At 36.9% G+C, this 60,860-nt stretch overlaps 1 protein-coding gene across 3 annotated transcripts; it reads right to left on the bottom strand.

The window, feature by feature from the left end:
* Positions 1-2,432: 2,432 nt before the first annotated feature.
* On the bottom strand, positions 2,433-58,037 carry Topbp1 (DNA topoisomerase II binding protein 1). 3 transcript variants are annotated; one of them, XM_015487045.2, is made up of 29 exons: positions 57,843-58,037; positions 57,150-57,240; positions 55,154-55,288; positions 54,512-54,670; positions 53,408-53,551; positions 52,416-52,597; positions 50,667-50,863; positions 48,497-48,676; positions 47,589-47,758; positions 45,180-45,343; positions 44,635-44,885; positions 36,412-36,770; positions 35,673-35,845; positions 31,148-31,359; positions 30,132-30,418; positions 22,891-23,064; positions 22,691-22,800; positions 18,993-19,116; positions 17,071-17,217; positions 16,855-16,957; positions 14,613-14,805; positions 12,455-12,675; positions 11,372-11,538; positions 11,037-11,145; positions 9,570-9,733; positions 7,978-8,115; positions 6,946-7,035; positions 6,610-6,771; positions 2,433-3,272 (listed from the first exon to the last, which is right to left on the bottom strand). In XM_015487045.2, the coding sequence occupies exons 4-29, from the start codon at positions 54,536-54,538 to the stop codon at positions 3,129-3,131; spliced, it is 4,392 nt and encodes a 1,463-aa protein (XP_015342531.1). In that variant the 5' UTR covers positions 54,539-54,670; positions 55,154-55,288; positions 57,150-57,240; positions 57,843-58,037; the 3' UTR covers positions 2,433-3,128. The 3 variants fall into 3 exon arrangements, with proteins under 3 accessions (XP_015342531.1, XP_048650274.1, XP_015342530.1); XM_048794317.1 differs by having other exon boundaries at positions 54,512-54,590; XM_015487044.2 differs by lacking the exon at positions 54,512-54,670.
* Between the last annotated feature and the right edge of the window lie 2,823 nt (positions 58,038-60,860).

Genomic DNA, 60,860 nt, shown 5'->3' with positions numbered 1-60,860 from the left:
GCCCTAAAAAAAAAAAAAAAAAAAAAAGCCGTGGTTCAGTATCTCTGGGTTCAATTCCTGGTATAAAAAACAAAAACACTGTGTGCCTTGCTTGTTGACCCATCTAAATTTAAGAACATTCTTAGGGAGAAAGAAAAGGTTGACTAAATGTGGCCCAATGCCTATTTTTGCAAAGCCTCAAGCTAAGAATGGCTTTTACATGTTTAAAAATCTTTTTTAATTGTAGATGGACACAATACCTTTATTTACCTAATGTGGTGCTGAGGATTGAATCCAGTGCCTTATGCATGCTAGACAAGCACTCCACCATTGATCCACAACCCCAGCCGGGTTTTTACATTTTTGAAAGATTTGGGGATAAATGATACAAAGACCCAGTCCACAAAACAAGATATTTGCTCTCTCTGTAACATCAGCAAACTGTGTATTTAAAAACCTCCAGGCAAGAGGCCTGTGAAATAATAGGCATGGATTTGTGGCATATTGGGGTGGGGAGTCACATGTCTAGAATCTAGCTTTATGACAGCTCTAAGCTCAAAAGGAACATACAAACCTGTGCCTGCATCCACCCCAGGATGTCATGCGCTATAATGTAGTTTGCTGGGCCTGCCATAATGCAAGTCCACGGGGTAGTTGGCTTAAAAAGCAATTTACTTTCTCAGTTCTGAAAATTAGAAACCTGAAATCAAGGAGCTGACAAGGCTGGTATCTGGGCAGGCCTTTTTTCTAACATATGGATGTCTGCCTGTCCCTGTCCTCAGTTTCCTGTGTACATGCAGGTGGGAGTTGGGGTGATGGTGGCAGGAGAGTTCTAAACTCTCATGCCCTTAGTATCAGGGCACTTTACCACCAAGCTATATTCCCAGCCCTTTAAAATTTTAACACAGGGTCTAGCTAAATTGCTCAAGGTGGCCTTGATATTATGATCCTCTTGCGTCAGCCTCCTGAGTAGCTGGGATTATGGGCATGTGCCACCATGTCCCCCTCTCTTCTTATGAGGACACTAATCCTGCTGGACTAGGGTCCCACCCTCTGACCTCATTTAACTTTAATTATTTCCTTCAAGGCTTTAGCTATACACAAGGTTGGGCTGACTTCAACCTATTAACATTGGAGGGACACAATTCAGTCCATTACTATAAATGCTGAATTTGGACATAATTAAGTAGGGTCTGCATTCAGGGTTCCCACCTCTAAGTGCTGAGAGCATGTTTCTAGGTGGTTTACTCCTGAATCCCAGGCTCTACCTTGTGGGCTAATGAGTCCTAGTTATTGAATTAATGAATGCTGAGGAGATCAGACTAATGCATGAAAAAATTCAGAGGACTCTAAGGTGCTAATTTAAACATCACATTAAAATTCTGTAGCAATTCTGAAGGTAAATTAAGAATAAACATTTTTTATTTTAAAAACAGACAACGACCTATGCTTGGTACTCCTTGCACGTGAGAGGATATTTTTGGTGGCATTAGGACATTTACAGATAAAGAACCACAGCCAGAGCTGAAGTGGTTCATGAGGGAGGATATGGGCAGATGCTAGGGAGGAGACACCACGTCTGGAGCCTCAGCTGTGTCAGATGTAAACAAGAGAACAGTACACTGTTTTTGCAGAAAGAGTAGATTAGGTAATTTTATCTGGAATGGAAAGAAACATTGTGATCATCAAGAAGTTCAGGTTTGGGATGTAGCTTAGTGTGGTAGAGCATGTGAGTACCACAACCAAGATGGCAGCAGCAGGGGCGGGGGTGGGAGGGAGGCTCAACTGCCCCCTCAAGAAGTAATATCGATTCCAAAACTTAGTACAGGGGTTGGGGCTGTAGCTCAGTGGTAGAGTGCTTGCCTAGTGCGTGAGGCACTGGGTTCGATCCTCAGCACCACATAAAAATAAATAAATAAAGGTATTGTGTCCAACTACAACTAAAACCAAACCAAAACAAAAACACACACACACAAAAAAAAACCCCTACAATCTACAAAGTGATTTAGCTAACTTAAAAATGGTTTTGATAAAACTAGGCCCATGTGGTTTTGGAGCAAGGCAGGAGTATAGTTTACATTAAGATGCTACCTCCTTGTGTAGGATTTACATTGTCAACTGTGATGAAACTCAAAACTTAAGGGGCAGGGACACAACTCCTTCCTCTTCTGATAAACACAAAAGGGGTTCATGTCCAAGTTGAGACTCTTCCCCTTTGCTGTTTCAAAGACTCATTAGGAAACAAATAGTTAACATCAAAATTACAGTCCTAACTTTCTCATTTGTTCTATGACAAGATGAGGTGTTTTTATAGTTAGAAGGTGGTGCTAATGCATATAATATGTGGTGTTCGGGTCTAGCATCATAACAGCTAATGCAGTTTAACAGTTTCAGCAGAAGGTTTTTTTTTTTTTTCAATCTAATGGAACAAAATTCTGCATAAATAACAAATATCAGAAATGTAATTAGCAATTTAATTTTTAAGCTAAGTTTTACAACTCTTTTAGTGCCTTAACAGAGCTAACTGAACACATCTTAATACTAATTTGAGTCACTATTTTTATTCTTTATTGTCACATTTTCCAAGTTTTGGTGCCCAAACTTGGCAAACATCATGGAGATCTGTACACACATACATATACATATATATATATATATATATATATACATACACACACAGAGAAGTTTAAAGCCCCAGTTTCCTCGTTAAACCTTGTGCTCAGGCTCCTGTTAAAAAGAGGTAAAATGATAAGATAAAAATCAGGGAAAACATGAAAAGGCCCAATTGATAACTCTTTTTACAAATCAAGGGAGACATTCTGAAGCAAAATCCATCACCTTACTAAAATTCCCACCGAGCTACAGCCTCATATATTTACAAGAAAGATAAACAAAAGCCTTTTGCACACATCCAGGAGGTTTGACAAGCCGGCTGAGGAGTTGTATTTTCTTGCTGTTATTTCAGGAACTTTTCATTAAAAAACAATGTTTCAGTGATTAAAATTTCAGGTGTTAAAAATTTCAGGCGGGATCATCTTTACATTCCAAAGCAAAATTCTTCAGGTAGGCACATGTCTTCAAATTGCTACACAATCACAACAACATTCAGGCTTTACATTTTCTGTTTGGTAACTAAGGGGCAGACTCGACTAGTGTATTCGAGGTCGTTTGACCTTGCTCTTCTCCACAGCAGCTCTCCTCTTCTGTGGTGACAGTGGTGCAGGCTCCTTATTATTCTGAAGAAATGCAACAGCTCCTGGTAGACAGTAATTCTCCACAGGAGGAAGAGATTCCTATAAGAGCAAAGGAAATGTTTTTCTTTTTTTCTCCCCAAGATTTCAAACTTTTAGGCAATCAAGTCATAGACTCCTTCACTCTGCCTTTTGAGGAGAAAAGCTTAAAAAGGAAAATGCATATTCTTTCCTAGGTTCTTGCAAAAACCTGTCTCTCATGGTATGCTGGATCAGCATACACCTTTTATCAGAAAAATGAGAGTACAGCTCAGGTAGAGGAAGAATCCCTGTTCAGATCTTCATGGGGATTACATGCTCAATAGCTATCATAACACAAGTTGCTAAGCTTAGCATAACATCCTCTCTATATTCCCATTTTACAAACCAATTTAAAATAAGACAACCTATGTTACTTAACAAGCAAGTGGCAAAGCTACAGAGTTCCTTCCCTTCTCAAACCCACACATTCTTCTCCTTCACAGCCATTTTACAATACTGAAGAAAAGATTTCTTCCTTTATTCTAAGTGTAATAACATCAATTTTTTTCTGGCAAATATGGTAGACTGGGTAACCTGAAAAAAAAGCTCCATAAAATTGGTGGTCGTTCCATGTATAACAACTGTAAATTCTGACTAAAATATATTAAAGGCAACTACCAGAAAACTGGAGAATAAACAAATCAAGAAGAGCTGACATTTAGAAGAATAAATAGTATAGAGCATTTTTCTCTTTTTTTATGACTTTGAGGAGAGGGCCCCAGACTGTTGTGCAGCCTGGCTAAAATTAAAAAAAAAAAAAAAAAAAAAGGCTTGAAGAAAGACACATGAGAACCACACCCCCTGGAAAGTAAGGTGGGGAAATCCCAGAAAAAAACAGCAAGCGGGGGACCCAGTTCAGGGAGGAACCCTGCCCAAATCTTCACTTGACCTCTAAATCATGTCATGTGTGTGCTAAGACCAAAGACACTGAACTAAGATTTAAGCTGCGGCTGCTTTATGTCAGTCTAGTAAACTGCCTGCTAAATAAAAACAGTAGTTTTCAGAGGGCTACAGCAGAATGCAGAGTTTCTAAACTTATTCATAATGTGCAGGATAGATTCAGAATTATTCTACATATGTAGAAGCAGAACATAATTCATTCTCAAGGAAAAAAAACATAACAAAAATGAAATATTTAAATATAAACTTAACAAAATGTTCATGAAAAATCAAGGAACTAAATTAATAGACAGGCCATGTTCACGGATGGAAGACTCAAAACACACTTAAAGAGATCAATACTAAATGCAATTCCCATCAAAATTAAGATTTTTTTATGAGTATAAACAAGCTTATTTAAAAAATTTATGGAAAAAAGATACAACTGAAGAAAGAAAAATGGAAAGGCACCTAAAGTAGCTAAAACAATCTTTAAAAAGAGGAGTAAGTAGAAGCTATCACTGGCTGATATCAGGGCTAACAAAATAAGAGTTGTAGGATCACAGCAGCAGACCACCACAGAGGGGAAGACACAGATCAGTGAAACCAGAAACAGACATACACAAGTATGACCAACAGACTATGACAAAGGTACAAAAGGAACTCAACAGAGGAGAGAAGGTTCTTTGAACAAGTGACAAATGGAGCCACTGCACAGTCTCAGAAGAAAGAAATCCCAGAACAAACTTTGACCTAAACTTCACATCTTATGTAGCAATTAGCTTAAAATGGATCATAGACAACGAAACTTTAAAGACTTTTAGGAAGAAACAAAACAATCTTTTAAGACCTAAAGCTAGGTAAAGGCTTGATATGAAAATCACAATCCATAAAATATTGACAAATCAGACCTCATCAAAATATAAACTCTTTGGCAGAGGAGGGAGCTCAGTGGCCAATAAATTTACTTCACATGCGTGAGGCCCTGGGATCCATTCCATACCACAAAGCCAAAGAAAAACTCTGTCTCTGCAAAAGTCTCTTCTAAGAAGATAAATAAGCTGGGAGAAAATATTCACAAACCACACATGCAATTAAAGACTATCATCTAAAACAAGAAACCCTCAGGGCTCAACAATAAAAACAATTCAATTAGAAAATGGGCAAAGGAGGGCTGGGGATGTAACAGCTTAGTGGTAGAGTGTTTGCCCAGTGTGCACAAGGCCCTGGGTTCAGTCCCCAATACTAGAAACAAAACGAAAAACAGAAAATGGGCAAAAGATATGAACAGATATTTTAATGAAGACTATGTAAACATGCAAATAAGTATGCCAAAAGATGTTGGACTTCATTAGCCACGTGAGATACACAAATTAAAACCACAGTAAGATACTTACTGAAATGGCTAAGAGAAAAAAATAGAGACAACACTAAATCTTGAAGACAGAAACCGAATCACTTACATTGCTGATGAGAATGTAAAATAATATGGATATTCTGGGAACATCTTGGGCATGTGTCACAGTCAAATGAAAACATATTCACATAAAAACAGCAGCTCTATTCATGGTAGTCCAAAACAAAACAACTCAGATGTCCTTCTCCAGGTTAATAACTCATAAATAAGACCCTAGCTTCAGCTCTCTATATCTTCCTAACCCCTGTCATTTTCCCTCATTATATAAATTTTTATAACCTCACATGTCTCAGTAAATTGACCTTTTCTTTTTAAAATACAGCATCTCACATTGCCCAGGATGGTCTCAAACTCTGGGGCTTGTTACACTAAGCATCTTTAAAAGTCTCTTTACAAGTTGCTCCAGGAGTGTTATTAATGGTTACTAATTCCTAATCAGTATACCCACTTTATAACAAAGGCTTCAAGCATTCCTGCTGTTAAACCCTGAGCAACCCCCATACCCAAGCAGCAAGATCACGAAGCAGGCTGTTTTGGTTCCCCTTATTTCTATGCCAATCTATTCTAAAGACTTTGTAATAAAGACATTTAGGATTTTATCCATCCTTGTTGACGGCTTACAGGCACTCTACTGTCAGGAAGATTTTTCTTTGCCCATTTAAATCTTACACAGTATAAGCTGATTCTGAACACAAAATCTGCCCTCCAGATAGCAAATGCCTAATTATTACCATATCTAACATAGGTATTTACTGAAAATCAACACAAAGGTCAAGAAAACTAAGAAGGACCTTGGATAAACGATTTTCCTTGGATTCCTAAATCAATTTCTACTTTCTTTATATCCCAGTATTTGAAAGCACGCTAGATTTGTATGACCTTGTCATATTTAACTCTCATGCTAAATGTTTATGTGTCATTATAAAAAACAGAACAAAACTGGAGGAGGCTAAATCAAGAAGAGCAGAAGATTGATCTTCCATTAATAACAAGCCAAAGGTTCTGAGGTACAGATAAGCATATCTTTGTTAACGAGAAAATCAAGGACACAATGTCACCAACCTGCATAAGATAATCAGCAATGTATTCTGTTCTTAAGCAGTACACATTCTGGGCAGCAGCTTCTGCTATATTAATTACTGAGTCATCCGGTTTCTGTTTATTTAAGTCAGAAAAGAGATGTGTGGCCTCTTTAAATAAAGGAACAGAATGACCAGGTAGCACCTAATGAAAAAAACAAAAAGAAACAATCTACCAGTGTTCCCAAGCACTTCAAATAGATAATATATAATTAAGCATTACCAATCTGAAAAGTAGAGGAAATGAAGAATTGATCACAGCAAGCATGGATGGATAATAATTCATGTAAGACACATAGTAAATTGATGTGAAACAAACCTTTGCTCCTCCAGACTGAAGAAGACGCTTGAATCCTGCTTCTCGGGATTGGTCAACATGTAAGATAACCTTCCAACCACTGAATGCTCCCTGTAAACAAAAACTATTCATCAGTGTTGAAATGATTTAGAAAATAACAAAATAATACTGATAATGTATGATTTTAACTGTAGACTGTTTTAAGTCAGCAAATAAAATTTGGGGGGGGGGGGCGCCTTAGGGATTAGACCATGGGCACTTTACCACTGAGCCACATCCTCAGTCCTTTTTATTTTGAAACAGGGTCTCACTAAGTTGATTAGGGCCTTGCTAATTTGCTAGTTGGCCTTGAACTTGTGGATCCTGTCTCAGCCTGTGAAGTCACTGGGATTATAGGCATATGCCACTGAGCCCAGCTAGTAAGTAATTTCATGACCTTTACTTTTGCCACAACGTGATAATCTCTGGCACATTCCTCAGTAGACATTTGAGCTGAGCCCAGGTCTTTGTGCATGCTAAGCACGTGCTCAATCACTGATTTTATCTCCAGTCCTTTCTAAATTTTATTTTCATTCTGGGTCTTTCTATGCTGCCCAGGCTGGCCTCCAACTTGGGATCCTCCCTCCTAAGCTTCCTGGGCATCTGGGATTACAGGTAGATGCCACCATGCCCAGTATAAATATCTTTTAAAAGAGCTTTCAAGATATGTATCTTACTGTCAAACATAATTGGAAACACTAGAAATATACATTAAGTGCAATTTAGAATGTCCAAACCAAACAAACATATCAAAGGATAAAAGAAGTAGAATTATTATTTAGTTAAGCATATACCCTTAAAAAAAGAAGCCACATGACTGAATGCCCTTTACATTACCTATATAATTATATACACACATGGGATTGAACCCAGCGGTGCTCTACCACTGAACCACAATCCAAGTCCTTTTTTCACTTTTTGAGACAGGATCTCACTAAATTGCTAAGGCTGGCCAAGACCTTGTCATCCCTCTGCCTCAGCCTCCCAAGCCACTGGTATCATATATGCTAATACCTCCACGATGCCCGATTCTTGTCTTTGCTGGATTTTTTTCCTCCATCTCATTGCTGCGAGTGCTAGTCTCCGTTGCTGTACACTGATGCCAGTCAAAACATCGAGTATGGAACTACTTCCCCATTCATAGTCTTCTTCCTAGAGAATGAATCCAATATACTTTTGAGCTCCTAAGCCCAGGGAGTCTGTGCTGCAGACAGGACATGTGTTTCTGACCCCAAGAAGCCTTCAATCAGCGAAGATTAAAGCTAAACACTGAACTGTTATAATCTGTTTTTTTTTTTTTTTCCCTCCTCCTTCTTTTGGTGGTACTAGGGATTGAACCCAGGATCCTCCACATGCTAAGAAAGTGTCCTACCACTGAGTTACATTCCCAGCCCATCTGAATTGTTATAAATACAGAGTGCAGTTGAGGAAATATTTTGTGAGCAGGGGGTAGGTAAATACTCTAGAGTCAAATGTATCCTAGCTTTTAATAAAATCAGAAAAGATATTGCACTCATTTCTAAGAAACATAACTACACCTGGCAATTGGCAATATTTAGGTTATTGGGCTTCACCTGATGTAAGAGTTACTTTGTACAAGGATAGTCTCAGAGGAGCATGTAATGAGAACTTGATTATCTGTCTGTAGAAAAGATCCCTAAGAGGGTCTTATTGAAAACTTCAAAAACTACATAGTAGATGCTATGATGATGGCCAGTTTTCAATAATTAGTTTAATGGGCAAGTAATGAAGATAAAAGCTTACAATGAGATAATCTTGAAACTTTCTCATTTTATTTCAAAAGAAAAAAAAAATGACATTCAAATTAAATAATTCAAAAAGTGAATAAAGCTAGATGTGGTGGTGCATGCTTGTAATTCTAGCAACTCAGAAGACTAAGGCAGGAAGATCATGAGTTCAAAGGTAGCCTCAGCAACTTAGCAAAGCCATGTCTCAAAAAAATAAATAGGGCTGGGAACGTGGCTCAGTGGTACAGTGCCCCTGGGTTCAATCCCCAGTATCAAACAAACAAAATAAACTGAATATGGCTGTATAGTACCTTTTTTCTTTTTTTGCTTTGTTACCAAGAACCTCATACAGCTGATACAATCTAACTGGCCATGCGTGGTGTTCTTTCTCTCTTCTGGTACTGGGGACTGAACCAAGAGGCACTCTAACTCTGAGCTACATCACTAGGCCTTTTTATTTTTTGATAAGGTCTTGCTGAGTTGCTTAAACTGGCCTTGAACTTGTGGTCATCCTACCTCAGTTTCCCAAATTGCTGAGATTACAGGTATGTGCCAGCACGCCTGGCTCACATGTGGTTATTTCAATTACGTGTATGGTTGATATATATACTGGGATCTCTACCCCTGACCCTGGCCTGAGGACTGAACCCAGGGCTGCTCTACCACTAAGCCACATCCTCAGCTCTTTTTATTTTTAAAAAGGGTATTGCTAAATTGCTGAGGCTGGCCTCTAATTTGAGACCCTCCTGCCTCAAAAGTCACTGGAATTACGGGCACATATCATAGCACCCAACTGAAACCTTAAGATATTCACTTTTCAAGAAAAACAAATCTTCACATGAATGTGAATACACACACCTGCACGAAGTGTCCTGCAGTCCTGCATGCTTCCAGGTAGGAGCGATGAAGCACCCACTTCCCAGCTGCCACGGAGGCCAAATACTTCTCATTTCGAAGTGGCTGCCCCACAACAATGTGTGTACAGCTGGGATCAAAGCACTGCTTCTCTATCACCAGCCCACCTTTGTGAAGAGAAATTGTTTGCATTTTTATTCTTAACTTCTTTCTAGGAAAAAATGTAATCTCAACTATACATAAAAATTGTTTATAAATAAAATGCACTGAACTATTTAAATCACACAACTCTGACATTAATATATATATTGAAATTCATTATAAAAATTTGAATGCAAAAGCAGTTAAAATAGTAAAATTAATACACACACATTAGCCACCTAGGTTCTACAATTATCAAAACCTCACCATCCTTACTTCAATCTTCTTTCTGCAGTGCTGGGGAATCTAGCTGGACATGTGCTCTACCACACTGAACTATTTTCCTATCCCCAGTATTTCTTTCTTTATTTATTTTTTTTAACTCTGTGAGTTGGCAGAGTTTTACTATGATGCCATGTGAGTTGGCAGAGTTTCAGAAGGTGAAGGCACAGATAAGAGTATTTCTCTCTCTCTCTCTCTCTCTCTCTCTCTCTCTCTCTCTCTCTTTTAAAGAGAGAGAGAGAGAGAGAGAATTTTCTTTTAATATTATTTTTTTTAGTTTTGGGTGGACACAACATCTTTATTTTATTTTTATGTGGTGCTGAGGATCGAACCCAGCACCGCACGCATGCCAGGCGAGCGTGCTACCAACTGAGCCACATCACACTTAATGTTCTCTTTCCATGTCAAGCTGTCAGACTAAGTTCTCTTATTAAAATGTAAAATGTACATCAAAGCTTTAATATAAAAAATGTAAAACATTTCATTACATGCTAAATGACACTATTTCACATATACTAGTGCAAATAAAATTACATTTAATCTCTCCTGTTTCATTTTATTTTTTAAGTGTGGCTACTAGAAAATATAAAATGACATGTGGGGTTCATGCTATATTCCCAGTGTGCTGCTACAGCACACCAGGTTCCTCTCCTGGACTGCTTCCAGATGTCAGACGGGGAGCCCAACGACCAGGGGGGAAACTCAGGGCAAGAAATCTTCACTGGATGTTACACTTTCAACTTCACCTCAGTGTGGTTTTATTTATACTGTAGGTCTGTAATTTAATTGATTTTGTCCAAGTTTTCGTCCACAAATGCTCTAGTGCAGATTCTTAAGTGTTGGTTTCAATTTAAACCTTTAGGCCCATGATCTAGTGACTTTAGATTCAGGTCAGTTAATAAAATCAAAGCTCTAATGCTCACCTATAGCCTCCGACAGACTACCCATACTTTTTCTCAACTTCTACACCATGATATCAATATTGACAACATCTGACTTCCAACTAAGGTAATTATAATGGGACAGTTTTAATTTAAATATTGGTACCTAGTTTTTCAATCAGATGACAATAATCAATACGTTCCTGAGGATTCAGAGACGACAGCTGAAATATGTATTTTTTTAATTCTTCACGACTCTCCTCTGTCGTTACAATCTGGAATATAAGAACTTTATTTTAGAAAAAATTAACAAAAATTATCAGATACAGTTATTCTTACATTGACATTGTTCTTAGTCTTCCAAGTTATCAAATACAAAAACAATGCAATAAAATGCAGTTTTCACCATTTGATGAACCTTTGATATTGATATCAATAAATTTCTACTATAACACAACAGCAAAATCCAAAAGCCATGTCACTACAATAGGATCAACCCACCTTTTCTCCAGGGTGTGGGGCCACAGGTGGATTGGCTAGAGGGAAGGCGATGCTTGGGGCTTGAGGAGTAGGGATCAGGTGACTGTCTTTTGTTGGAGTTTCCAGTTCTTCAGAGTTGGGGTGTTTGGGGGCTTCAGTCCCACATCCATTTCCAGGATCACTGACAGCTGAGGGCAATAAAATGCTGTAATGTGATACTGCCCAACACACTTTTCCTCTGCCTTGGCTGAAATCAGATTAAACACAAACTCTGCAATGTAAAAAGTACATGCAAAAGAAAATATCCTATTTCTAGATCTTATAAATAAATACAATTAATGCTTTAAAGGGCGTATGTATTATCTGGGTTTCTCCAACCCTTTCTTTAAATACTAAACTTACATCAGTAAAATGTAACCCAAATTCATAAAATGAAAGCAATTTTACATTTGGAGAAAATCACAGGCAGAGACAAATCTACATGTTTAGTTTAGGGACATGGTCATAGTGTGTGAAAAAAGGGAAAGATGATAGGAAGCATTTCATTTTCAAGGTAAAGCTCAAAGAAGAAAAAAATAGGATATGTTGGAAAGGAACTCATATAATCCAAAGAACAAATACAGATATATGCTGGGTATGATTTAGATTAATTAAATAAAAATGAGACAATATGGACCAAAGAACAATGATAAGCCTGGTGTGGTGGCGTACACCTGTAATCTCAGCGGCTTGGGAGGCTGAGGAAGGAGGATCATCAAAGCCAGCCTCAGCAAAAGTGAGACTAAGTAACTCAGTGACACCCCATTTCTAAATAAAATACAAAATAGGGCTAGGAATATGGCTCAGTGGTCGAGAACCCCCAAACCAAAAAAAAAAAAAACCCAAAAAACAACCCTCCCCCGCAAAAAAAAAACCAAACAAAAAAGCCCCTGAAAGCCATGCCTGGAAAAAGGTGCCTACTCCCACATTTCCAAATTTAAAGAAAATATATTTTCAACTTATTGGACAACAGTACCTCAATTAAAAATTCCTTCTGACTCAAGTTTAGGCCCAAGTTCAACATGCACCTAATACAAACAAGTAAACAGATTATTTTCTCATTACCCTGTTCAGCAATTTCTGAACCACGTAAAGGCTCTTGAAAAGAAGAATCCTCCAAATTTTTAATGTCAACCTGAAGCTCAGAGTACTGTGTGGGACAACTAGGCCATTGCAAATTGCTGGCAAGCCTTGCTCTCTCCTCTCTTGCCGTAGGGTCATCCCAAATGATCTGTTCATTTTGGGAGGGCTCTGTATTGACATCAGGTACTATCTGTCGAGACTGCCTACAAAATAAAAGTGACAATTTTAAATAATGAATAGTCAAAACAAAATCCAAAACACAAACTCCCTGAGATTATAACACTGTGGTTCACATTATGTGACCACCCTCAAGCATCAGACAGGCACTTGATAATAGTTATTGAAAAAATGAGCCTAGGGAAATTCTTTTTTCTTTTTAAATGTTTCCGCCAGAAATTTAAACACATATTTTGACCAAATACCTACAAATATAAAATGTCAAAGGCAAATTTCAATAGTAAGATTTTTTTTTAATTCAAAAATAATTACTATATTTGAACATGGGATTTCTCTTAATTATATAGGTTAAGGAAACATGGTCATGTATAGAAAACTGGTTACTCTGCTTAACAGTTTTACAGTGCAGGAAACCAAACCCCAGGCCTCATGCGTGCCAGGCAAGCACTCTATCTCTAAGCTATACCCTCAGTCTAACAGTTGTATTGTTAAAAATTGAAATTATAGGAACTATAATTAAATGGGAAGCTTACTGTAAAGGTTGCCGCCTAAGAAGGTATTTTGATCAAACTTCCCAGAGTAGAAGGCAGACCAACCATTTACTAAATTATAAAGCACATTTTATGGTAAAATCATAATCATTCCATCTGAGAGTAAACAGAATCCTAGCTACATTTTTCATACATATGCATTCTCAGTAAAAACAGTTTATCCAAACATAGTATCCCCAAAGTCCCTTTGCCTCAAAAACAAAGAAGAGAGCTTTTTATTCTGAGTACATTTATTTACTGACTTGGCATAGGATTTGGGTTCGCTGTAATGACAAAACATGATCTGCAGTATATTAAAAAGCCATTTATTCATTATTTAAAGACTTCGCCTCATGAAATAAATAGTATAGGATAAACGAATAGTTCCATTAATCAATTAGATAATATAATCCCATAACATTCATCCTACAGTTACAGATTTTTCTTCTATCTGGAAAAGATTAGCTATGCTACTGTACTTAAATCGAATTGCCCTAAGAACTACAATCACCTTTCTAGAAAACAAATTCATAAGGAATAGAAATTGCAAGCAAAGCTCCGATAAAGAGCTGGGCATGGTGGCTCACACCTGTAAGCCCAGCAGCTCAAGAGGCTAAGGCAGGAGGATTGCAAGTTCAAAGCCAGCCTCAGCAAATTAGCAAAGACTAAGTAACTTCGGAAGACCCTAAATAAAAAATCCAAAAAAAATTTTTAAAAGGGGGCAGGGATGTGGCTTAGTGGTTAAGTATCCCTGGGTTCAATGCACTGGTACCCACTCCCCACGGCACACACAAAGCTCTAATAAGAAATAACTATTTAGGGCTAGAGGTGTAGCTCAATGGTAGAATGATTGTGTGACATAAATGATGCAGCCCTGGGTTTGATCCCAGGACTACCACCAAAAAGCAAAACGAAACAAAAACCCCAAACCAAAACCAACAAACAGAAAACATTTAATACTTTAATACTAAAGAGGAGACTGACTGCCTAGTGATTCCACTTTCAAACTGAATTTAAAGTCATTTCTGTCTTAGGGGAGGCAATAAAAAGCATTAATCATGGTCTCCCTGAAGCCAGTGCTTGCTGGGACTAACCTCTGTGCTGTCTTCCTGCCTTCAAGTAAGAATTCTCAATTCTCAAATTGCTTCGAGTGAGGAAGGGAAAGAGGGGAACACTAGGAAGGAAGGAGAAAAACCTAGGCAGCAGAAGCCAAAGCCAACAGATAACAGAATATGACACATTTGTGATAAACAGGCCTAGAAATACAATTCTTTTATTGGTCTTGATATTCTAAACTTCTGCTTTATCACTAATTTTAAAACAAAGAGGCAAAATTAGCTTAACTCATTTTCATGAGTCACCAGGTACCTAAATGAGAACCTCTCTTTCTCTCAAGTCACCAAATCTTTCTGCCCTCAATGATAGGCACACACCTCAGAGCCTCTAGGACTCTACTTCGTCCACTTCGAGCGGAGCGCGTGCTGTCAGGGGTTGAGGAGGCACTGTTACAGCCACTTCTTGAAAGGGAAGTCCTCTGTCCCTGGGGTTTCACGATGGAGGTGGCAGACATGATCTCCTGCAGTTGCTTTTGGAAATTTTCTCTCATCTCCAAGGTCTGTGTGAGAACTTGAAACAAACAAGTACACCAGTCAAGGTCAATTTCCCTATCTATCACATCCCACAATATTCTGTCTAGATCCAGAAAGAACCAGAATTAGAAGTGGAGCCTAAAGATGGGTCTGAATTGCTATGATCTTATTATAAAACTTTAATGGATGAGGAGTTGCTTCTCATGAATGATCAAAGAAGTAGATTCCTGAGATGAAATCTACTCTGGTGATGTGAACACTGGGAAGACTGGCTCCAGTTCTGAAGAAGTTCTACTCTGGGTAAAAAGGAATCAAAAGCATCATGTTACAGAGAACTATTTCATGAAACAAAACAAAAAACAAAAACAAACAAAAAAATCATTATGGCAAACTTCACTGCTGTGTTATTTTAAGAGATTGCCAGAGCCAACCAGAGCTTTAGCAACCACCATCCAGAGCAGTCAGCAGCCATCATCAGAGGGAAGACCTTCTCTCAATAAGATTATATCTTGCCAAAGATTCAGATGATCAGTAGCATTTTTTGCAATAATGTATTTTTAAATTATAGAGTACACACTGTTTTATTTTTTAAATTTTTTGCAGTTGTGGATGGACAGAATGCCTTTAATTTTATTTGCTTATTTTTATGTGGTGCTGAGGATCAAACCTAGTGCCTCACACATGCTAGGCAAGTGCTCTGCCGCTGAGCTACGGCCCCAGCCCCAACACATTGTTTTTTAAAAGACATAATGCTTTTGCAGTTTACAGATTTCAATATAATGTAAACATAACTTTCATAAGCACTGAGAAACAAAAAAGTCCATTTGGCTCACTTTATTGTAACATTTGGTTATTGCAGGAGTCTGGAGCCAAGCCTGCAATATCTCCAAGATATACCTGTACTAAGATAACAAGGCCCTAAGGTGAACCATTAAACAAAAAGAAAAGCATGTGGAATAGTCCAAACTTATGCATTTTAAAAAGTGAGAGCAAGAAAACACACACACACACACATACATATAAATATGTATGTATGTATGTATATATATAAAATTGTATACGCATGCAGAAAACAGCACCAGAAGAATACATAAGAAACTAGTACCAAGCCGTGCACGGGGCACATGCCTACAACTGCAGTGGCTCAAGAGGCTGAGATAGGAAGATCTCGAGTTCAAAGCCAACCTCAGTAATGGCGAGGGGCTAAGCAACTCAGTGAAACCCTGTCTCTAAATAAAATACAAACTAGGGCTGGGGATATGGCTCAGTGTTTGAGTGAGTTTAAATCCCAGTACCAAAAAACAAAGAGACCAAAACTGGTAACAAAGGGAAACAAGGGCAGGATAAACTCTTCCAGACCTTTAAAATCATACGTCAAGTATACTGTACATGTAATAAAACTGTTCGGAAATCACTGAAAAAACTTGAACCAAAGAGCATTTTGAGGGGGTTACTGGGGACTGAACTTGAGATGCTTTACCACTGAGCTATATTCCCGCTACTTTTTATTTTTTAAAGACAAGGTCTAAGTTGCTTAGGGCCTTGCTAAATTGTTGAAGCTAGCCTCAAATTTGTGATCCTCCTGCCTCAGTCTCCTGAGTCACTGGGATTACACGCATATGACACTGCTTCTGATAAAGCACAAATTTTTAAAAAATCATCAATTGCCTGTAATCCCAGTAACTGTGGAGGCTGAGATAAGAGGATTCCAAGTTTAAGGCCAGCCTCAGCAACTTAGTGAGACCCTGTCTCCAACTGAAAAACAAGAAGGGCTGGGGATGTAGTTCAGTGGTAGTATCCCTGTGTTCAATCCCTAGGACAAGAAAGGAAAACAAACAACTCTTTCTATCTTTAATGGAACAATTATATCACACTGACTCTGTAAAATACCTGGTTCCATTCCACAAGTCTCACTCTTAAATTGCTTAAACTTCATCAAGTGGCACAGAATCTTGACTTAATCTTCAAATACACACACACACACACACACACACACACATGCTTTGCCAGTATTCAGTAACAGAAAACAACTGTGTCAAACATATGTATTTTTAACCTTTCCTTTTTGTAATTTAAAAAGCTTTACCTCCTTTAGAATCATTCTTTTCATTTCCATCTGACAGTGCTGATTCTTTATTACTGGTGGTCATGTTTTCTGTACCATTTTCTTCTACAGGCAAATGATCTGGCTGTTCAAAGAGAGAAATTATAATTGCTCAAATGAAGCCACTGGATAAGGTTCCACAGCAATCCATGATTACATATACAGCTTGGGGTGGGATGTACTGTGCACATTGCCTACCTCTTCATCCTCTGCTGCAGAGACAGTTGAGGGCACTCGGCTGTTACAGAGTCTGCCATCTTGCACGGTACTGATATCAAGGCTCATTTTGGGATTATAAGTATGTGGATAAAGAGATTCAGGAAGACGCTTATATTCCTGGGCACACTGCAATACAATAGTGTTTTGAAACAGAATTGACTGAAAGATGTTAAGGAGGAAAAGAACAACCAATACAGCCTGTGGTAAGATGGTAAAAGTTCACAATATTACAGTTAAAAAGAAAGCAGTTTATGGCTGGGCACGGTGGTACATGCCTGTAATCTCAGCAATTTAGGAGGTTGAGGCAGGAGGATCACAAGTTCAAGGCCAGCCTCAGCAACTTAGTAAGACCCTGTTTCAAAATAAAAAAAATAAAAAGGACTGGGGATGTAGCTCAGTGGTTAAGTGCCCCTTAAGAAGGGGTGGGAGGGAGAGTTTACAGTGAAAAAGAAAAATTGTCCTTTTTATTGGTGCTGGGAATTGAACCCAGGGCCCTGTGTGTGTGAGGCAAACCTTCTACCAACTGAGCTATCCCCAGCCAAACTGTCCTTTTTAAATGTCATGGCCACTAAAGTATAAAATCTAATTCTATTTCTGTGCTTTTGCTGAGGTATCAATTACTTCAGGGAATACAAAGAAAGGAAAGGAAAGAGGGTTCTAAATTGTATTACTGTTAAATTAGCTGCTCTCAAATTATTATAAAATTTTCATTCACCCACGTGTGCGCATGTGTGTGCACACACACACACACACACATATATACACAATTGGAGTGGGGGCAATCCTAGGAACAGAATCCATGCAAAGTGATTCTGTTCTACCCTTGCCTTGCACATGGAGGTAAGTGCTCCACCACTGAGTTATACCCCAACCCCTTTGATCTTTTGAGATGGGGACTCCTAAGTTGCCCAGGCTTGCCTAGAATCTGTGAACCTCCTGCCTCAGCCTCCCAGGTAGCTGAGATTACATGTGTGTACCACCAGGTCCAACTTATTCATACTGTTTTTAACTAGTGAAAAGAATCAGAATAAAAAGAGTACCCATCGAAGATTTGTTAAATAATAAGGCAATAAAAATCAAATAAAAATAAAAAAGTTTTTGATGCCAAAGAGATGAAACATGTATTGTGGTCTGGACTTCAGTGTCCCCAAAAGGTGGGTGTGTTAAGAGGCTTGGCCCCCAGCTTAGCTCTATTGAGAAGTGATGAAAACTTTAAGAGCTGGGGCCTAATGGGAGGTCTTTGGTAGGGAGTAAGGGGTATGCCCTCAAAAGGGAGAGTGGGACTCCAACTCCTTCCTTTTTCTTTTACTTTCTCTTTTTTTGGCTACTGGGGATTGAACTCAGGGACACTCAACCACTGAGCCACATCCCCAGCCCTATTTTGTATTTTATTTAGAGACCGGGTCTCACTTGAGTTGCTTAGCCCCTCATTTTTGCTGAGGCTGGCTTTGAACTCGCCATCCTCCTGTCTCAGCCTCTCGAACCGCTGGAATTACAGGTCTGGACCTCTGTGCCTGGCTTCTCTTTCACTTTCTGGCTATGAGGTGAGTGGTTCTGTTCTAACACATGCTATTGCCATGACATGCTGCCACACACAGCTTACCAAGATCACCAAACTTGTTTACAGACATGGAAACTGTTTTGTGCTCTGAAATGTTTGTAAATACATTTTTTTTGGGGGGGGGGAGTAGTTATTGAACCCACAGATGCTTTACCAGGAGCTATATCCTCAGCACTTTTTATTATGAGACAGAGTCTTGCTAAGTTGCTCAGACTTCCCTAGAACTTGCAATCCTCCTGCCCTAAACTTCCAAATTGCTGGGATTATAGGCATGAGCCACAGTGCCAGGCTATAAACATTTTCAATTAACAGAGAAGGGATACAGTAAAGCATTGCTTACTTCTAAAAGCCAGTGCTCAGAAACAATGTGTATTCCTCTTTCTTTTATAGACTTATACTCTCGATTACTGTCATTTGGTCGGCCTTGATAGATGAAATGAGTTACCGTGTCATCAAAACTCCACCTGAAACAATCAAATGCAACAAAGCAAATAACTAAAAGAAATATCCCATCAGTTCAAGGTGATCATTATTCACTATGAACAGAATATTCTAACCAGCAGAAAATTTTCAGAACTAGAGTAAGCAAGAACATTAAAACTTTAATTTTTAACAAATTTTATGTATCTCTAGCTATATAAATATGGAGAGATGTTTAGAAGAACATCCTTTAAAATATTACTGTATGCTGGGTGTGGTGGTACACACCTATAACCCCAGCAACACAGGAGGTTGAGGCAGGAAGATCCCAAGTTTGAGGGCAGCCTTAACAACTTAGGGAGACCCACCTCAAAATAAAAAATGAGGACTAGGGATATAGCACAGTGGTAAAGTGCCTCAAGTTCAATCCCTAGTACTAGAAATAAAATATATTAGTCTATACTTTTCTAATTGTTTCAATTTTGTTGTCATAATATGTATCACTTTATAGTAGCCATAAAGGTATTTTCAAATTCATAAAATGTTGCAAAACATCCAAGTCTGTCTTCCAGTTGTTAGACTTCACTCTTCACTGTGCATTTGCTTTATGCCTCACAACAGATGACGTACTTTTCCTACTTCTCAAAAATCCTAAAACATTGGAGGAACACAGTAAAATAACTTGTCCAAGAATATTCAATAAGTGGTAGAGTCAGGTTTGACTTCAAAATCCTTGCTCTTAACTCTTGTGCCACACTAAAATCTCCTGATTCTCCTAATCTGGGAAAATCTACAAAACAGTCATCTTTCAAAAGCTTAAGTAAAAACCAAAGAGAAGAAAATACAAATTGGGTTTCTAAATACAATCACCAAAATAAATCTTTTTCATGGACGCTTGATATTTTCCATTTCCTAAATAAGAAATCTCTGAATCTTTTAAAATAGCCAAGTTAAGCAAATTAAGTAATATTTCTCTCTAAATGATAAGCATCTCTCTTTCCTACTGATCACAGACACACATCTTCCCTAATTCAATTGTAAGTGCTCCTAGCAACAACCTCTAATTCTGCTGTAGTGGTAATTAATTATATATTTAAAAATATTTAGCTGGGCATAATGGCATACAATTGTAATCTCAGCTACTTGGGAGGCTGAGGCAAAAGGATCACAAGCTGGAGGCTGGCCTGGAAATTTAGCAAATTGTGTCTCAAAATAAAATTTTAAAAAGGGTTGGGGGGGGGGTGTAGCTTAGTGGTATAATGCTTGCCTAGCATGGATAAGGACCACTATTTAATCACTAGTATGTCAGCAGAGGGAGAAACAGTAAAACAAAAATATTTAAATAAACTATCAAGATAATTCAGAAAAAACAGAATCAATCATCTTGGGTTTACCATTCAACTCCACTGTGATAGTACAGAAACTATGAGTTTTAGTCCTCAGAGGCCTTTTAAGAAAGAACAAGTAGCTATAGATAGTTCCTATCATTTTTTTTTTTTTTTTTAAACAGGCCAGATGGTAAACACTTTACGCTCTACAGGCAAATGTCTTTTGCAACTACTCAACTCTTGCCTTGTTATTTGAAAGCAGTCAATGACCACTTACAAATGAACAGGCATTGCTATGCTTCAATGAAGCTTTACTACAAAAATCCAGATGATGGGTCACTGACCCTTGGTCTAGACCAGTATTTCCACTGACACTCATGCTATTTGTACTTGGGACCTGTCAGCAGGTGCTACTTTAAGAGGTATGAAGAAAAACTTTGGTTGTTACAATAACATATTCATATGCTGGAGGGTGCTAGTATTTTATCCGGGGTAAGGAACAGGGTGCCAGGGATACTAGAATTCCGATGAACAGTTGCGTACACAATTATTCCATATTCTGTATGATTTGTAATGTCTCCACAAAATCATATAGGCAAAATTGGTTGTTTATAATTAGATGAAATCTAGAATGTTTTATATATAAAAAGTTATGTTCTCTATATAAATAAGTTATTTTCTGCAGTTTTAACTAAAATTAATACAACTGAACAGTTAAATTCTGTTTAGGAATTTCAGCAATAAATTTTATCATTTTTTTTTTAATACTGAGAGGGACTAACATTTCAAATCTTATAATAAACAAGAAAGTTCTACTATTTCACAAGATGTATTAAATACTAAGAAGCTTATAACTATTACAGATAAATTTAAAAAAAATTTTTTTAGTTGTAGGTGGACACAATACTTTTATTTATTTATTTATTTTTATGTGGTGCTGAGAATTGAACTCAGTGCCTCACACGTACTAGGCAAGTGCTCTACCATTGAGCTACAACCCCAGCCCCCTATTACAGGTAAATTTTATTTTTATATTCTCCGGACTTAATTCTTTATCAAATGGGAAACTAATTAAAAGAAGAAGATAAAACTAATAATCATATTCCTCAAATTATTTGTCATTTATAAAACCAACCACTACCCATGAGTGGATGAACACAAATGATCAACAAAGCCAGCACAACAGTAGCTGGGAGAGTTAAGAGTCTCTTAGTCCCTGACACTCAGGTTATTTGTACTTGGGACCTGTCTCTAGCTTAAGACTTTTAGGTTGAAGGCACATCTGACAGCTTAGTCTCCAAATTCCTAAAAATGACATCAATTAACCAGACCTCAGCTCCAGCTACCGGGGTGACTGACACAGGAGGATCACTTGAGCCCAGAGTTTGAGGCAAGCCAGGACAACATAATAAGTCTCTCTCTCTCTCTCTTTGTTTTTTGCATTGCTGAGTTTGAACCCAGGCCTCCTCCATGGTGGGCAAGCACTCCACAACTGAGGGACATGCCAGCCCAAGAACCTATCTCTTAAGAAGGAAAAAAAGATACAAAGGGGGGAGGGTACCAGGGATTGAACTCAGGGACTCTTGACCACTGAGCCACCCTAACCCTATTTTGTATTTTATTTAGAGTCAGGGTCTCACTGAGTTGCTGAGCGCCCAGTTGCTGAGGCCGGCTTTAAACTTGCAATCCTATTGCCTCATCCTCTGGAGCTGCTAGGATTACAGGTGTGCGCTACGAAGCTTGGCTTGAAAGTAGGAATTCTTTTAAACTGTACTGATCATTCATGTATCCCAAGTTTCTATTACTATTATAAGTGAAACAAAACAGGTTCTGAAAAATTTGTCTTATATCTCTAAAAAATATACATGGATGCTATCGTTTTTTCTACCCCTATACCCCTCCCTTGCCCTCCCTCCCTTTCCCCCTTTGCCCTATCTGGAGTTCATATCATTACCCTAAGTACATGTATGAAGACCTGAAGGATGTGACTCTACTTTGTGTACAACCAGAGATATGAGAAATTGTGCTCTATATGTATATCTATGTATAATATGAATCATGATGCATCCTGTTGTCATATATAACAAATCAAAATTTAAAAATATATATACATGGAAGAATGAATTGATATGTGAGATGATATTTTCAAAAGATGTGGAAATTTAAAAGTCATTTTGTAAATGTGACTGAAAGGTGAAATAACCATTTTCTTGTAAATAATCATGATAACTTTTAGAATCCCTCATAAACACAGTCCATGTCATCACCAAAAACAAAGATGGGCAACTACCTGTAATCTGCTCCTAGGGAGGCGGCAATTCCATTTAGTTCATTCTGCTTCTTATTGAGCTTTTTACTAACATACACCACAACTTTGTGAAGGGGTTTTGGAGTGTCTTCCTATATGTAAAAGATAAAAGAAAATATCAGCCACTATTATTCTAAACATTTTAGTTAAAAACTTCTAGTTGATAAGAAAACTAAGTCTACCTTCTTTGATTGGGCATCCTTCAGTTGAGGGCTGGCAGAAAGAGCAACTGAATTGCGAGAACTATTTGCCAAAGCGAGTTTCAAGTTTCTGACAATGACTTCTGAGAGTGGTGTACTCAGTTTCCTTTTCTGTTGGCTGGGACCTCCTGGAGTTTCCAAGGCTGCAAGTGCATCCTACATATATACAGAAAAAGGAAAGAAGAAGAAGAGAAGAAGAGAGAAAGGAAGAAAGAGCAAAGACAAAGAGAAAAAGGAGGACAGAATGATAAAAAGAAAAACAAAGAAAAAAGGGACTTTTTCAAGTAAAATGAATTCACCAACACTGACATTCTCATGAGCAAAGTGTGAGAATGTTTCCAAACATGCCTGACAGTACAGAACATAATCACATTTTTCTCTTTTTTCAGTAAGATGCGGTCTTACTGTGTGGCCCGGTCTGACCTCAAACTCCTGGACTCATGAGATCCTCCTGCTTCAGCCTTACATGTAGCTGGGTCTACAAGCACATGCCACCCACACTTGGCTTAGATTTTTCTTTTTTTGTCCAGTTTAATAGGTTACATAATTTTATCTGTACGCTTTAATTTTCACTCTTTATACTTACTAAGGTTAAATATATTTATGCATGCATAATTTAATTTTTTGTGAGAACTATGTGCCCCATCTTAGCCCATTTTTCTATTGGGTTGTTAGTCTTTTTAATATTCACATATATGAATACATAGTCACATTCCTTCATGTTCATTTATAAGTGTATATATCTACTGTGATATACTTCCCACATATTCAGTCCCAACTCATCATTTATCAAATTTTGCCATTTGCAAAATTTTTTAATGCTGTCAAATTCATGTGAATTTGGGGCATATGTTAATTATTTTTAAAAAACTAACTCATGGTTCATTTTAGAATTATTATTATTTTAGTTGTAGTCGGACACAATGCCTTTTATTTACTTTTTTATGTGGTGCTTAGGATTGAACCCAGTGCCTCACACATGCTAGGCAAGCACTCTACCACTGGGCCACAACCCCAGCCCTCATTTTAGAATTTTTATGGCTTCATTTCTTGCATTTAAATATCTGACCATCTAAAATTTATTCTGATATAAAGTCTGGGCTTTAATCTCAATTGTGTTTTCAGATGGCTGCTCTCTGTCTGATTTGAGCACCATCTTTATCACATAATAAATTTTCTAATCAACGGGGCATAATCTTGTACATTTGTTTGAGTATTCATGTGACAATAACATGCTGCTTTAGTTACTACAATTTTATAGGTTAATAACCAGCAGGACCAATGGCTACCCTCAATTATTCCTTTCAGATTTTTTTACACTATTTCTGCCTATGTTTTTAATAGGATCTACATTATTTCTATATAGGTTTAAAATATTTAATCTATGTTCCAAAAACAATGATAAATCTTTCTAGATGGTAATTATAAAAATTTCTTCAGGAAATTTTAGAGGACTCTTTATACATAAAAGAAATTAGAGGCTCCCATACCATAAATACCTGGCTTTAGTACCTATGCCACCAACACTACTGCCCTCCTGGTATTTTCCTTGACCAAAGCACCGGATTTTGACCCCTCTCACCAACTCAAGGATGTGGCTCCAATTCCACCTTCTCTCATTTGCACTATCACCTGGCTCTCTACTAGATCAGTCACACTGGCATACGTAAGTTTCTTCTATATTAAACACAAAACAGTCTTTGGGCAGTTCTTTGCCCTAGTAAATATAACCTCATTTCCTGGCCTCCCTTACAACGAAGACTCCTTAATGGCACAATTTATAGTCCATAACTCCATTTTTTTTCTTTGGAGACAGATCTCCCAATCATATTGCTCAGGCTGGTCTTGGAACTCCTAGGCTCCAGCGATCCTCCCAACCAAGCCTCCAGAGTGGGTGGGACTACCGGCACATTATATTACATCCCACTTCAATGTCTCCAGTTCTTAGAAACCCATGAGAGATTTCATACCTATCTACCATACCACTAAAATCTTTACTGTTGAGCTCATCATTGACCTTCATAATGCAAAAATCCAGTGATAAACTTTCTGTTCTTACCTTTCTTATTCTCTCAGTAGCATCAGATATAGTTAGTACTCTATTCTTCTCTGAAATACTTTTCTTTATTGATTCCCCACCAATCCCTGCCCGCTGTGTGCCTTCTCAGCCTTCTTTGCTGGTTTCTCTTCTAAGTTGAACACTTTGAGGTGTTCTTTCTTTCTTTGTCTTCTCCTAGTATATGTATATGTTTCTCTAGGCATATACTATTTTCATAGGGTTTGAAATATTATCTATGAATTCATCTTCCCAAATTTCTATCAAGTCCAGACCAACCTCAGGCTCTATATGGAATTGCCCTGAAAACTGTTCTTGGATATCTACAAGTATCTCAAATTTCGAATGTCTAAATGTGAACTCAGAATGTTTAGATACGTTTCAACCTGTTTTAATCACTCAGTTGATAGGTAGCTCCATTCTTCTAAACTCTCAGACCAAAAATTTGAAGGAACCAAATTCTAAACATTTGAAAACCTATCACATCCTGGGAAGAACTGATTGAAGTTAATTAATATGGAGACATATTCTTGTAAACCAATAGACTTTGAAGATAAAAGAAAATTCATATGGCTTCTAGGCAAAAAGATACGTAGTCACTATTATAAGTGACACAAAACAGGTTCTGAAAAATTTGTCTAATATCTCTAAAGACATGATACGTAGTTTTTTCAAAATGGATTTTGTTGACACATACAAAGCAAGACAGTAGTAGAGAAACATGTACAGGAAACTCCAGAAAAAGTTGCAAACCAAGAATGGTACATCCAAGAAAGCAATCTGTTGAAGAATTAAGGCCATAGCAGAACCTGTGAACATGCCAAACATAAGGAATATTATGCACATGTGCCAATCTTGAGAGATCTACTAGAGAATGAACTTCATTCTACCAAAAGATGATGGAAGACTTCATAAAGGACAGTAAGCATTTCATATATTTGAATGTAGAATTAAGACCCAACAACCATGAGGTCCATGGGTTGAAGAACACATAAACCCTTTATTTTCTGACAGAGTAGAAAAATGCAACAAAAAATAGTAGAATAGAGCTAGGGGAAAAGAAGAGTAAGATCACTGCTATAGAGGCAACAAGTGGGAGTCAAGATACAATTGAAAACTGACAAATAAGACAGCGCACGCCTATGATCCCAGTAGCTTGGGAGGCTGAGGCAGAAGGATAGTGAGTTTAAAGCCAGCCTCAGTAAAAGAGTGAGGCAGTAAGCAACTCAATGAGATCCTGTCTCTAAATAAATTACAAAATAGGGCTGGGGATGTGGCTTAGTGGTTGAGTGCCCAAATTCAATCCCCAGTACTCATCCCCCAAAAAACTGACAAATAATAAAAGAAAAGGGTGGGGCTGGGGATGTGGCTCAAGCGGTAGCGCGCTCGCCTGGCATGCGTGCGGCCCGGGTTCGATCCTCAGCACCACATACAAAACAAAGATGTTGTGTCCGCCGAAAACTAAAAAATAAATATTAAAATTCTCTCTCTCACTCTCTCTTTAAAAAAAAAAAAAAAAAAAAAGGGTGATTTAAGGGTACTTTATAAGGTATTAATATAAAAATAACCAGGAGAAGAAGAAAAAAATCTACCCTAAATACCAAAAGGAAAAATAGAGAGGTCATGCGAAGCAAAGACACATAATATGTATGCATAATCATAAATTACATCAAACTATGACAACTAAGATCAAGTAAGTCATCTTGAACATGAATAGGCTTAACTTACCTAATTAGAAGATTTTTAAATTGGCCCATAAAGCAAAACCCAACTAAGTCAGAGAAGATATACTTAAAATGCAAGCAATCCAAAAAGGCTAAAAATTAAAAAATACATATTTATTTATGAGGCAAATGTAAAAAGGGAACAGGGAATGAAATCCTAATATCAAAGTTGATTTCTACAATATTGAAAGCCACATTCCACATTCCAACTAACATAATTTATGAATTCTATGTATCAAAAAATATAGCAACTATTTATTTAAAACAAAACCAGGGGCTAGGATTGTGGCTCAATGGTAGAGTTCTCGTCTAGCACATGCGAGGCCCTGGGTCAATCCTCAGCACCACATAAAAACAAAAACAAAATAAAGGTATTGTGTCCAACTACTTCTAAAAAATAAATATTTTTTTTAAATAAAAAAATTCAACAAAAACCAGATGAGATTCCAAAAGAAATAAAAATATAAGAAACTTGAAAACATTTCTGTGTATGAAATGAACAAACAGGAAAGGAAATAAAAGATTTAAACAATATAATCAATAATTTAGATCTCTGGATATATATGATATGTATCAAACACTGTATCCTTACATAGAGAATGTACCATCTTCTCAAAAATCTATCAAACACCAGAGCACAAATACCAGAGTAAGTTCTGTGAAATAAAATATTACAAACAATACTCTGAACACAATGTAAAAGAACTAGCAATTAAGTAGGGGACAGTGGCACAAGCCTGTAACCCCAGTGACTAGGGAGGCTAAGGCAAGAGGATCGCAAGTTCAAGGAAAGCCTCAGCAACTTAGAGCTTGTCTCAAAAGAAAAATATAAAAGGGCTAGGGACATAGCTCAGTGATAAAGTATCCCTTAGTTCAATCCCCAATACCACCCCCTCCCCCCAAAAAAAGATCAAGCAAAGTAAGTCCTTTCATCTGAAAATTAAAAGACTTTATATACATTCAAAATACTACATGTTAGTAGAGTACATGTACTTTTTGTGCTATTTTAACTTCTATAAAATTAGAAATTATTTCCAAGTAAAAAACTGGAAAACAAAACAATTGATGATATTAGGTTTTTGCAAGAATGAGCTATACTGAATACTGGCAATACTCCATTGGTGAAAGGATTATCTGGTAAAAATCACTTTGGCAGTTTGTCATTTTCTACTGAAACTGAAATGTAGCCCAGCAACTTCACTTCTAGGTATATACCAAATAACACACACACACACACACACACACACACACACACGAATGTTCACAATAACATCATTTTGCAAGATATTACAAATTATTATTTCGGAAAAACCTAGTAATCACCTACTCTTCATTACCAGTATGCTGGAAATATAAATTGTGCATGGCCACACAATGGACTAAATAAACAAACTACAGCTACACCAACAGCATGGACAAATCTCCTAAATGGAGGATGAACAAAACCAATAAAACAGACTGAAAAGAATACATGCTACCATGCCACTTATCTAAAAGTGAAAACAAACATAACACAACTATAGTGTGAAAAGCCAGGAATGTCACCTCTGGCAAGGAAGTGGCAGTGAGAAGGGAGCATGAGGAATGTTCTGTGGTGTTGTCAAGGGTGTGTATTTGAACGTGGATGGAAACTTCCCCATTGTTAGCACTGGTATTTCATTTAGCAATACATTACTATGTATTCTGGATGTATATCAACTCAACAATTAAGTTTAAATAAGAGGTGGGTCTTTTGTTTTGCTGTCTGTGAGGACTGATAAATGTCCGTTTCTTGTTTGTGATCATTCCATAGGCCCTTTTTGTGTTTTGAGTCAAGAATTCAATATATGTATTACATCAGTTTGGCAAAGCAATGCATGTAATCCATTTCTTTAGTTTATGTATCACCAAAAAAGGAAAAGAGGAAATACTGCTAAATAAACTATGGGTCTAAACAATGAAAACTCTTTTGTGTTTTGTACCATTTTAAGTCTATTTCAGAACTACAAAGCTTTTACTACAAGGAACCTATAAGAGAATTTTGATTATTTTCTTGCCTTCTAATATTATTTCATTTAGTCTTCAAAAGGTCTGTGAGCTGAGAGACTGTGGAGATTACCTGGATTCACTCCATTATTTTACAGGCAGGAATAATGAAGCCCAAAGAGGTCAACGTGCTGTAAAGGCAACAAGAGGCAAAGAAGAGACCTGACCTAGACCTCACAGTTCCCGAGACAGTAATTTCCCTCCATTTCTTAAGGTACAAGAAGAGTATAATCACAATTTACAACTTACAAAATATTACTTTAGAGGAGATTTCACATGAAAGCTTAAGATTTTAAGTCTGCTGTTAGACTTTTTTTTTTTTTTCATGTGGATCATTGAAACTGATCCAAGATAAAGATATAAATTAGTTTGGAGAATATCATAAAATTTTAATTGTTCATGTTTGAAAAATAAATTCTCAAACATGAACAATCTGTAAATTTTCTGGTAAGTCTACTTTGAAACACTAAGCAAAAAATTATTAAAATGTAGCTTATTCATTCCTTATGAGCAAAACAGCAAGAGATGAATGAGTATAATAATTTTGCAAAAGTTCCTGGATAAAAAAACCATAAGGCCAGGCACGATGTTGCACACCTATAATCCCAGCGGCTCAGGGGGCTGAGTCAGGAGCATTTCGAGTTCAAAGCAGCCTCAGCAAAAAGTAAGGTACTAAGCAACTCACTGAGACCCTGTTTCTAAATAAAACACAAAATAGGGCTGGGGATGTGGCTCAGTGCCGAGTCCCTGGGTTCAATTCCTGGTACCTCCCCCACCCCACCCCCAAAAGAAATCATAGGCAATACTTTGAACAGCCACTTGAAAGGCCAAAACTACTAAAGGAAAAATGAAGAAAATTATCTTTGGAAAATAAAAAGAAACCATTTGAAAAGGTTACATTAGCCTTTGATTTCCAAATGAAGTTCTCAAAAAGAGAACCAGACTACCCTGTTCAGATCAAAGAAACAGACTTAGCTTATCTCCTCTAAAGAAACCAGCTAAAAGGTGATACTGCAGACATCTGGAGAATCCAAGCCTTGGGTGCACTAGTGCACAATACACAAAGTAGCATATATTTACATTATTGTAGTTTATAAAAATCATTTCATCATATTATTTCAATTGATCCTTAAAATAAACCTGTGGATTTTCAGAGCAAGTGCTATTATCCTCTTTGTATGAAAAGAGAAAATGAAACTCAGATAGGCTCAATGATCTGCCTGGAGCGAGAGATCTGAGACTTGAACCTGATGTCCTAGTTTCACCTCATGGCTCTATACCTGCCACCTAGGTATATATTAGGATTCAATACTATGTTCTGGAGAACTTACTACTGCAAACTTCAGAGGTGATATAGAATTTGGACCTTCACGAACTATAATACTGGTAACTTGGAGGCCACTTCCTTTACACCTTACCTTTACATCAAAGGAAGGCTTGAAGAGTTTGTCTTTGGACAGAAATTTTGATGGTGTGTCCAGGTGCAATGAGGGCTCCTTCTGCAGTGGCTGTTCTACTGCTGGTGAGGCCGAGAGCTGCCCAGCATGTTGTGAGATCACAGCACGGAAAGCTTTGCTCTGAAAGCGGTTCATATCCAGTGGTGTAATGGCTGTTCTTCTGTGAGTTTCCACATGTGTACAAGGATGTGTAGGAGTATCTGGATTTGGATTCTCTCCATTTGTTATTTTAGTTTCCAATCTTTGTTCTAGAAAAGATAGAAATATGAGCTACCCAATATCCCCCTTTTTCCTCTAAAAAGGTACACCAGAAGTGATTCTTTTTTTCATGTTAAGACTCAGGTAGTTTACTTTCCAAAAAGCAAACCAGATGATGTAGTAAAACACATGAGTTAGACAGGCACACTAGTTGAAAACAAATAATTAATGAAAACAGATTTCTTATTTCATTTTGTTAGATATTAAAATGGTCTCAATAGCCCACTTGCCAAGAATATCAATGAGTTATCAAACCAGTGAGTGGTAGAATAAAAAGAAAATCCAAGTTACATGTACTCAAGTTTTTAGAAAGTCCTTAATGAAATTTTCATATGACCTAAACTCATTTTTGCCTTAGTTGTAAGTTTCCTGTATGTCTGGGTAAATAAACAATGGGTCTGAGAGGTACCCAAGCTGCCAATTTGTTCCTGAAGTTTGCCCAGGGTTGCCGCCATGAAGAGGCTGTGTCCTCCCACCCCTGCCTCACTGCATCATTTTTCAACATGAAAAGTAGAAATGGTCTTCCTAAAAGGCAGCTTTGGAACAATCATATCCTAGAAACCATCAAGCTGTAAAATACACATATGTGTGTACATATACACACATGTATATACACACACACACGCGTACAAACACATATATGTGCATATATATGTACATACAGAGAATAAAATAAAAGCATATATATGTATATATACAGAGAGAATAAAAGTATTAACCTTCTTCAGGTGAATTTTCAATCAGAAAGTGGCTTTCATCTGCTCTCTTTCCCATTCTAGCAGTCTCCAAAAGCCAAGCTATAGTAACTGCTGGCAAATTCCACTTCTTTGCAGCTTCATATTTAGAACCAACAGGCTCTTTTAATATAAGATGTGTACTGGCAAACATGCCTTTCTTTGCATTGGATTTGCGAACAAAGAATTCTTGAACGCTGAAATTTATATTTAAAGAAAAGCAAATGGTCATACTCATAATAAGTCAGCAAACTAAGAACAAAACTAATACAACAGTATGGTTAGTGTTCATGTAGGTTTAAGAAAATACACACTGACTAAAGTTAGCCTTTTCCTTTAAATTAAGCTAATTCCCTCACAAGTGCTAATTCTAGGATAAAAATGTCCTATTACAATAATTAAAAACTTTTAAAAAAATCGTAAGCAAATTAGACTTTCAAAGGACAGAAAAATTACCTCCTTAGTCATTACCCACCCGTCCTTTCATTCCAAAAGGATACACAGAACAAATAACAGAAGCAAACTATTAATAACACCATTTCTTTTTCTTTTAAATATCTATTTTTTAGGTGTAGATGGACACAACACAATGCCTTTATTTTTATGTGGTGCTGAGGAACGAACCCAGGTCCCGCCCGTGCCAGGTGAGTACTCCACCGCTAAGCCACAATCCTAGCCCCAATAACACTATTTCTTTATATCCACTATAACTTCCCAAAGCATTTTTATACATAATCTCAATTGATTTTCTCCATATTTATCAATTAGCAATATTTTAGAGACATGGAAAAAAATAAGAATCTAAGCGAGTAGATCAAGATAATAAAATATTAAACAGGGAACAAGGGGAAGAAACAAAGGTCTATCATTTGAAATAGAAATGATTCGGTTTTTTTCTGACCTGAATCTTTATGCTCTATTTACTGACTTTTAAGACTTTTTAATCTCCCAAATTTTTCCTAGTACTTTTATGGTTCTATTTTTTACTTTATCTCAGTGATCCATTATTTTGATGTGAAATATGGCTCCAAATTTATTGAATCCCATTTACTAAAGAAGTCATCTCTTCCTTAATAATTTGAATTTCACTTTTATCATAAATTGCTAGTTATGTTAGATCTATTGCTAGTCTTGTTAATTCATTGAGATTTTTGCTACTTAGAGTATGCTGTTATTTAGTGAGATATTACAAAATATAGTTTAATAACTGTTAGGGCTAGCCCCAATTTTTCTATTTCAGAATTCTTTACTTTCTTGCTTGCTCATCTTTTCATAAGATTTTTAGAATTAGTTTGCTTAGTGCCCTCCCTAATTAAAAAAAAATATATATATATATATATATTGTTGGTAGTGCCCCCTTATCCAGTTTCAGTTACCTAGTCAACAGCAACCTGAACATATTACATGGAAAACTCCAGAAATCAACAATCCATACATTTTAAATTGTATACCATTTTGAAAGCATGATAAAATCTCCTACTACCTCACTCTGTCCCACCCAGAGCATGAATCATCCCTTTGTCCAGCATCTGACCATTAGTCACTTAGCAGTCACATCAGTTACCAGATGAACTTCGGTGGAATTGCAATTATGTTCACATGTGAGAAACCACACTGACGGAACCTTAATTATGATATGTTGTTATGTTTGTTCTATTTTCTTATTATTGTTCATCTCTTCCCTAAATCATACATTAACCTTAATCACAGATATTCTGTATAGGAAATAACATAGGTTTTTGTACTATCATAGTTTCAGGCATTCACTGGGGATCCTGGAATGTTTCCCTCAAGGACAAGAGAGAATTACTGTACTTTTACTGGGATCATGTTAAATTTACACGTTAGTATAGAAGATAACAGAAATCTCATGAATATTAAGTCTTCCTTTCCAAGGACATGTAGATCTTTCCTTACTATTCAAGACTATTTTGTTTCCCTCAAGGGCATCTTATAAGTTTTCTGTAGCTCTTTCAAGTTTTATGTTAAACTTGCCTTTTTTTCCATTAGCTCTTCTGTTTGTTTATTTAAATAAAGGTCACTGATCTCTGTAATATTAATTTTCTGCATAGCCATTTACTGAAATTTTCTCTGAGCACTGCTTTAGCTGTATCCAATGGAGTCTGTTGTCATGTTTGTTATTGTTATTTTCTGTAATTTCAGTTTTTAAAAAACTCTTTTTATTGCTTAATTCAAATACAGATCATAGAAAAATACATATACATAGTAGCCACTATTTGGACATTTATGATCATCACCTCTTTACCTTTCTTTAATCATATAAGAATCCTGAAACTGTACATTTAGTTTTTTATGTCTTAGCTTACAGGATCCTCCCTTCTTTCGTCACCCCTTAGTATATATTAGTTGAAGACACTGGAATCTTTGTACTGTAGAGTTGTTCTCAAATCTAGATTTTGCTGATTTTTACTGTGGTACAGTTTAACATGTTACTCTCCTGTATTTCCTATAAATCAGCAATTCAAGTGAGCAGCATTATCGGATTGAGGTTTGATTATTTTGGCAAGACTACTTGAAGTTGCTTGTGCTTTCTTGACACATCAGGAGGCACATAATGTCTGGCTATCACTTTGCTGTGTAACTCTGGATGTCCAACGCATAGATTCTTTCATTCACTTGGGGTCATAATTCCATCATTCCTTCTCCATTTGTTGAGTATTTCTAAAAAAAGGAAACTTTGCCTTATCCACTCACATGTTCCCAATGTTGACTGTACAGGAAAAGCAGGATAAATAGCTGATTCTTTCCCCTTGCCAGTTTACAGAACAAAGGGCTGCTTCCCTAACATTTTAAAGAGGTGATCAATTACCTTAGATTCTTTAGTACCATTATGAAGCCACGCATGCATTCTCTGCATGCTATTATCTTTAACGATACTTACATAATCCTATTTTGGTCAATGGAGGTACTCTGAATATTATCCTTCTTGTTATCTTTAATAATGTTTTTGCTATCTGAATGAAAAAATGTTCTAGATTTATACACACATTTTTTCTTCCAGATCTGGAGTTAACCATTTCTCCAAGCTTTCTTTTAGTGGGGAAATAGCACTTTAAGATTACAATCAAGTCAGGTGCGGTGGGACACACCTGTAATCACCACAGGGAGGTGGGGGACGTAACCACCAAGCCATATCACTAGCCCTTTTTTTTGTATTTTATTTAGAGTAGGGGTCTCGCTGAGTTGATAACTGCCTCACTAATTTGCTAAAACTGGCTTTGAACTTGGGATTCTTCTACCTCAGCATCCTGAGTTGCTGGGATTACAGGTGTGTCCCACTGCATCCAGCTCAATTTTCTATTTTTGCTATTCACTTCTAGTTTTTCTTTGCACTGTGATAAGAAAATGCAGTCTGTAGTCTTCCTACTTTAGGGAATTTACTGAGGTAATGATGTGGCAAATTTGTCTTACAAGCAATATTCACAAGTGCTCCACGGGACTTACAGGTATGTTCAATACTCAAAGCAATGCACAGAAAAGTTTAAATTAACATAATTAAGATCAATATTCAAAATGTCAATTTTCTTCTTATATGCTATGTTCATGGTAGATATATAATTAACTATGCTATTTAAGTCTATGTCTTTCCTCATATTGTCTATTTGACATGTCATGAAGTAAAACATGAGAATTAAAGACTACAAATGTTTCTGTTAATTCCACCTCAAGCTTCTTGTTGGTTCTGTCTTATGAATGATTAATGATGCTCCATACATTTTATCTTTAGTGTCAATAGCACTGTTTACTTACAGTGCTCTTCTTTTTTCTTGTTTAATGCATTCTGATTTGAATTTGAACCTGTCTGGTTATAAAATTGCCACTCCCTTCTCCTCCTTTTGTTTGAATTTCTGTACCTTTGCTTGGCATCTTCCCCCAATGAAAGTCTCAATCAGTTTGCTTTAGATGTCTTTAGAAGTACAGTTGCCTTATGATCTAAAAAAATAGTGTTCTTCTTTTAATATAAAGTTTAGTTAATTTACATTTACTGATAAAATGGTTTGGTATTTCTATTTTAAACAATCATCATCTAATGGTCAATTAGGGATTGGGCTAATATGGATTTTGGAAGTAACTTAAATTCATTTCTTATCCCTCTAAGTACTCATTACTCCTGCTTACCATTTGCATTTCTGGCTGAAAAGACAAATGTACTGAAAAAAATAATAAATCACCCATATGACACATGGAAAGGTGTATAATGCTTAGACAAGGACTACTCAATAATGGCCCATGAATCAGTCTTAAATATTCCCTTTCTTGGTGGCTAAGTAAAGAAAGCATTAATGCCTATAGTCTTAAAACGGGTTTGCTAAACACCCATCAAGTACCATCTTTCCCTCCACCACCTTGAGCCATCACAAAGATATACCACCCACCCCACAAATACAACAAAAATGCCTGGCCAAATTTTAATTAGAATGCCTTCCAGTAAGTCAAAACAAATGACAAGATATACCACGATAGCAGTTACACTGAAAATGTTACATACCTTGCTCCAAGGTGATTTGCTAAGAATATCAAAGAATCTTTTTCTGCTCCAACACATTGGCTGAATGAAATAACACAATCCTCTAAAGGAGTCACTCCTGACATTACTGGGACTGGTGTGAAGAGAGGATTTGACCTTGGATCAATTAAAGTCTGATAGTCTATACAAGTAACCTTTTAAGACAAGAGAAACAAGAAAACCAACCTGAAATAAGAAACCAGTGGTTAACACTGGTTCAGTTATAGCAGCAGTAATTTTAGTTTACACACAAAAAATTTTACTTTAATACAAATCTGGATATGTTCATTCTCAATTCATTTCAAATACCATTTAAAGAAATTTAGACATCAATTAATCATATTCAAATATCTAAAATCAGTAAGATTTATTATTGGAGTTACTGAAAGTTGCCTTAAATAGCCTTCCTTCACATTAGAATTCTCTTAATTCTAGAGAAGTTTAGAAAGTGCATGTCAGGCTCTGGTTGTTAAGAGAAGATTAACTGTATGAGAGAGCTAACCAGGAGTGTCCTCCTGTGAAGCAATGTTGCTACTGAGGCCCTAGAACAGTAATCTCTACTCTACCAGAATTAGAACCAAGACACTTGCATATTTTCCTATTTTACAATTTCCCTGGCTAAAAGCAACATTCAGACAGTAGTCAAAACTAAGTGCCTTAAGAATAAATAGCATTCAAATATCCTTCAATATCATGTTTCAGTTGTGAAGTGTTTTCTTACCAGCCATGTATTTGTGACCACTTCTCCCACAGTTGCTTCTACTTTACATCCCAGCAGAGGAACCACAGCATAATCAGCCACAATTCTGCTCGGAAGGGATACAATCTTTCCAGCATGTTCTCTTATGATATTTCCAATATTACATTCATTTTCACTACTAAAACCCAAAACAAGGAAACTTTTTTGGCTAAATAAGCCTTCTTCAGTAATCGTAGAATTGTCAGGGAGGCAATGAGTGACAGAAGACTGGTTTTCTTCTTGCAGAGAAATGTGAGTAGAATCATTAAAGGGCTCAACATGAGTAGAACCATTACAGGGCCCAACTGCAGACTCTGCAGCTTCAGTCATTTTAGCTTCAACTGGAAAAGAAAAAGATAATTTATCTTATAGTCACAGCTTACTTCCTAGCAAGGATATTAATGTTACATGGAGTCTGATAATTCTGACACATAGAAAAAAAACTCAGGCTTAAATGTACATAATGAAGAAGGGATATGTACCCACCCCACCTTCCAGGTTATTCCAAGAATGTTACCAGCATCATTGTCTTTCATCAGGAAGGACAAAAGCAATCACATTTATTTTAAGTATTCCTATAGCACTAGAATCTTGAATTAACTGAAAATTATGACACTCCAATAGGCCTGCCTTGGTTCCCAAACTGGTTTAGGTAATTTACAACAGAATTGAGAAAATATTTAGAGAAAAGCAAAATTCACAAATCTTAGAGGTCTGTCAAGCACTTAACATGGTTACAATTTTTTTTAAAAAATTCTTAAAATGTTTCCTATTGAACTTGAAGCACATGTACAAATTTCTTAAAGAGAATAAGTGATCAAGGACTCAAGTAAATGACCTCAACTATTTCATTTTAAGATAAAGTTGACTGATGAGTAGTAGAAAAAAAATACACCTATATAAAAACATATCAGGCTGGGGTTGTGGTTCAATGGTAGAGCACTTGCCAAGGACATGTGAGGCACTGTGTTCGATCCTCAGAACCACATAAAAATAAATAAATAAAATAGTTACTGCGTCCATCTACATATAAAAGACAATTTAAAAAACCCATAAATGTCACTAATTAAAATATACAGTCCCTAATATGCAATAAACATTGTCAAATTCAGGCTCAAACTACAAGAAATAATAATTTGGTATGTTTTGGAAATCTCTTAACTTGTGCCATGTTGGAAAGTAACACTCTTCAGAGAGAAGGTTTGCTCTGACAAGCTGGAAGTTTGTCAAGGACTCATTCTGTATTTATACAGGTGCTGTATTGCCTGTTGTACATGCTCACACAATGCTAACTGTACAGGTAATACTTTCAGTAGATGCCCTTCCTTCTAACAGAATCTCAGGGTTCAAAGAGGTTATATGGCTTTCAGTTATACAGTGGCATATGAACCAAATATGACTCTAGAGTCCTAACATTATTAATAACACCTCCTTCCTTTACCTCTACTTTTTCTTTCTTTTTTCTTTTTTTTTTTTTTTGTGGTACTGGGGATTAAACCCAGGGCCTCACACATTCTAAGCAAGTGCTCTACCATCAAGTTATATCCTCAGTCCAAGGTCTGTTTTTTAACAGTTAAAAGGTAAACAGCTTATTTTTTTTATTTTTAATTTTTTTTAGTTGTAGTTGGACACAATACCTTTATTTTTAATTTATTTTTGTGTGGTGCTGAGGATTGAACTCAGGACCCTGCATGTGCTAGGCAAGCGCGTTACTGCTGAGCCACAGACCCAGCCCAAAACAACTTTTTTTTTTTTAGTTTTTGTTTTGTTTTAAAGAGAGATATTTTTTTATTGTTCAAAACATTACAATGCTCTTGACATATCATATTTCATACATTTGATTCAAGTGGATTATGAACTCCCATTTTTACCACATGTACAGATTGCAGGATCACATTGGTTACACATCCACATTTATACATACTGCCATACTAGTGTCTGTTATATTTTGCTGCCTTTCCTATCCCCTACTATCCCCCTCCCCTCCCTTTGAGAAAGTTTTTAAATATTTATTTCTTAGTTTTCGGTGGACACAACATCGTTATTTTTATTTTTATGTGGTACTGAGGATCGAACCCAGCTCCCTGCGCATGCCAGGAGAGCGCGTTACCACTTGAGCCACACCCCCCAGCCCCCAACAGCTTGTTTTAAATGTAAAATCAATTCTTTTTGCAATTACAACAAATTTTGCAATCACATATAGGAAAAAATAAAGCTTTGTTTGATGTCTATATATAGCTGATGATATGGGATAAAGGAAGAAAACCAATGGAGTTTTAATCTACTACTAAAAATATAAACTATAAAAATTAAGTTCTTAAAAATTATAGGTAAAACCTAAAAAGACTCAATAAGTTAAAATGCTCTTCAGCAGTTCAATAAGTTAAAATGCTCTTCAGCAGTTCGAGATTTGCATTACTTTAGCAGTAGAAATCCTTTTTCAAATAGATCTCATCCTGAAGCCCAACAGACAATACTTGATAAGCCTATTATTGAAAAAAGGCTCTCTTAAATCAAAAGCAATTTTGCTTTAAGAATTAATTGTGCACTATCACATCATTTCAAAGGTGCTTGAGGATTTACGAAGATTTATTGTCACGAATCCTCATAAAATCAGTAAACCAGCAGCTGCCTTGCAAGAAGCTCTGAGAAGCTCATCACCTCCTCTCTACAAGGTAACTGAAAATGGTTCAATGGTCAGGCATGGTGGTGCATGCCTACAATGCCAGCAGCTCGGGAGACTGTGGCAGGAAGACAAAAATTCAAGGCAAGCCTCACCAACTTAGGGGGGCCCTAAGCAACTTAGTGAGATGAAAGGAAAGAAAAAAAGAAAGAAAAGAAAGTGAGAAGGAAGGAAGGGAGGAGGAAAGGAAAGAAAGAACGAGCGAGCTATGTATGTATTTGCAAAGGGCGATGATAAGTACACTCAGCTTTGGTTCAAGGGCAAAAGCATCACTCCTGAGAATTTGTTATCACAGGCTAGTCCTCAACTAGGTTAGGGGACAAATTTACACTTGCCTGATGGTCCAAGAAGTCTCCAGCCAATAAAATTTAGAGATGTAAAGAGCTGGAAAACTCCTGAGCACTCAGGAGACCTACACATGAATCTTTTCTAAAAGAACAAACCTTTAACTGAGGTTTGTGTTACTAAAATGAGATTCACAATTAAAAAAATCTAAAATCCATGAGAAAAATAGCCACCATGAATAAAAAACAACACAACTAACCCCCTACCTACTCAGATGTTGGAACAGGTTTAATGATTCAAGAAATAAAGAACAGGGATGGGCATATAGCTAAGTTGGTAGAGTGCTTGCCTTGCATGCACAAGGCCCTGGGTTCAATCCCCAGCACCACAAAAACAAAAACAAAAAAAGAACAAAAACAAACATGAATACAGCGGGGCATGGTGGTGCACACGTGTAATCCCAGCAGCTAAGGAGGCTGAGGCAAGAGGATTACAAGTTCAAAGCCATCCTCAGCAAAACCAAGGTGCTAAGCAACTCAGTGAGATTCTGCCTCTAAATAAAATACAAGTTAGGCTGGGAATGTGGCTCAGTGATCCGGAGTTCAATCCCAGGTACCAAAAAAAAAAAAAAAAAACACCCAGAAACAAAAACATGAATACAGAATACAAGACTATGAAAAGAGAGGCTGGGGCTGTAGCTCAGTGGTAGAGTACTTGCCTCGCATGTGTGAGGCACTGGATTTGATCCTCAGCACCACCTAAAAATAAAGACATTGTGTCCATCTACAACTAAAAAAATTTATTTAAAAAGACTATGAAAACAACTATATAGAATTGAAAATTTTATCATTAAAACTGAAAATGTGGGCTAGGATATGGCTCAGTGGTAGAGTACTCGCATAGCACACGCGATGCCCTGGGTTTGATCCTCACACCACATAAAAATAAAACAAAGATATTGCATCCAACTACAACTAAAAAAATAAACGTTTTTTAAAAACTGAAAATTTAATGAGCAGTTTAAACAGATTACATAATAGCTGAACAAAGAATTGGTGACCATGAAGAAAAATCTGATGGAATTACATATAATGAACCAAAGGAAGATAAACACAGAAAATAAGGATGGTTAAGTGACCATGCACAGAGCAAGTAAGAGAATGGAGGCAAAATGATATTCAAAAAGATAATAGAAGAAAAATTTCTAGAACAAAGGAAAAAACAAAACCCCCACTCATTCTCAGATTCAAAAACAGTAAATTACAAGTAGGAAAAATAAATGGTAAAACTCTAGGACATTAAAAACAAAAGGAAGGTATTAAACTGAGGGGGAAAAAATGGAATGGCAGAGCCGGGTACGGTGGCGCATGCCTGTAATTCCAGCGGCTTGGGAGACTGAGGCAGGAGAATCCTGAGTTCAAAGCCAGCTTCNCTCTTCAGCAGTTCGAGATTTGCATTACTTTAGCAGTAGAAATCCTTTTTCAAATAGATCTCATCCTGAAGCCCAACAGACAATACTTGATAAGCCTATTATTGAAAAAAGGCTGGGAATGTAGCTCTCCTGGGTTCAATCTTTAGTAACAAAAAAGAAAAAAAGAGGGAATGACAGGAATATAGACATCTGATTCATATTGCTAAAGTGTTTAAACAAAGTCAATTGTCTAGAACTAGATAACTAGCAGAATTGTCTTTTAAGAACAAAGGCAAAACAAAGGCATTATCAGGTAAATAGAAACTAGTGGAATTTCTAAAGAATATTGCAAGAAGAAAGAAAATTGTTTCAGAAGAGAGATGTCAGATCCAAAAATAAATGGGGAACAAAAAAATAAGCAATTCAGTGAGACCCTGTCTCTAAATAAAGCACAAAATAGGGCTGATGTGGCTCTGTGGTCTGAATGGCCCTGAGTTCAATCCCCGGTACCCCTACCCCAAAAACAGGCAGGGGAGCATAGAATATGGGGAGAATAACACAAAATGAGATGGTACAAAATAACCTAAATACATAAAAAATAATAATAAATATAAAATGAATAATTACTAACTCTTTCTGAGGTTAAGGGAAAGACTTACCAATCAATTTTATGAATAACAGACAACAGAAAAGGAAAATATATAGCCAGTTTCACACTGAATAGATAAAAACTTACATAATGAGTAAACTAACTACAGTAATGTATCAAAGATGAATACCCCATATCTAGAAGAATTTAAAGTTAATTTTGGTATAAAATCTATGAGTATAATGTATCACATTAAAGGAGAAAAGAGATGATCATTCTGTCAAGTGCAGGGAAGAGTACTTAATAGAATTGAACACTCAGCTCAAAGACCTAAACACGAAAACTCTAATACTTGAAATGGGACATATTTTTTAAAATCCAATACTTAAAGCAATCTTCAGAAAAGTTTACACAAACATAATTAAGATCAATATTCAAAATGTCAATTTTGGTTTTGAACAACTAATAATAAAAATAAATAAATGTCAATTTTGTTCTTATATACCTATTACTAAAAAATGTAATTTGAAAAGACATAAATTAAGATTGCAAAAACAACGAAAAACAAAAAATTATAAATAAATCTCACATAGCATGTCTTGGATTTTATGAATATATTATAGTTATTGGAAGATACTGAAAAAGATAAAACTACATAGCATATTTGTGGATAAGGAGGTATTCTGTTTTTTTTAATTGTAAAGATCTCAATTCTCCAGATTACAAATTCAGAATTGTAGTCTAAACACAGATCCCACTCTACAGCATATGACAGAGATGGCATTGCAACATAGTGGAGAAAAAATGAACTTCTCAATAAAAATTGTAGGAGAATTGATTGTACATCCACAGAGATTAAAAAAATAAAATTAGAACATTTCATATCAAACATCAACAATGAACTCCAGGTGGATAGATTAATGTGAAAAAGCAAAAGTTTAATAAGATTCTAAAAAATACAGCCAGGTATGTTGGGGCATGTCTGTAATCCCAGCGATTCCAGAGGCTGAGCCAAGAGGATTGCAAGTTCAAGGCCAGCATCAGCAACTTAGCAAGGTCCTAAGTAACATAGTGAGACCCTGTCTCAAAATAAAAAATAAAAATGGCTGGGGATGTGGTAAAAAGTGCCCCTAGGTTCAATCCCCAGTACCAAAATCAAATTAAATAAAAAATATACAAGATAACTTTTGACTATGGAGTAGAGAAACTTCTTGTATAAAATAGAAAAGTAAAAACCACAAATGAATACACTGAAAAACTATACATACAACTACAACTAACATTTTAATCAAATAACACTAAAAAAATGCTCTACTGGGGATGGGGTTGTGGCTCAACAGTAGAGCGCTCACCTAGCACGTGCGAGGCCCTGGGTTCGATCCTCAGCACGCATAGAAATAAATGAATAAACAAAGGTATTGTGCCCAACTACAATTAAAATAAATAAATTAATTAATTAATTAAAATCTCTACTGTATTACTAACAATAAAATGAAATTAAAACCATGACAAGATCCTACTTTACACCTACCAATTGGGCAAAAATTACAAGCATTATAATACCATACCCTGGAAGGATGTGAAACAACAGGAACCTTTTCTCACTGTTAATGAAGTATAAATGAGTAAAATAGGCCAAACACTTCTGAAAACAATCTGCATTACCTAAGAAGGTTGAAGATGTATATATCCCATGAATTAACCATCTTATTTTTTGGTTCATATAATAGAAAAATAAAGCTTCAGCAATACTGATTATAATGGCAAAAAAGAGTCATGACAAAAATGTCTATCAGTGAAAAAAAGAATATAGGACAAGAGTATATTATTCTGTGTATATAGTATTCTATACCATAGTACATTTGTATCACTGTGTTATATTCATAACTAGATACTTGGATTACATGATGTTTCATATTGGGTATGGGGCTCAGCATAAAAGTACGTATCATTCAAACAAATTAAAATAGTTATAAAATAATACAAATATTGTTTACAGACAGACACACTTAATACAAATTACAAAGAAAATGAAGAGGAGTCACAGAAGGCTTTTGGTATAGTGGTAATGTTCTCTCTCTTTTTTGTACTGAGGAATTGAACCCAGAGGTGCTCTACCAATGAGATATAAAGCCCTTTTTATTTTGAGACAGGGTCCCACTAGGTTGTCTAGGCTGGCCTCAAACTTGTGATCATCCTGCCTTAACCTACCAAGTTGCTGGGATTACAGGTATGTGCCACTGTGCCCAACTCATATTCTATTTTCTAAAATCAGATACATGATTATTCATTGCATTTTTCTTTATGTCTTTTTGGATACATAAAATATTTCACGTGATTAAAAAAAGGTGATTCATTAACTCTTCACTCGTAGTTTACCTTACCATACTCCAGATGGACAAAACTACACAGCAGTGGTGGTTTACAGTACAGCACAGCATGCATTAATCAAAGACTTCAATGACCCAATAAGAGGTATTTGTTAAAGCCCATGCCAAGTCACGCATGACCGTGCATGCCTGTAATACCAGCGGCTCAGGAGGCTGAGGCAGGAGGATTCTGAGTTCAAAGGCAACTCAGCGAGACACTGTCTCTAAATATAAAATAGGGCAGGGGAATGCCCGAGTTCAATCCCCAGTGCCCCCACTACCCAAGCCCATGCCATTACTAACTCACAAACAAAGCTAGCAATGCCAGCATATGTAACACATCAAAATGGAGCCAGTTAGGGCTGGGGTTGTAGCTCAGTGGTAGAGCACTTGCCTAGCGTGTGTGAGGCACTGGGTTCGATCCTCAGCACCACATAAAACTAAATCAATAAAATAAAAGTATCTTGTCCATCTACAACTAAGAAAGAAAAAAAGAAAAAAAATGTAGCCAGTTAGTTGAAAAGAGAAGATTAAAGGACTCATGGGACTGGGGTTGTGGTTCAGCAGTAGAGCGCTCACCTCACATGTGTGAGACCCTGGGTTCAATCCTCAGCACCACATAAAAATAAATAAGTGAAATAAAGGTATTGTGCCCAACTACAACTAAAAAATAAACATTAAAAAAAAATGAACAAAGATTCAAAGAATGATGATCTCATTTGCTCAGAAAAGTTACAAAAAAAATTTTAAGTGAATAAAAAATTAAAATAAAAAACTTAAAATCTATAAAATTTGGCAGAAATCATTTATGTATATATTCAGCTACTAAATATTTACTGACTGCAAGCACTAATCAAGAAGTTCTTACCTACTGAGGAGTTATTATTTACATATTGAGAGAGCAGATCTTCATCAGCTTGTTCATGCTTTTCATTAGGAGCAGAGTCTTTCTTGGAAAAGCTACTGTTGTTCTTTTTTGAAAGAGCTGTTTTGCTTTCAGGCTGATCTGAAACTGGAATTTCTACTGGCTGGTAGTTAGCATGAATATATGGTTCTTCAGGAAGCATATAACCTTTACTAAAACACTCTAGCAACCATTTTGCTCCCACTACATGCGGCCTACAAAAACAGCACATAGTTATATATTAGTTTAAGCCACGAAGACCATCATCCCACTTGCCACGTAGTTCCCATAGTTGCATGGACATGCATTTTTTTTTTTTCCCCCTAATTTTATTTTGAGACAGAGTCTCACTAAGTTGCCCAGGCTGGCCTGGAACTTGCAATCCTCCTGCCTCAGCTTCCTGAGTCGCTGGGATTACAGGTATGCACCACCATGCCCAGCTCAGACATGCAATTTTAACAAAAATCATTACACAGTAGAAATTGTTTTGAATTAAAAATTGGCAAAACCTGTGGGCCGATTTATTCCAAAACTGCTTCAATTCATCATCATAATCTCCCACAATAACATGAGTTACATCTTCATTAAGTTGATTAAAACGAACTCCACCTCCACTGTTAATAAGTCTTCTCAGTTTATCTAGCTTTCTTCCACTAAAACCACAAAGATATATCTGTAAAGAAAGAAAATATTTGTTTTAATGTATTCAAGATGCTTTATTTCTTAAGAGGAACAAACTTCTCAAAAACATCTAAATTCACAGTGTATAAATAAGACAGCTTGTGTACATTTTAGGATCCATTAAAAAATGAAGTATATTATAAAACTGATTTTTAAAATAATTTCTTTATAATCCCACAGTATTATTATATTAGTGCATAAAAATTTCTAATATTCAGGTAGCTTCTTAAATTGTGAAGGTCTCACTACATGTAGGTTTTAAAGTAATTATAGAAACAATCTGTAACTGCTTGTAAATTCAGAAAATCTAGATTTAAATTCTTGTTTTCAGATGCCACTGATTATAGACTTGGGGAAAGTTCCTTAAGCTGTTTTGCCAGTTTTCTTACATAAAAGTTGAGGTCCTCCCTCCCCACATAGAATTGATTAAACAAAAAATAAGTGTCAAAGAGCAGAATATAATGCTTTGAGGATACTATGTATGCGATAATTGATTCTAATTTATTTTTAGGATATTCATATATTTAAGCCTATTTAATCAATATAATAATCTTTTCTACCTCTATTTTATAAGAGATATCTTTCTTAATTTAAAATTTTAGGGGATTGAAGTCAGGAGCATTTTACCACTGAGCTATAACCCCAGATTTTTTATTTTGTGACAGGGTCTCACTAAGTTGCTGAAGCTGGTCTTGAATTTGCAATTCTCCTGCCTAAGCCTCCTGGGTTGCTGAGATTATTGGTGTGTGCCAGCAAGCCTGGATAAAATATCTTCTTAAGAAATTAAAAATGACAAATCTATTCCTAACTGTGTTTATATACAAACTAAATCATCTGCATTACAAGAATCTATCTTAACAAAAATCAAGAAATATATACTTCCTATGTGTAAATCATATCTAAACTTAGTATAACACAGGCTAAAAGAATACCCAAAAAACTTTCTGTTCACCAATAAGCTGGTAAGTTTTAAAAGTATAGAAGGGTAAGGTAATTTGCCCAATTTCCCTTCTTAACAAAATATGGTAAATTTTTGCCACTCTGTGAGAAATAACACACAGCCAAGTCATTCTACAAATAGAAATACATTAAGGAAGCATTCAGATCAAGAAAATCTGAAAAAGTAAAACATGATATAATGCTTCCCTCAAGGAACTTACAAGATAGTTATTCATACACTAAAACATTAAATAACCTAAGAAGTACTAAACAAAGTAGTGGCTTTAATGATCCATGTATGTGACTCTGAACAAGAATTTTAAGACTCTAAGTATTAACCTCAACATAATATACACCTTAAGAGTTATTTATGAGAATTAAGTGAGAGTATAAACAGCATATTAACATATATAAAATGATTAGCAGTATTAATACACTGTAAACACTTAACAAATGAGTTACAAATGAAAAGTAAGTAGTTCAGATAAAGCCTCAAAATACAGTAAACACAAAGATAAATGTAACTGGAAGGGTTCAGAGATGAAAAATGAAATAAACTTCAAAAAGTGAAATGAGGGTAGTTAAAAAAGAAAAAGAAAAAAAAGTGAAATGAGGGTTGGGATTGTAACTCAGTGGTAGAGCACTTGCCTAGCATGTGTAAGGCACTGGGTTCAATTCTTAGCATAGCATATAAATAAATAAAGGTCCATTCACAACTAAAAATAGATTTAAAAAAGAAAATAGTGAAATGAACTTCAAAGGATGAAGAATGAAGGTACAGGGCTGGGGATATGGCTCAGCTGATAGAGTGCTTGCCTCGAATGTACAAGGCCTGAGTTCAATCCCCAGAACCACAAAAAACAAAAACAAAAGCAAAAAGGTACATCCCAGACAAGGGGATGAGGGGATGTTCACAACCAAGGAATGGGCATGGCAAGTGTATCTTCTTAGTTTACTAGACCATTTATACAGATAAAGAGCAAGCCCAACTATGAGGGATCTTCAAAGTTGAGCTAGGGCCAGGCACAGTGGTGCATGCCTATAATCCCTGAAAATTCAGGAGGCTGAGGCAGGAGGATCACAAGTTCAAGACCAGCTTCACCCACTTACAGAGGCCCTAAGCAACTTGGCGAGACCCTGTCTCAAAAAATAAAATGAGCTGGGAATGTGGCTCAGTGGTTAAGTGCCCTGGTTTTAATCCCTGGTACCAAAAACAAAACAAAACAAAAAATCAAAGTCAGGCTAGGGAGTGCAGAGGTATGTTATCACTTTGCATTTATTACATACTAAAGACGTACCCGGCAACCATCTAATAAATCTTCAGGTGCTTGAAATGCACTGACATCCAGATTTTCTAGACTGTCAAGCGAAGACTCCAATTTGCTATTAAGAACTGAACTGCATATTGATTCATTTATGCAACTTCCATTTATGTTTGAAATATGGCTAACATCTGAAAGAGTACGGCCTACATATTAAAAAACAACAACAATAAAAAAAGATAAGTTCCTGGAGATAAAATAATTGATTAAATATTTTCTTATAAACTAATTTTTCCTATAATCAAAGGATTATTAACAATTCCTAAAGAATCAGGTTTTTACTGAAATCTTGTGTCAAAATATGAAAAGAAAAAAATGAAATTAAGTCTCCTACTTTATTTAAATGAAAAAATATTTAATATGTGTTCATAATCATGGTTTCTTTCCCATGAAAATGTGAACCTGCTGGCCTTAAGGTCCAAACATCTTACATTTGAAAAAACTTTATAACAATATTTTGCCAACATGGAGCTTATAAAATAAGAGTTGTTTTAAGGTTTAGATAGTTAGATAGATAATCTGTAACAATCACAGTAAAAAAAAAAAAAAAATTTAATTCTCTTATTTTAAGTCTCCATCCATTGTGTTCTTAATGTTTTTGCATTATATTAGAATATGGAAGAAAGCAATCATTCATTCTAAAAAGAAATAGGAGTGGTTCTGAACTCATTTTTTATATAATTTGGCTATTTTATTATACCATTTTTGCCTAGGTGCATAGGGGAAAATATAAAAATTTCCTACCATATTTCAGGGATCCTATTAACAAATCTTTGCTGGGGACTGAACCCAGGTCTCCTGCATACTACACAAGCAACCTACCACTGACCAACATCCCCAGCATGACATTATCAATTCACACATGGAAAAATGATCAGACGTACTATCAATTGTATGGACTTGGCCAGTGGGAGTTGAAGTGTCAGGCATACTCTTTGTTTCTGGTCTAGGTTCCATCTTGTATATAGATTCGTCCTGACAAAAACCTTTCTCAACGCTGTCAAAAAACCATTGCGTGGTGACACAATGTACATTCCATCTCTTGGCACATTCATATTTCTGACCTGTTGTGTAGGGAAATGCAAACCATTAAAATCCGTTTTTGCAGAAATTTTCGAATTATAATAGGTAATTCAAAAATGTACCTGAAACAAAATTAAGGGTTACCAGTAATTACTCTTACTTTTCAGTATGCCAATAACGTGTTAAAAAGCAATATTTCAGCTGGGCGCTGTGGTGCATGCCTGTAATCCCAGCAACTCAGGAGGCTGAAGAAGGAGGATCGTGAATTCAAAGCCAGCCTCAGCAACTTAGCAAGGCACTTAGCAACTCAGCAAGACCCTGTCTCTAAATAGGTCTGGGTTGTGGCTCAATGGTCCAAGTGGCCTGGAGTTCAATCCCTGGTACCCCCCACAAAAGGGCAGTATTTTAGGTTATTACCTAAACATATTCTTTAGGTGTTACATAAATAGAAGTGTTACATGAGGGACTTTATCTTTTAAACAAATTGCATGAAAACATTAACTGTGGGGCAAATGATAATACTAAATTGTTTGCATAAAGACTCCCTCAATTTCTTTTTCTTTTTTTTTTTTTTTTGTAGTTGTAGATGGACATAATACCTTTATTTTATTTAGTTATCTTTATGTGATGCTGAGGATCGAACCCAGGGCCTCACATATGCTAGGCAAGCACTATACCATTGAGCTACAACTCCAGCTCCAGACTCCCTCAATTTTCTTAAACCGGTTTCTTAATCTATAAAATGGGAATACTAAGAATTACTATGTGGCTTTTTAACAAGAATGTATCAGACAACTGGGAAAATTATAAATGTATGCAAATTAATAAATACCAACTTTGAATTGAATAGACTATTCCAGTACTGACATGATTTTACTTAAAGTCAAGGAGAAGCAGATACATGTTACGTATATACTTTTTTATTACCTTAAAAAACTTTAACACGATATATTTTGAAACAGCATCCCAGAAAAACTAAGGTCAATACCTAACATTAGAGTCAGCACATGAACTTCCTTCTAATTCATGAGGAGGCAGCAGCATCAACTCTCCTCACAAGCGCTCCACAGCTGCCATACCCAAAGTTCTGAAAACTATCAATTAATCTTAATGCTTTTTCTCAAATTTTCTTTCCCATCTATTTAGCCTAAACAGAGTACAAATATAAAGAGATAAAGCTGAATACAGTGGTGCACACCTGTAATTCCAGCCATCTCAAGAGACTGAGGCAGGAAGAGCACACATTTGAGGTTAGCCTGGGCAACTTAGTGAGATTCTCAAAATAAAAAATAAAAACAGGCTGGGGATCTAGCTCAGTGGCAGATCACTCCTGGGTTAAATCCCTTGTGCCACAAAAAAATAAACAAACAAAAAACACATTAACAAAACTCTTCTTCATTCATTTGTACATATTTTTAAAGTACTAGTAAAAAATGTTCTCCAGAATAGAGTGGGGGAGGTAGGAGGGTAAGAGGGTTAAAAAAAATTCTCCAGGATAAATATAAAGGTTACAGAATATAAAAATTAATGTAAGTTTTAAAAAATTCTTCCTATAAATAATTAAGTAATGTGTTTAATTCTTTAAACTGCCTCATCATCTGCAAGATATATCTTTTTTTTTTTTTTTTTCAATACTGGGACTTGAACCCACAGGCACTCTGCCACTAAGCTACATTCTCAGATCTTTTTTGTTTATTTTTTATTCTGAGATGGCGTCTTGCCATTCGAACTTGAGATCCTCCTGTCTTAGTCTCCCGAGTAGCCAGAAATATAGGTGTACATTACCACTCTCAGCCACCAGGTATTTAAGATACCTGGAGCTGTACCTCAATGGCAAAGCACTTGCCTAGCACAAGTGAGGCACTAGGTTCGATCCTTAGCACCACATAAAAATAAATTTTAAAAAATAAATAAAAGTATGAGGGGGAGCAAACTAGATCAATGACATCAGAAGCAAAGCCTGTTCTAAAAGATTGTAAAACATGAGATATTAGAGAAAATTGTGAATTTGTCCATTTATAAAAGTTTTACCTTTCGGTTCTTGCACAATGAGGTGTGTACACTCATTCATTTTCAACTGTCCCATGTATTGGCCTCCATGCTTAATGGTGAGTTGCTGGACTGCCCTCCTGTCTAAGCCACACAAGCCTGTCACACAGATTATGCAACCAAGAAAAATAGGGCACTTGAAATCTTCCATGTCCATATCAGTGTATCTAGTTATTTTTCTGGAGAAATTAAATGGTAAAAAGTAATAAAAATGAATATATTAAATATACCAGGTAGTTTTACATTTACTAGGAGCACAACGACAAACAGAAATATCACCTTTCCTCATTTTAGAATTTATAATCATTTTAAGAAAGGGAGAACTGACAAATACTTTAGATTATACTAACTGCTCATCTAGCTCCATACATATTGCTAATAAAAAGTGATGTTTTTAGCTACTGTCTGTATTAAGAGAAAAATATGTATTTCAGTACTCTTAAACCCTTGCTAGTCAAGTGGTACATTTTCCAAAATTAAAAGCCAAAAACACTACTTAAAAACCCTAAAGTTTGGATGGGGATATAGCTCAGCTGGTTGAGTGCTTGCCTCACATGCACAAGGCCCTGGGTTCAATCCCCAGCACCATAAACACATACAAAAAAAAGGCCATGTATGAAGATGTGAGGGAAAAAAAAAAAAAGAATAGTGTTACCTTAGATTAGGTAGAGAGATGTGATGGGAGGGGAGGGGAGGGGGGGATAGGAAAGATAGTAGAATGAAACAGACATTATTATTACCGTGTGTATATATGTGAATGCATGACCAATATGATTCTGCAACCTGTACACTCAGAAAAATGAGAAATTATATCCCATCTGATTCAAATGAATGATATATCAAAGTCATTGTACTGTCATGTATAACTAATTAAAACAAATTTTAAAATTTAAAAAAAAAAAGACAAAACAAACCTAAAGTTATTTGGCTGCCTATGATAAAATGGACTTAGTTCTATTATTCAATATAAGTAAAACAATTATTTTTGGCAGAATAGCAACAAAAACATCATTATTATTCTGTTGTCACGTCAGGCAGATGAACTGGGAATGCAGGAACTGACATGGAGACATATTTAGATGTGCTGGATGATGTTGAAAACAAGCCCAGAAAAATGCCAATATAATTCTGTGGTGCCTGGGCTTACAGTTGTTAATTTAATTTCAGGAAAAACTTGCATGCTTCCTGAAACTGGCTCTAAGCTCCCCAAGAGACGGGACATATCCTGCTCTGCTCCCGAAATACATCTAATGTCTCACGCAGGGCAGATGTGCAAAGGATCAATTTACCTTTACTGAGTGATCACACCTTCTGATGGCTTACATATACCCCCTCTAGGAGGGACTAAAACTACCTAAATATTTCATTTATTCTCAGTCTTAACATATGGGCACAGTAATGAAGGAAAATGCAACAAAAAAGCTACAAAGTTACCAAACTGATTTTCTCAGTTTAGAAATATTTGCTGCAGAAAACAACTTTAGTATCAAAGCATTTACATTCTACTAGTGTTAAACCCACAGCCCATTTTACTCAACTTATACCCTGATAACAATCCCCTGTAGATTCTCCTAGTTTCCACTGGAGAAAAGCGCAATGACCCCATTTTGTCCCTGAATAACAAATCTAAAGAGGATGCTATAAAGCTCCCCTTTAAAAATACAGAGTACCCCAAAATAATTGAATGCATCAGTTTTTCAAAATCTTGAAAATACATAGTGTTTGTCTTACTTCTCTTGTGACTTTTCCCAAAGTGTTTTTATCCAAGAAGGAAGCAAAATAGGTTTCTTCAGATTTGCAGCAACTAAATATTTTTTGCTACCAACTTCTCCTGCAATAAGGTGAGTTACTGATATATTAAGGTCTCTGTATACTCGTCCACCCATCATTTGTACATACTTATGAACTTCATCCTGTAACCCCAAAAGAAAATATGTTAATATCAGAGCAAATATTAGCTCTTCCATTTTTATACAATATACCATAATTACATTTGTTATTGATAACCTGAATACATGTTTCTTACTATTATAAAGTCAAATAATTAATTTACATTTAGAAGATGAATACAAATTATAAATCTAAAATAACCATTTTCACTAGGTGTGGTAATGTACACCTATAATTCTAGCTACTTGGGAGGCCAAGGCAAGATCACAAGTTCAAGGCCAGTCTCAGCAACTCAGCGAGACCCTGGCTCAAAAAGGGTTAATGGTAGAGCACCCCTGGGTTCAACGCCTAGTACAAAAACAATAAAATTCTATTTCCGTGAACAGCCACACACTGCATGATGATGTTTTGGTCAACAATAGACACATATTCAATAGTGTGGGCTTATAAGATTGTACTGCCTCATAACATTATAGCCATTAAGTTTGTATAAGTATTCCCAATGATATAATTACCTAAGGACACATTTCGGACTATATTCCCACTGTTAAGCAACAAATGATTGTATTTACTCTTTTCAACTCCATGAATTTATTAAACTATGTTGCTCCTATAATATACATATTCTACATGCTTATACACATCATTTTAAAAGTATAAATTATATCCATGTAAAAAATAAAAAATATTTTACACAGTTCTTAGAATCCTGCCTTAAAGATTATCCATCTATGATGAAAAAATATTAAGTGAACATTAGTTTCCTTTTCACTAAGGAAAAAAATGAGATTTATTTTAGTTGCTACAAATCTGTGGACATTATGGACACCTACCCTTTTTTCTTTATCCAGGCTTGTACAAGATACAGTTACATCAGACATTACCATATTATAAACAGGATGTTCAGCTCTTGGGACACATCGCTGGTGATGCATGCAAAATATGACTACTTGAGGACCAACAATTCTGCAGCCAAGCTATAAAAAAGAGAAGGTTTTGTGAGCTGAGAAGGAAAAGACCACCCATCTTACAAAATTACATTTGGTAATATTTACCAATTATTTACAAAAGTTGAGGACTATTGCAGAAAAACCACCAAATTTTAGAAAAAAATCATGACCATTATATAATGTCTGAGACACACTATACATTAAGTAAATATGCAGATATAAAACCCAAATAAACAATACAAGTCAAAAGAAAAAGCCTCCAGGAGACCTTCACTCAAAACTGCTATCAAAATTTTAATCTCTGAAATATAATCCTAATACAATAATCTTATAACAACTAGGAAACAACTACATATGCTTTTCAAATGAAGCACTAAGCCAATGAAGCAATTTCAGAGTGTAAGAGCCTATAATAATCCTAAGAAATCCACTGTCACAAAAAATGAACAACACTAGGCAATTTCTACATTGGGTTTTATATACTTTGTACCTCAACATCCTTCCAAGGAAGAACCACAAAGATTTACACTTAAAAAAAAAAAAAAAAAAAACTTCATTTTTCAAAGCTATTGAGTTCAGAGAGTTGACAAGTCTTGCTCAACAACATACTCAGGTCACATTAAAAAAGCCTACTGTTGCCAAAGTCATCACTGAATGACTGATTTAAATATCTACAGAAAAAGCATTAGCACTATCTTTTTTCTTTGGGTACTAGAGATTGAACCCAGAGGTGCTTAACTATTGAGCCACATCCCCAGCCCTTTTTAAAATAATTTTTTTGAGAAGATCTCGTTAAGTTGCTCAGAGCCTTGCCAAGTTGACAAAGCTGGCTTTGAATTTATGATCCTCCTGCCTTAGCCTCCTGAGTTGCTGCAATTAGGTGTGCGCCATGGCACCTGGCTGATGTTACTAATTTCTACCTGATGAATAGTGGTTTTTCCAAAGGACACTAACAGCAACAGTGCTCTGGGTGAGATGGGCACTGACCTTCCATAAATGGTACAGATACTGCATCGACCTACTCTTCTATGTTTTCTTCTTCAAACAAAAATCATATCGTTGTAATCTGGATGAAATCACAGCCAGTTTAATTTTATTTCAATGCTTGTCTCTTGTCCAGACACCAAAAGGTAATGAGTCAGTAGACTTTAGAATAACAACGAAAAAAAATAAGATGGCTCATTGGTATGTTAGCAGTAGTAATACCCAAAATGCTCCCTTCAAAGATAATTGATCAAACTCAGTACAGGATAGAGGTACTAAAATTCTATGTGCATGAGCGCACAGAAAAGACAGGAAGTTACCAAACATTCTATTGGGATCTTTCCTACTCTACTATTTTCCCCTAAATGTTTTGCAACCTAAATTTTTAGCACAATAAGCTCTATCACTGAAATTCTTCATTACTTTAGATTTGCTTATACTAACTGAAGCTATATCCCCTTAAAAATAAAAACTACATATAATAAAAGCCTACAATAACAAAATTAGCCTTTAAAAAACATTATTCTGGTCTCCCAAACCAAAAGAATACCAATGTATTTATGATTTGCATAATACTTCATAATCAGTAAAGAATTTATGAAACAAAAACAAACCAAAAACCATCTACCATATAAGTCAGCAAACCTTTTTAAGGTGATCGAAAACAGCACCACTAAAAGGGTCACAAATATAAAGTGATCTGTCATTTTCCTTTATCTTCAATGCCTCTTCTTCTGTAATAATCTGAAGATATTCTTCTGATTGGAATTCTTTTATAGACTAAAAGAAAAAAGTAAAAAAGAATAAATCCCAAGTCAGCCCCCTGTATTTAAGTCCTACCAAGTCTTTGAAATCCACCTCAAACTACCTTTTCTTTATAGACAGCAACTATCATCTCTCACCTAGACCACTGCAGAAGCCTCCCAAGTGGTTTTTCTCTCATTCCTTCAGTATAAATCTATTCTGCACACAGCAATTAGTAATCTTTTAAAAAAGACAAATTAGACCATATTACGCTCTGCTCAGAACCCTCTAATAACTTCCCATCACACTCAGGATAAAATCCTCGTTCCTTACCACAGCCTACAGGACCACCTGATCCTGCCCTAGCCTATCTCCCCACACTCATCTCCTACCTCCAATCTCCCTGGCTTGCTCTTGGCACACCCACTTCCTTGCTAAGCTAAAAAAGGCTAAGCACGACCCCATTTAGACTTAGCTTATACCTGCAGCAGAGAATATTCTTCTGCCAGGTCTTCACCTGACATGATTCCTCACTTCAGTCAGGTCTGCTTAAACGCCACCTCCTTAGAGATGCCTTTCCTAATCATACTTTTTCTTTTTGATGCTGAGTATTGAACCCAGGACCTTGCACATGTTAGGCAAAAACACTCTACCCATTGAGTTACATTCCCAGCCTCCTGATCATACTTTTTAAAATATCCTTCCTCCATCCCTTTAGTCTATTTTATGAAGAAAAATAACATTGATATTTTATGAATGCATGTATTTCTTGTCTTGTTTTTAAGAATGTAAGTTTCATGACGTTATCTTGTTGCCACCATATTCTGAGCTCTCTTTCCCATTTTCATTTCCTTCTCCTCCCCAAAATATCCTCTAGAACTCCTTAACCCGTTTTGCTTTTCTTCTCTTCCCATATCAATCAATATCTTATAACATATTATGTAGTTTTCTCATTTATCATCTGATTCATATTTATTTTCTGCTGCTAAAATGTAAGCTCTGAGAGAGGAGAAATCTTTCCTTGCTCTTGACCACTGATGTATTCCAACTCCTAGAGCAGTACCTATCAGATCACAGACACTTAATAAATATTTGCTGAATCAATGTACTTTATGGAAAACCCTGGTACAAGTGCGTATCAAACTTTAATGTGTACTGAGGGATGTTGTTTAAAATGTGAATTCTAATTTCAAGTCCTGGTTGGGGGCCCCTATTTTTTGCAGTATAGGGGAATTGGACCCAGGACTTCACACATGCTAGGTAAGTAGTCTTAACACCAAGCTATATCCATAACTCTTTTTGGTTTTTAATTTTGAGATTTTAATTTTAATTTTGGGATGGCATTAAATTGCCTAGGCTAGCCTTGAACTTGTGATCCTGCTGACTCAGCCTCTAAAGTGGCTGGGATTATAGGTGTGCATTAATTACCACATCCATTTTAAGATTCTACATTTCTAAAGAGTCCTAGGCCAATGCCAAAGTTGCTAGGATCTGTGAGTAGCAAGGCTCTGTACCATCCTATTTTATACAGTGCACAAAGAAACATACTTTTAACAACCAAAACTACTGAAGTGTGAACAGTATAGGACTCAATTTTTTTTCAACACGCAAGAGACTGCTCTGATTAGTAGACAAAAGAAATCTTATTAACTTTTAAGAACTTCAGGTTAGCCATATCCAACCAAAATATCATAATATATTTCAACCTCACCAAAATGCACAGATAATACTTACATCAATTCAAAATTACACAGCAATGATTTGTCTGTAGTAGCACAGACTGCAGCTAAACTATGCAGAAATTATTTCTAAGACATAAAGCCTAACAGATCAAAAATACTTAAAAACAAGCAAATGAATTCACAGAATCAGACAAATCTTTTTCAACTATTCTTACCTCAAGAGCTTTAAAAAAACATTTGGAATTTTCTGAAGACTTTAAAAACTTCACAAAAAACGGTTCTTTGTCATTTCTGGACATTTTTGAACTGTAAAAATAAAGGAACCATTAACAAAAACAAAAATGCATTGTGTAGAAGTTAAAATGTTCAACGCACCTATTTTTTTTTTTTTTCTGTGCAGACAAGAATGCCTAAGGATAGACATTCAGGCCTTGCTCATGAATTCGTCCATGATGTTTGCAAGAAACCCTGGAATGTGGGTGAAGTCAAGGAAAAAGATGACACACTAATCTTGCAAATCCGAGAAGAAAATTAATGTCCCTGAACTGAATACAGTCAGGGCCAATGGACATTCAAATGCACTTGGCTTAAGGATACACAGATCGCATCTGTGGCTGCTGATACCCACGGCCCGCGAGGTTTGTTCATCCCTAAGTAAATAGATTTTTAAATATAAACCTGGCAGCCAGCTGACAGGTCGTGCCTCCCAAAAGGTTGGATGCTCCTGCTCCCCAGCTCCCAGGCAAAGGCCTTGCTGGAACACCGCAGCCTCGTTCTTTTAGGCGTCAAAGGCCCACCCGCGGGTCCCAGGGCCGGTTACAAGGGCGGGAAACCACGGCCCCCCACGAAGGCCGCAGGAGAGGTCGCGACCCCCGGCTGCGGCGGGGAGGAGCTGGGTCCTCACTCACCTCGATGGAGCCTGGGGGTCTTCGGGAAGTGAGTTGGGGGGCGCGCAGCCCGCAGGACAGCGGCTGGGGTCGGGCGCCAGCCCGGCGCACAGCCCCCACCGCCACCGGGCGGCGCCCCCAGGCCCAAGCAAAGGCTGGAGAACCCGGAAATTGCAGAGACCAGGAACCGACTTTCGCGCCAACCGCGCGGACGCGCTACCTCTTCCGGCGGAAGTGACGCCATCGGCGTCTGGACCGGAGGGCGGGATATGCGAGGTGGGAGTAGGCGGTTCACAGACCGAGCGGCTCGCGGGAAAGTTGGACCTGTTTCGCGGTTTATTAAGGCTTAGAAGGGCGACCTGGCTCCGGGGCTGGGGTCGCAGGCCAGGGAAGGTCCTGCACGTTCAAAATAATCCAGGGGCAGAGGGAGTTACTCTTCCTGGCGCAGGCAGTGTAGCAGAAACCCTATATTAACCAAAACATGTGTTTGGTGTGATGTGATAATTCAATTTACCAAAGCAAGTCGTCCCATCTCCACTTTAGAGAGGTACGAAGGCGAGGCCCAAGAGAAGTTGAGTGCCAACCCTTTTTATCATTATTATTATTATTATTTATTATTTTGAGATAGGGTGTCACTAAGTTGCCCAGGCTGGCCTTGAATTTGCAAACCTCCTGCGTCAGCCTCCACAGGGTCTGGGATCCCAGGGGTAAGCCATGGTGCCTGGCTCTGCTAATCTGCTTTCAACCCTTTCCTAGAAAGACCTGTCAGTTGCCTCCTATCTGTTCAAGGTCATACAGCTAGTAAATGGTAGAATTAAGTTTGCATCCAGGGCTTCCAGACTCCACCGCCTGGGTGGTGGGCTGGGGATGGGGCTCAAGTGGTAGCGCCCTCGCCTGGCATGTGTGAGGCACTGGGTTGGATTCTCAGCACCACATAAAAATAAAATAAAGATATTGGGTCCACCTAAAAAAACATATATATATATCTTATCACTGGCTATCACAGCCAGCAGGTCTGAAGGAAAGAAAGTCAGCGGGATGTCCTGAATGGCTGGGCTAATGCCTAGGGATCTGCGGGTTTCTGCCTCTTGACCCATTCAGTGGATATCCCCATTCTCTTTATCTGCATCTGCCTTCGTATTGGGGAATTGGGGATGGAACCCAATGTTCAAATGGCAAAGAGCAGGCAGAAGTTAAAATGGACCTGTAAAACCTCATCCTATTGAAAGCCAAAGATAAACTGCTTAATGTGTCTTCTCATTTTATTCTTGAATTTTGAAACAGAAAATGACTTTAGATTGAATAATGCATTCAATGCTATGTACCTTGATTGTTTTTCTTTTTAAAGCCTAAAGATGGTAATGAGCAGGCTGGGTGTGAGTGTGCACATACACCCCTGGGAGGTGACAGATTCTTTGCTTGGCCAAAGTTTAGTCAGGCTACTGAAACTTCTCCTGGGTTTGTCAGTGAACTTCCTTGTAAAATCAGGTCAGACTTCTCTGTCCTTGATATATGATCAAATTCCCCATCCTCCAACATCCCCAGGTGATGTTTGATCTCTGGCCTGTCTTCAGCAAGAATCCTGTTGGGTTGGTTTAGCCAGAGTCCCCCTTACTCTTGATGTCACCTCTTAGAAGATTACTAAGACTTAATTACTAAATTATTAGCCAAAGACCCTCCACTCTCATCTTTGGCTAAAATTACCACTTGCCACACTGTGTTCAGTTGAGCCCAGAGTCTCCTCCAATGCAAAATCCCACTGCCATGGTTGCTGGTGACTGTACTTATCCTATTGATCCTGAATAAAGTCTGCTGTGCTGTGTTTTAATAAGTATCATTGACTTTTTTTTTTCTTTAACAAAGGTGAGTGAGAATCAGTAACACTCAAAGGTAGATACCTATTGTTGAGGAGTGGAGAAGGAAAACCTTAAGAACAAACCTACTAGAGCTGGGTGCAGTGGCTCACGCCTGTAATCCCAGCAGTAGGGGAGGCTGAGGCAGGAGGATCACAAGTTCAAGGCCAGCCTCAGCAACTTAGGCCCTGAGCAACTTAAGACTTTGTCTCAAAATAAAAAGGGCTGAGGATATGGCTCAGTGGTAAAAGCACCTCTGGCTTCAATCCTCAGTACCAAACCCCCCCCAAAAAAAACCACTAGAATTAAATGAAAAAAACCCACAGTTCATTGTCAACATGCAAATCTGTCCAGAAGCTGTCATAATAATACCTCTGGGTACTTCATAGTTGACAAAGGACTCCTGTTTGCATTACTCCCATTCACTCTTCTCAGCAACCCTACAGTAGGGTGACATAGATGAGGTGAGTGAAGCCCTCCTGACACAGCACGTGGCCCCTGTCACATGTGGCCTGCCCATCTCTACATGAAGGTCAGCACTGGGACAGGAGCCTTCCCGGCACTCCTGGGGCCAACTAGAGACCTCAAGGGATGATATTCACAGGTGCTGCTAATGAAGGGGAGGAAAGTAAACCCCGTCCCTTGGCTTGTAGTCAACATGAGCTTCCTAACAGAGGAGTTAAGCTGATCTTTGGAACAGATCACCAGCAGGGGACAGGTTCTCCCTTTTTTATGTCTGCAGATAGAGTGGGAATCTGCCTCCTGAGTAAAAGAGCACTGGTCCTCAGGAGTGGTCTCTAGACCAGCAGCATCAACATCACCTGGGGATTTGTGCAAGTGCAAATTCCTGCGCCTGAGCTCAGACCTGTGGGCCCCAGCACTGTGTCCTAACAAACCCTCCAGTTGGTTCTGATGCACCATGAAGTTGACTTAAATAGCAGTCCTTTGGGGAAAGGTGAAAGTGGTTATATAAGTTTGTGATCCATAAAGACTTTGGTGAAAATAAGAAATGGTTATAATGTGCCCTGGGAAGCTGGAGCTTTTTCTCTCACCTCCTTGATACTTAGGGTCACTTCCTTGTTCCTCTGACATTTCTGTATGTGTGTGTGTGTGTGTGTGTGTGTGTATATATATATATATATATATATATATATATATATATATATATATATATATATAGTTGCTA

Source organism: Marmota marmota, unplaced genomic scaffold (assembly GCF_001458135.2).
Source record: "Marmota marmota marmota unplaced genomic scaffold, marMar, whole genome shotgun sequence".
Taxonomy (NCBI): Eukaryota; Metazoa; Chordata; class Mammalia; order Rodentia; family Sciuridae; genus Marmota; species Marmota marmota.
Note: the sequence above shows the minus strand (reverse complement) of the source record. Positions and strands in the feature narration are given on the sequence as shown.

What these genes read in the sequence shown, in the direction of transcription:
- Topbp1 (XM_015487044.2), bottom strand. Translation starts at nt 57,233, where the DNA reads ATGTCCAGAAATGACAAAGAACCGTTTTTTGTGAAGTTTTTAAAGTCT. An exon ending in GTTTTTTTAAAGCTCTTGAG is followed by an intron (nt 55,289 to 57,149) that starts GTAAGAATAGTT and finishes TTTTTCTTTTAG; the next exon opens with TCTATAAAAGAATTCCAATC. An exon ending in TGAAAATTCACCTGAAGAAG is followed by an intron (nt 30,419 to 31,147) that starts GTTAATACTTTT and finishes TATCTTTTCTAG; the next exon opens with AACAAAGATTGGAAACTAAA.